General features: G+C 42.7%; 1 protein-coding gene across 1 annotated transcript; it reads right to left on the reverse strand.

Moving 5' to 3' along the window:
- Positions 1 to 4713: 4713 nt before the first annotated feature.
- Positions 4714 to 37419, reverse strand: LOC126457153 (glutathione S-transferase 1-1-like). Its single transcript, XM_050093225.1, has 6 exons — positions 37367 to 37419; positions 23951 to 24103; positions 19296 to 19354; positions 8806 to 8944; positions 5296 to 5457; positions 4714 to 4941 (listed from the first exon to the last, which is right to left on the reverse strand). Exons 2-6 carry the CDS (start codon positions 24092 to 24094, stop codon positions 4771 to 4773), a joined length of 675 nt encoding a protein of 224 aa, XP_049949182.1. The 5' UTR covers positions 24095 to 24103; positions 37367 to 37419; the 3' UTR covers positions 4714 to 4770.
- Positions 37420 to 72089: the final 34670 nt, after the last annotated feature.

A 72089-nucleotide genomic window follows, 5' to 3' on the forward strand; every position in this document is an offset into this window, starting at 1 on the left:
GCGGAAGGATGGACACACCCTACTTTAATATCCACTGATAGGAATATCGGACCTTTTACCAGGTAATTAATGTATCTTAAGTTTTCCGCATGTGTAATGGCTTAAAGTACTATATCTTATGCTGTTTTTAACGCTTTAAGGGGAAAATTCTTGAGGGAGCAGCAGTAAAGAGGCAGTTTTAATTACAAAGTATGACTTCGGAGAAACCAGCTCGTCCCCATTCCCTCATAATACTGACAAGGAAGGATGTAAAATGGAACTTTACTATCACCTCATGTAGATCATAGTGAAATCGTGGTACCGTATTTCAATTCTCTGATCTATATCAGCAATGAAAGGTTTCGTATAATGCGATCTGTAGAACCCACAATAAGAAGAATCCACTGACAGTACTATTTTAGTATTTTGTATTGGCTCTTTCCAAATCTCAGTCAGTGCCAACATAATATACTGTTTCAAACAATAAGACATCAAAGAACGCATTCCAGTGAACTACGTTTTATGTAGTAGACTTAAGAAATACCAGGAAAGCAGCCTCATTTGTTGCCTCTGTCGGGTATTATATTAGGTCTGACACGATCCTTTGCTTAACTGCTTTCAGCCGATCCTTTGAGAAATAATTTCCATCCATCGTTGTCGGAATAAAAATCATTCTACACTATGTGATCAAAAGTATCCGGACACCCCGAAAACACACGTTTTCCTATTAGGTATATTGTGCTGCCACCTACAGCCAGGTACTCCATATCAGCGACATCAGCAGTCATACATAGTGAGAGAGCAGAAACGGGCGGTCCGCGGAACTCACGGACTTCAAACGTGGTTAGGTGATTGGGTGTCAGTTGTCATACGTCTGTAGGCAAGATTTCCAGACTGCTAAACATCCCTAGGTCCACTGTTTCCGGTGTGATAGTGAAGTGGAAACCTGAAGGGACATGCAAAGCAAAATAGCGTACAGGCCGACCTCGTCTGTTAACTGACAGAGACCGGTGACAGTTGAAGAGGGTCGTAATCACACAGGAATTCCAAACTGCATCAGGATTCACTGCAACAGCACTGATGGACGACTTTGAGTAAGGCGAATAGTTAATTCCGCTGCTCAGATGAATAGAAAACAGTACGAAAGTCCTCAATCTTATTTTAAAAACCACATGGTGTCGTGTCAATGCTTTTCGAAGAATGATGCATTTCCATTTGAGGAACTGGAAGCATACAGCGGACTGTCGGCAAACGGCTGGCTTATTTAATTTGCTTTTTTTGCATATTGTGAGCTTCTTTATCACGTAATCTACAGCCTTGGAGAACTTCAAACCTATCTCTTCTTTCCTGAGTGCCAGCCGAGGTGGCCAAGCGGTTAAAGGCGCTACAGTCTGGAACCGCGCGGCCGTTACGGTCGCAGGCTCGAATCCTGCCTCGGGCATGCATGTGTGTGATGTCCTTGGGTTAGTTAGGTTTAAGTAGTTCTAAGTTCTAGGGGACTGATGACCTTAGAAGTTAAGTCCCATAGTGCTCAGAGCCATTTGAACCTTTCCTGAGTGCCTCAGTATCCGAATTATTTCCATATCCATTCTTCTAACTGGTTTGATGCGGCCCGGCTTGAATTTGTTTCCTATGGAAAGCTTTTCATCTCAGAGTAGCTCTTTGACGCTATCTCAATGATGATGATGAAAAGGTTTAGTAGGCGCACGACAGCAAGATCTTTAACACCCACTCGAAAATGTAATGAGACGAGTAGGGAAGAAGACCTCAAAATTACTAAATTGCGAGCTGCTCGACCCACTGTTCTGAATTATTTGTGAATATATGCAGTGTTTACACTCTACAGTTTCCACTAGTAGCACGGAAGCTGTTCTCTGACAATGCATGTCCTACCATTCTGTCCCGTCTTCTTTTTGGCGTTTCCATATGTTCCTTTAAACGCTGATTCAGCGGAGAAAACCCTCATCTCTTATCAGTCCACTTAATTTTCGGAGTTTTTCTGCAGCACCGGATCCCAACCTCTTCGATTCTCTCTTTTTTTATTTTCTCACAATCCATTATCGACTGTCATACAACATTGCGCTCCAAACGTATATTTTTGGAAATAGCTTCCTCAGATTAAGGCCTATGTTAGATGCTAGTAGAATTTTTTGACGAAGAATGCCTTCTTCATCAGTGTTAGTCTGCTTTTACGCTCCTCTTGCTTTGGCACACGTTACTTTGCTTCTGAGATTGCAGAACCTCTTCACTTCGTCCCTAATTTTTGATGTTCAGTTTATCGCTGATATCATTTTTCTATTCCTAATTACTTTCGTTTCCTTACGGCTTGATCACAATCCATATTCTTTACTAATTAGGATGTTCTGACCATTCAGTACGACAACTAACTCTGAGTTAAAATATATGAGGATTACTCCAAAAGAAATGCACACTACTATTGTCAAAATGCAGTTTTCATTGTGCATGTGTGAAAGTTTTACAGTGTGTAGATAAATCCTTCCCGCTTGTTTTCGAACTTAGTTCAACCTGTTCCCGTGACTGGCGCCGTCACAGAATGTCTTCAAGATGGCTGCTACACTTGACGTTCGTCAGAAGCAATTTGCTGTCATAGAATTCCTGTGCTGTGAAAACGCGACAGTGGGAAACATCCACAAGAGGTTGAAAAAGGTGTATGGAGATGCTACTGTCGATCGCAGTACAGTTAGTCGGTGGGCAAGCAGGTTACGTGACGAAAGCGGAAACGGCAATATTGAGGATTGTCCTCGCAGCGGCAGGCCTCGTACTGCACACACTCCAGACAATGTGCAGAGAGTTAACGAATTGGTGACCGCTGACAGACGCATCACAGCGAACGAATTGTCACGCTACGTCGGGATAGGGGAAGAAAGTGTTTGCAGAATACTGAAAGTTTTGGCGTTAAAAAAGGTTTGTGCCAGGTGGGTTCCCAGGATGTTGACAGTGGCTCACAAAGAAATAAGAAAAACGGTATGCAGCGAACTTTTGGAACAGTATGAGAATGGTGGAGATGAATTTCTTGGAAGAATTGTGACAGATTATGAAACGTGGCTCCATCATTTTTCACCAGAGACGAAGAGGCAATCAATGGAGTGGCATCATGCAAATTCACCGAAGAAAAAAATTCAAAACCCCACATTCTGCTGTAAAAGTTATGGTCTGCTGTAAAAGTTATGGCTACGGTGTTTTTCGATTCCGAAGGACTCTTGCTTGTGGACATCATGCCAAGTGGAACCACCATGAATTCTGATGCATATGTGACGGCAATGAAGAAACTTCAAGCTCGACTGAGTCGTGTTCGACCATATCGGCAAAAGGAGGATGTTTTGCTGTAGCACGACAATGCACGGCCACATGTCAGTCAAAAAATCATGAAAGCGATCAGAACTCGGATGGACAACACTGAAACACCCGCCTTACAGTCCTGACCTGGCTCTATGTGACTATCATCTCTTTGGAAAACTGAAAGACTCTCTTCGTGGAACAATGTTTGAAGATGATTACTCCCTTGTGCACGCTGCCAAACAGTTGCTCCCAACAGATTAGTCCAGAATTTTACCGTGCGGGTATACAGGTGCTGGTTCCAAGATGGCGTAAGGCAGTTGAGAGGGATGGAAATTATGTGGAGAAATGAAAATATTGTTCCTAAAGGATGTGTCTACACACTGTAAAACTTTCAAACATGTAGAATAAAAGATGTATTTAAAAAAATATTGTGCATTTCTTTTGGTGTGACCCTCATACTATTGTTGTGAGTTACTTAAAGCTGAATTTTTCTAGTGAGTTGTATCACTTGTTGGAAATTGTTTGTTGTGATTCTACTGTGAATAAATTGTGTATTCTGATAAGAAAGGTGTACAAACCTTCTACTACTTTTCGATAGAAATCGTGTAAATGACCTAACGGTGTAACTTTCTTTGCGTCCAGTTTTATCTACTATTTGCTGTTACTACACTGATCATTAGTTTTGTATTCCAATTAATAGATAATTTCACTAGCAACCAACACTACTGGATAAATTTCGTTCACATAGTGAATATCGAGTTTTTAGTACTTTCAGGTTATCTTTTTCCCTTCATAATGTCGTATTGTGATAAGTATACAGTTATCAATTTGCCGACTTTATATTTGAATCTTGCATGTAATCATTATACATGTTATCGGATAGCCTGTCATATTTAATTTTTTGTTTAGGGATGCGTCTAGTAACCATGTTCTTTTTGAGCAAGTATAGTGGATCAGCGTCCATTCTTATGTTGTAATGCAGAAATCTTACGTGTTGTTAGACAAACTTCCAATGAGTGGACAAAGCATACTGATTACGGAGAAACGAAGATATTCGGTAGTTGCGAAAAATTGTGACAAATGACCATAAAAATTGTAGTTAAACTTTCTTCCGCTAAATTAATTGTACACTTATACTGTAGCACCTCAGTGCAAAACAAATATAGCACTTTCTATTGTAATCCTACGATTAAGAAACGTCTTTCTGCCGAAACATTACTCTAAAATGAATACAAAAAAGAATTTAATCTAGGATGACCTTTCTGCAATACTTATACTGCATTACCAACACAGACTGTTTCAATGAGAAGGAACTACACTGAATAGCAAAATGTCTTCATTCACGTTACCCCAAGTATTTGCAAAATACCGGCGCATATCGCGCCGCATATATTGGTTCGGAGAACATGTTCTTAAGAAATGAAAACATATGGATCTATTTGAATATTTATTACAAATATTAATCTAAAAGTAATTCATACACAGTTTGTTTCATTTTCTTTGTGCTTGTTTTTGTTTCTTCTGTTCTTCCATTAAGGCAACCACAGAATCACTATATATTTTCTTGAATTCTGCATACCTTGGGAATGAATTTTCAACACGGCGAAGCCATCGTGAAATGTTTCCATACTTAGACAGATCAAGTTTAAGATGTGGAATATACTGAAAAAAATGCGAATATTTGTTATTATTATAAAATTATGCTAAAGTATAAAAATTTATTATCACTTAGTTCTTTTTCGATTTCAAAATTGACAAATATTGCTATACCAACACACGTAACGAATACACTAGTCATTAAAAATTCGAGCGAGTAATTTAATTTGGACTAGCATGGTTTAGAGTAGCTACTATGGACTTTAATGTTATTAGTGATCAAAACTGAATGACAGCTGTCAGATCATAGATTCAAAGAATTGGCGATAGAAAATCAAAAAAATATTCAGTTAGTTGGACGTCCGATCTACGTTTTTCCCAACCTACTGGAGTGAACAGTATAGGATAACATTTCACTACCTCCAATGCTGCCATGGTCGCAGCTGTGGCGTAGTCTGCAAGCGAGATGTGGTCCAGTGCGAGCCATTCTTTGCCCTCTAGCATCCTGTTTAGTATTTCTAGTCCAAGGATCAACCTGTCCATATCGTGCTTAGGTACAAATCCGGCAAAAAAGTCCCCAGCCTGTAGGCAACATACGAAACATTATAATCAGTACGTTAGGTGCAATGAGTATGTGGCGGGTTGCAATTATTATTAAACATAGCAAAAGCTAGAATGTTCATAAACTGAACTTGGTGAAGCAAAATATATAAATTATAGCTGATATCTTAACTGGGTGCACGATACACCCTATATTGCAGCGTTTCGAAAACTGTTCCACCGAACCCTAGTTTCCGTGGAGATAAATCAAGCGTTCCGTGGAATTAGGTGCCTTTTTACATAACATTCCAGAAGGTAAAAATGATAAAAATTAACGTCTCTGGGAAATTGTTCAAATTGCTCTGAGCACTACGGGACTTAACATCTGAGGTCATCAGTCCGCTAGACCTAAACCTAACTAACCTAAGGACATCACACACATCCATGTCCGAGGCAGGATTCGAACTTGCAGCCGTAGCGGTCGCGTGGTTCCAGACTGTAGTGCCTAGAACCGCTCGGCCACTCCGGCCGGCTTGTCAGGTTGCAGCAATATACTGATAATGAGCTTTTTTAAACCATTGGTTTGTCTTGTTCACAGTTCTGTTTTTAAGGCTAGACTATGATCAGTATTCCATCGCAATGGCAACAGCATTGGCATATAAATCTAATTAAATTACGTCAACTGTATATTGTTTTGGTAAAAGAAGCCAAATTTTAATTGACAACAAGAGAAATGAAAGTGTTATGCACAATTCCCCACTGATGACGTTACTCGGAAAGAAAGAAAAAGTTCAAAAATTCGGACGAAAATAAATCACCACGTCATTTGCAATTTTGGTGGCGTCCAGTAACCTAGTGTGTTTTAATAAAGTGAAGCCAGAACGGAAACTCAGCAGAGAATCTTCTCTCTAACCGTCAAAGATCTAAGAAAAAAATCATATGAAACAGTTCACAGCAAGTAACATACCGTCTCACTTCTGCTATCCTCATTCACAGTGTAAGACTTCATTTATCAGAGAGCAGACAGCATAACTTTGTACACTTCAAAAAAAGATAGGAAGGTCATTGTCTACATAACATTTCGAAAACCCTCTATCCCCACCACTGCTTTTGTCCTTTAAGAAAATTGTATAAAAATGATTGATTGAGTTTTATTCTCCGCTGTTAATAATATTATCAAAATAAGCTACCTACCATTGTATTTCTTGTCTTTAAATAGTTTTCGATATTTTTTTCACAAGATGGGAAGGTGGATTAAAAAAGACACTCTAAAGCTTTCTTCTGCCGAACTTGTCTCCTCATGTTTCGGACTCAATTACTAGTTCTTTTGCTAAAGATAATTGTGGTAGTAATAAGATTGATACCAATAAAATCACCTCAAAAGAATAGGTATGTTAGTGATCCTACAAGTAACCGATCCGGAGCAGTTACTAAAAAATTTAGAAACTACGATGGAAGCTTTTTTTGCCTTTGCTTCATGAACAATATTGATATATGCAGCACAGTTATCGTAAGTAGCTCTACAGCTCGAGATTATATGGATTGCCATCTAGAGTCTGCTAATGGAGAACTTAGAGAAAAAAAATGAATGCTGTAGTCGAAGGCGTGACGAACTTCAGAAATTAGAAACGTACATGATTCAAACCACAAAAACAGCTAATAAAAAATCAGCTAAGGCTACTGAGTCAGCTATCAAATAATTGAACTTTGTGAAGCCTGCTCCACTGCGGAAAATCTTATTGAACCTTAAGCTACAGAGATGTTAAAATGTATGTTAGGTGAAAACAGCGAAAGTAATAGTTAAGATCCCACTATCAAACAGCTCGGTGCTCAGTGCATCAGAGATTTATGAACGAATATAAAGAAAGAAATTAAATTCGTCTCGAATCATGCAAATTTTCTTTTTACAGGTGGATGGATTATACGATACAGCTGTAATAACTGTAGCAGTATTAATTGTACAGTTAGGTGTCAGCATGAAAACACATTAGTAGGGCTTCTCTCTTAGTCCAACAGGTACCACTGGAGTTGAAATATTTTGTCATATAAATTCTTTCCCTGAAAGGAATAAAATACCATGTGACACCTTCTTTGGTGTCTATACCGACAGGGAAAAAGCATCATTAATATGAACGTAAAGCTTATTAAAAATATCGATAAATACTGTTCCAGAAACCCTTACATGATCCACAAGTAGGCACCTCCTGAAAAAAATTATTCCCCAGTTGTAAGAATGCTCCGGATGAAGTCATCAGTCTTCTGCAGCTGAGATGCAACAACATTTCTAATGACCAAGAAATAGATCGGTGCGTTGCCTGCCTGCCTTTGTCGCTGAGAGACCCAAAAGTGGCCGACAGCTAAAACACATCGCACTGCCTTGCCAGCATACAGTCCACTCCATGCAGCGACTGTGAATTTGTTTCTGTGGAAGACGAGCAATCCTGTATGACCAACTACATGGGTAACTTTCACCATAAGGATTACATACCAATGTCCACTGCTCGTCTGAGCAAGTTTGACACCACACAGGCAGCAGCTGTCTTCAGCCAGTGCAAAACAGGTTTTGCATCTCCCATCACAATCGAAGTAGTACTCACGCACTGAGGAAATTGTCTTTTTCGAATAAAGACGTCAGGATCACATATTACATTTTAATTCTTTACACTGTTTCGCTTGCTGATCAAAACTTAGAAACCGTAACACAAAGTCTTTCGAGCATGCTAAACGAGCTAGGCGGCATTATACACAAAAATCCACAATGATCGCGGCCTCATTTAGAGAATTTATTTCCTGCGTAAATGACTGAGGAAATTTACCTGAGCGAGTGGTGATATGGGGTGTGTGCACACTAGCAAATCGACATATTTTCAACAAGAGCACTCGCTATTTCATTATCATTTCTTTTACTTTTCTACCTCTTTTTCTTTCCAATGGAAATAGGTTGAATTGACACATTAACAATTATTTAATAAACAAAGAATGATCAAAAAACAATCCATGAATAAATATTTTAACATAAAGGCAAACCAAACGAATTAAAAAAATCATTATCAGAATACATCTTGTAAGACAGAACACATTGCAGATCTAAGTTGAAAACGTGAAAATGAGAACTTTCCGAACTCAGCACAAAAAGACTCACTGAAACGCCATTGTTAAATAAAAACGCCGTTATTAACTAAAATATACGTAATTTTTCTAGAATAACAAATTTTTGTGTTTGTACAGTTGCAGGCTTTTCAATAGGAACAGTACAAAGATTAATGCAAAGTTACTGAAAGGAAACTAAAGAAAACTGCCTGACGTACAGTTCAGAGATCAATGACAATTAAAATTTCAAGTTTGGAACATTCTTTAGTATAACGAGAAAAAGGAATGTTTTATGCTTACCCAAACAACTTCAAATGATTTGTACAGTTCAGTATCAAAATACAGCCTCTGGTCAACAAGCACGCGTTTCGACGCGTCCTTTGGGTACAAAAAGTCGTTTTTCCCGTACTTCGATATGAGGTAGGATGCGATGGCTCGACTGAAAAAAAAAAAGTAAATTATCAGAGATGCCTTATGAAACTGTATAAAATAATAAATATGAACTATTAGGTAATGAAAAACACTACATGCCAAACCATTGTACCAGGTGGGTAACCGTCTCTACCCTGGTAGAGTGTGATGCTTGCTGTGATTTTGCTGTGTCATCTGAATGAAAAAAAAGCGCTTCCGGTCGTATATTCAAATAAGCATTCTTTTTCATTTAGTACCGTATGAATTTTGTACTTCTGGTACAAGTTGACCTTAAGCGGGATGCAGAAGAATATTTCTGCACCATCCTCATGTCTTGTGTAGTATTCACATTTTTTATTTCTTTTTATTTTCTAATCGTAAATCTGTAACAACAACATTTTGACTACACGAAATCTCTACGGTACCGCCACCTACGCTTCCTGAAGTATCGGAATACCCCTGCGCAGTCGACCACCAAATATGACTAAAGAGGAACCTGTCAGTATACATAGATGTGGGGAGTATTGTGGTATCACTTGGGAGGCCATACTACTGTTGCTTTTCCGTGGTTTCCTTAAAATGTTCCAGGCAAATGGTTGCTCATTAGGCCAAGGCCGACTACCTGTCACATTCTTTTTGTTGTAGACCTTTAAGTCTGTAAATGTCTCTATATGTGTATTAATTTCTTATTGTTGTTGTGGTCTTCAGTCTAGAGACTAGTTTCACGCAGCTCTCCATGCTACTCTGTCCTCTTCGTCTGTGAACAACTACCGCAACCTACATCCTCCTGAATCTGCTTAGCGTATTCATCTCTTGTACTCCTACGATTTTTACTCTGTACGCTTCTCTCCAGTACTAAATTGGTGATCCCTTAATGCCTCACAACGGGTTCTAATAATTGATCCCTTCTTCTAGTCAAGTTGTGCCACAAATTATTCTTCTCCCCAATTCCGTTCAGTACCTCCTCGTTAGTTACGTGATCTACCCATATAATCTTCACCATTCGTCTGTAACACCCATTTCAAAAGCTTCAATTTATTTCTTGACTAAACTGTTTATTGACCATGTTTCACTTCCGTACATGGCTACACTTCAAACAAATACTTTCAGGAAAGATTTCCTTACACTGAAATCTATGTTCGATGTTAACAAATTTCTCTTCTCCAGAAACGCTATTCATGCTATTGGCAGTCTACATTTTATATCCTCTCTACTCCGACAATCATCAGTTATGGTATTTTGTATAAAACTGACATGATGAGACCGTGGCTCTGTACAATTAATGTAGGTTGATTCTTACAAAGAAGAGGACAGCAACCAGCCACTATTAATACTGCTATTTACTCAAGTAAATAGCGCCGTAACCGGTTTTCGAACTGACAAGTTCATCATCAGACGGCTGTTCACACGATTTGCAAGATACACTTTATACTCTGGCGCCGTTGTATTTGTAAAACTGCAATCTTTGTGTCAACTTCACATGTGGCAGATACCTTTTGGCGTGTGTGTGCGTGGTGCTTTTCACAATATGGTGATGTGATAATCATGAGTGCTGCATATATTTTGGAATGTTTGAAAAATACAATCCTGCAAATTCGCAACAAAATCGAGCGGAATTTTTGATGGCACCAACACACCAAGAATATTTCGCCTCAGTTGTTGTTGTTATGGTCTTCAGTCCTGAGACTGGTTTGATGCAGCTCTCCGTGCTACTCTATCCTGTGCAAGTTTCTTCATCTCCCAGTACTTACTGCAACCTACATCCTTCTGAATCTGCTTAGTGTATTCATCTCTTGGTCTCCCTCTACGATTTTTACCCTCCACGCTGCCCTCCAATACTAAATTGGTGATCCCTTGATGGCTCAGAACATGCCCTACCAACCGGTCCCTTCTTCTTGTCAAGTTGTGCCACAAACTTCCCTTCTCCCCAATTCTATTCAATACCTCCACATTAGTTATGTGAACTACCTATCTAATCTTCAGCATTCTTCTGTAGCACCACATTTCGAAAGCCTCTATTCTCTTCTTGTCTAAACTATTTATCGTCCATGTTTCACTTCCATACATGGCTACAATCCGTACAAATACTTTCAGAAACGACTTCCTGACACTTAAATCTATACTCGGTGTTAACAAATTTCTCTTCTTCAGAAACGCTTTCCTTGCCATTGCCAGTCTACATTTTATATCCTCTCTACTTCGACCATCATCAGTTATTTTGCTCCCCAAATAGCAGAACTCCTTTACTACTTTAAGTGTCTCATTTCCTAATCTAATTTCCGCAGCATCACCCGAATTCATTCGACTACATTCCATAATCCTCGTTTTGCTTTTGTTGATGTTCGTCTTATATCCTCCTTTCAAGACACTGTCCATTACGTTCAACTGCTCTTCCAGGTCCTTTGCTGTCTCTGACAGAATTACAATGTCACCGCCGAACATCAAAGTTTTTATTTCTTCTCCATGGATTTTAATACCTACTCCGAATTTTTCTTTCGTTTCCCTTACTGCTTGCTCAATATACAGATTGAATAACATCGGGGAGAGGCTACAACCCTGTCTCACTCCCTTCCCAACCACTGCTTCCCTCTGATGTCCCTCGACTCTTATAACTGCCATCTGGTTTCTGTACAAATTGTAAATAGCCTTTCGCTCCCGGTATTTTACCCCAGCCACCTTCAGAATTTGAAAGAGAGTATTCCAGTCATTGTTGTCAAAACCTTTCTCTAAGTCTACAAATGCTAGAAACTTAGGTTTGCCTTTCCTTAACTTTCTTCTAAGGTAAGGTGTAAAGGCAATATTGCCTCACGTGTTCCAATATTTCTACGGAATCCTAACTGAACTTCCCCGAGGTCGGGTTCTATCAGTTTTTCCATTCGTGTGTAAAGAATTCGCGTTAGTATTTTGCAGCTGTGACTTATTAAACTGATAGTTCGGTCATTTTCACATCTGTCAACACCTGCTTTCTTTGGGATTGGAACTTTTATATTCATCTTGAAGTCTGAGGGTATTTCGACTGTCTCATACCTCTTGCTCACCGGATGGTAGAGTTTTGTCATGTCTTTGCTTAGAACTGGGTTTCAATCCGAGCTCTTGATATTCATACATGTGGTTCTCTCTTCTCCAAAGGTCTCTTTAATTTTCCTGTAGGCAGTATCTATCTTACCCCTAGTGAAATCAGCCTCTACATCCTTACATTTGTCCTCTAGCCATCCCTGCCTAGCCATTTTGCACTTCCTGTCGATCTCATTTTTGAGACGTTTGTATTCCTTTTTGCCTGCTTCATTTACTGTATTTTTATATTTTCTCCTTTCATCAATTAAATTCAATATATCTTCTGTTACCCAAGGATTTCTACCAGCCCTCGTCTTTTTATCTACTTGATCCTCTGCTGCCTTCACTACCTCATCCCTCACAGCTACCCATTCTTCTTCTATTGTATTTCTTTCCTCCATTCCTGTCAATTGTTCCCTTATGCTCTCCCTGAAACTCTCTACCACCTCTGGTTTAGTCAGTTTACTCAGGTCCCATCTCCTTAAATTACCGCCTTTTTGCAGTTTCTTCAGTTTTAATCTACAATTCATAACCAATAGATTTTGGTCAGACTCCACATCAGCCCCTGGAAATGTCTTACAATTTAAAACCTGGTTCCTAAATCTCTGTCTTACCATTATATAATCTATATGGTACCTTTTAGTATCTCCATGGTTCTTCTATGTATACAACCTTCTTCCATGATTCTTGAACCAAGTCTTAGCTATGATTAACTTATGCTCTGTGCAAAATTCTACCAGACGGCTTCCTCTTTGATTTCTTACCCCCAGCCCATATTCACCTACTACGTTTCCTTCTCTCCCGTTTCCTACTCTAGAATTCCAGTCACCCATGACTATTAAATGTTCGTCTCCCTTCACTATCTGAAAAATTTCTTTTATTTCATCATACATTTCATCAATTTCTTCATCATCTGCAGAGCTAGTTGGCATATACACTTGTACTACTATAGTAGGCGTGGGCTTCGTGCTTATCTTGGCCACAATAAGGCGTTCACTATGCCGTTTGTAGTAGTTTACCCGCAATCCTATTTCTTTATTCATTATTAAACCGACTCCTGCATTAACCCTATTTGATTTTGTATTTATAACCCTGTATTCACCTGACCAAAACTCTTGTTCCTCCTGCCACCGAACTTCACTAATTCCCACTATATCTAACTTTAACCTATCCATTTCCCTTTTTAAATTTTCTAATCTACCTGCCCGATTAAGGGATCTGACATTCCACGCTCCGATCCGTAGAACGCCAGTTTTCTTTCTCCTGATAGCGCCTCAGTGGAAGAATAAAAATCGGAAACTGACGATTATGTAAAGCGTATCTTGCAAATCTTGTGAACAGCCGTCTGATGATGGACTTATAATTTCGAAACCGGTTACTGTGCTATTTACTGAAATAAATAGCAGTGTTGATAGTGGCTGGTTGCTGTCTTCTTCTCTGTAAGAATCAGCCTACAATAATCATCAGTTATTTCGCTCCCCAAACAGCAAAACTCATTTTCTACTTAAAGTGTCCTATTTCCTAATCTAAAATTTCTTGTTATTGCTCTTATATTGTAACAGCAAGACATGTCCTGTGTTCTTGCAAAAGAGATCTAGGAATAAATGAAACTACTACTACTACGACGACTACTACTACTACTACTACTACAATATTCGGTCAGGAGACCTCAGTGACTTGTAAGTAATTGCTGGATTTTAACTACGTAAAAAACCATTCAGTGACTCTTCAAACCTTTGAAAGCTGTCCGAGTGCTGTACCTGTGAAGCGGAAACGCGAAAAACCGCAACTAAACCAAGACCAGGCAGACCCCCTGTACTGATGGACAGCAACCGTTAAGCGGTTTTGAAAATTCATACACGATCAGCGAAGGACTCATTCGTGAGTTTCAAAGTCGTACCAGTACTACAATGACTGTGGTTAGACAGTTAAGAACAATAGGGTACATTTCTGTAGCCAGTGCTACGCGACGTTCGAGTTAGTGTAAAAAGTGAGGTCACTGAACGATGAGTGATTAGAAACGAGTGACCTGTAGTGATGCGTTTCGTTATAACCGGCGATAATCCGACGGAAAGGTTTGTCTTTGGCAAATGCCTGGAGAACGCTACCTCTCATCAAGCGTAAGTCAGTGCCAACAGTAAACTACGTAAAAGGTGGTATGCATGCGGGTGTTCTTGCCGAATGATATGAAAGCAGTTTACAGCATTGTGCACTGCGCACAGTAGATGAACAGTTCGGAGACAATGATCGTTTGCGTCAACATGACAACGCTCTCTGTCTTACAGAAATATCTGTGAGGCAATTGTTTGTGGTCCATAACATTCATGAATTGGACTGGCCCTCAAACTTTCGGCCTGAACGCAAATGAACAACTTTGAGTAGAGTGAGAATGTCAACTTCGCTACAGACCCCCAGCGTCCTACGTCACTACTTTCTCTGTGTTCTGGCGTAACCACATGCGCCGGAACGTAGAGGAAGAACGCGAGATCAGAGAAGGCGGTGAGGTAACGTCAGCCAATAGCCAGCTGACAAGGACAGCGCCTCGCCAGGAGCGATCTCTGCAAGAAGTGAATATAAGCGTCACTCCTGCCAGCCTCGCAAGGACGTCAGTGGAGAGTATTCGCTTAGTATTAAAACGGCTTAGCAGAGAGTGCTACGATATGAGATTGCAGTGATCCGTATCCATTTGTTGTTGAACATTATGTATAGCCAGGACTCGGATTTATGTAGCCCATCGTTTCCGACACCTTTGAACATTAACGTTAAGTATTATCAATCTGCTTTATAAATATAAAACTACTAATGTCATTTGCTTGAAGCCCTCACCCGCTTGTCTCTCCCATTCTTTCCCACCCCCATCCGCTGCCGCGCCTGTACACCTGCATCCCACCTGCTCCCCATCTTACCACTCTCCATACCGTTGCCCCAGGTGGCTTCCGCCAACTTCCCCTCCCGGATGATGCCCACGTCCCCTCCATCTACCCCTCCTACCAGATTTAATCCACCCCTTCCTCCTCCTGTGTTTTTCCTCCAGACCACCCTCTTTCCCTTCTCTCCGTCCTCACTTACTCCCTCCTCCCCTCCCTGGGTTTACACACCCCCCATACCCTCTCCCCTCTCCCTTCCATCTTCTCTACACCTGGCATCCCCCTCTCCCCCTCTACCCACCCATATTTACCTGTGGCAGCACCCCCTTTTTTTCGTGCAACAGTGTGTTTATAGTTCGCCGAAGATCGCCATCACTGTGTTAGTGTTTCTCTTCGTCTTAGTACAACGGTGTTTCTTCGTCAGTGCTCCTACGTTCATGTGTTCAACTGTCAGTCTACGTTTGTGCACTGAGCTGAACTTCCCTGTGCAACCAGTGCCTTCCGTGAACGACTTCATTTCTTTTTCATTTGTCTGTCTCCTGTTTTTATCCTACATGTACATCTGTTTTTATGTCTTCATGTTTCTTGTATGTTTTTTTCTGTGGCCGAAGAGCGGCGTGGACAGGTAGATACTGGCCTACCTTTTTGAAAAGGTTTCAAATAACAATAAAAAATTGCTTGAATTGGCCTGCCGCTGCGGCCAAGCGCTTTTAGGCGTTTAGTCCGGAACCGAGCTGCTGTTATGGTCGCAGGTTCGAATCCTGCCTCGGCCATGGATGTGTTCAAAAATGGCTCTGAGCACTATGGGACTTAACATCTATGGTCATCAGTCCCCTAGAACTTAGAACTACTTAAACCTAACTAACCTAAGGACATCACACAACACCCAGTCATCACCAGGCAGAGAAAATCCCTGACCCCGCCGGGAATCGAACCCGGGAACCCGGGCGCGGGAAGCGAGAACGCTACCTCACGACCACGAGCTGCGCACTCATGGAAGTGTGTGATGTCCTTAGGTTAGTTAGGTTTAAGTAGTTCTAAGTTCTAGGGGACTGATGACCTCAGACGTTGAGTCCCATAGTGGTCAGGGCCATTTTTGAACCGGGAACGCAGCTTCCCTTATTCACCCTTTACGAGACGATTGGGCAAGACCCAACATCAGCTTTCGGCTGTGCAGGAAGAATGGGGTACCATTCCTCCATAGACATTAAAACACGTCACTGGAACGTCTCCAGCGGTCATAAAGGCAAAGTGTGGACAGAACCCATATTAATGTCCATAAGTGTCCGGGCATTGGTTGTCACGTGGCGAATGCAGTTGAGTTTAATATAAACCTGCATTCACAGCAAAGATTCAGTTGAGTGCGTGATGTCTTTCAGCCATTGGCTATCATGAAACACACAACTTCAAATATTGCCTCTTAACTTTGAACCATTTAGAGTACCCACGAAAGTATTTCTTTTACGATTCGAAGAGACAGCTGCAAGAATTACATAGTGCCTTTTATCCCAGTGGATTCTTAACTTCCAAGCCGAGCGAGGTGGCGCAGTGGTTAGATACTGGACTCGCATTCGGGAGGACGACGGTTCAATCCCGCGTCCGGCCATCCTGATTTAGGTTTTCCGTGATTTCCCTAAATCGCTCCAAGCAAATGCCGGGATGGTTCCTTTCAAAGGGGACGGCCGATTTCCTTTCCCATCCTTCCCTACTCCGATGAGACCGATGACCTCGCTGTCTGGTCTCCTTCCCCAAAAACAACCAACCACCCGTCTTAACTTCCAAACAGTGCAAATCAAGGATACGATGACACAATTAAACATGTTGAATGTTGGTGGGGTAGAGTCGCTTATCATGATAATCTAACAGTTCGTTGACGTGTACAAGCAATGACATACTTATACAACGTCAAAATCATGTTTTTAGGATGCTTGAAGACAGGTGGAAGTTCCGCTGCAGCACAGGTAACGAGTTAATATTGCAAGCAGAGCGCACAGACAGCTCAAACGGGCTAGTGGGCGGACGGGTTCGCGGTCTGATAGAACGTTCCTGTCTGTTGCACTCAGCCTGCCAGCCCCGGGGGACGGGACGTCTAGTTAGAGACGCTGCTGGCGGGTCAGCACTGTAAGTACGGCCTTGGCTGTTACGCCCGCACCGTGCTTAACCCTAACCAGGATCACTGCCTTGCCTTGGCAATCTAACGATGGCAATAAGCAGACCACTGTGGGTCCACATATCCTTTTGCCTAACTTCGGCTTCGAGAAGTTTATGCTCCGCGTGGAATCATACTACTTTACTACCAGTTCAATCCAAGTACGCCGGGCAAGCGTTACGGACGCAGTGCAGAGTTGTCTGCATCGCATTTCACTGGCCATCACAACCAAATTATAGCACTGTTTCAATCGATAACAAAAGAGCGTTCGCTGGAAGATATCAGCAGGTTTTTCTACGTGCGGTAAAGACTACTTTTTTACGCTTATAAACGGTATATGTACTGCATTTTTATTTTCTTGGTTGTATGATGAGACTCACAACTGATTGTAGTAGCACCTTCTTTTAGTTGTTTAGTTTGGCTATGGGCAGCAGTGACCATACAGCCAACAGTAGTTACAAAAGTGGCAGCTGACCGTGACACCGTCCCTCCTTTCAGTTGTCGTGCGAACGCCGAAATGACAGATATTGAGATAATCGATGGCTAAATTGAAAAGCAGCTACAATCGCTTAGTAGTGGAAAGGCGTCAGGTCCATATGAGATACCTATAAGACTCTATAAAGATTATGCGAAAGAACTTGCACCCCTTCTAGCAGTAATTTATCGTAGATCGCTTGAGCAACGAAAGGTACTTAACGAATGGAAAAAAGGGAGGCCACTCCCGTTTTTAACAAAGGCCGTAAGACAGATCCACACAACTCGCTCTGTTCCTCCATGAAACCCACAGCGCAGTGGACAACGGCGCTCAGGTTGATGCCGTGTTCCTTGATTTTAGTAAGGCATTTGACAACGTCTTGCATTGCTGTTTAATGAAGAAAATACGAGTTTACGGAGTATCCTAGCAGACTTGCGATTGGATTCAAGACTTTCTAGCAGATATAACTCAGTACGTCGCTCTTAACGAGACAAAATCTACAGATGTGAAGGTAATATTCAGAGTACCACAGGGAAGTGTGATAGGATCGCTGCTGTTTACAACATATATAAATGATCTAGTAGAAAGCGCCGGATGCTCTTTAAGGCTATTCGCACATGATGCAGTTGTCTATACGAAAGTAGCAACGCCAGAACATATTAAGAATTCGCAGAACGACCTGCAGAGAATTGATGATTGGTGCAGGCTCTGGCAGTTGACCCGAACGTAAATAAATGTAACATACTGAGTGTACATAGTAAAAGAAATCCACTACTGTACAGCTACACCATTGATGACAAACAGCTGGAGACAGTGTCTGCCGTAAAATATCTAAGCGTAACTATCCAGAGCGCCCTTAAATGGAATGACCACATAAAACAGATAATGGGAAAAGCAAACACCAGACTCAGATTCATCGGGAGAATCTTAAGGAAATGTAACTCATCCACGAAAGAAGTGGCTTGTAAGGCTCTTGTTCCCCCGATTCTTGAGTACTGTTCGTCTATCTGATACCCCTATCAGGTAGGACTGATAGAGGAGATAGAGAAGGTCCAACGAAGAGCGGCGGGATTGTTTGGCTGGCGGGAGAGCGTCACGGAGATGCTAAACAAACTCCACTGGCAAACGTAACAAGAGAGGCGTTGTGCATCACGGAGAGATTTACTATTTAAATTTCGGGAGGACACATTGATCACGAGGAGAGAATTCGAGAAATTAGAGCCAATACAGAAGCATACCGACAATCATTCTTCCCACACACTATTCGCGAGTGGAACGGGGTTGGAGCGATGAGATAGTGTTACAGAAACTACCTTTCGCTACACACCGTTAGGTGGCTTCTGCAGTATGCTGTAGATGTAGATATTTACATAGTTGCAATTTCTACAGCAGAACAATGTAAAGAGTTCGATGTACAAACACAAATTCTTAATGTGACGCATTCGGGAGGACGACGGTTCAATCCCGTCTCCGGCCATCCTGATTTAGGTTTTCCGTGATTTCCCTAAATCGTTTCAGGCGAATGCCGAGATGGTTCCTTTGAAAGGGCACGGCCGATTTCCTTCCCAATCCTTCCCTAACCCAAGCTTGTGCTCCGTCTATAATGACCTCGTTGTCGACGGGACGTTAAACACTAACCACCACCACCATCTTAATGTGAAATAGAAACACTTAATAACAAACACCAGAAAGCCAGTAGTAGTTACAACAGTGCCAAGTTAAACTCATAGGTGTACCTTACAGATACGGCGTACACATCCATTTTGCTACTGATACTGCTATATCAACTTATTACTGAAAGAGTTAATTAGTTTTTAAAGTACTCTGTACTTACCTCTCTGCAAGGTACAACCCGTTGTCATCCACCGTTGGAACCGTACGCTGCGGATTTTTCTGAAATAATAAATAATAATGGCCTTATGCATCTGGACCAACATGCTGTACAGAAGTTTCGTATCTGACTCTACGAAAAGATTTAAATATCGAAGAAGACACCAAAACTGCAACAAACATTACATACAGTGTTAAAATTATACAGACAGAAGAGAATCTTAAACTGGGTGTTCAGAGATAAAGAATCAGCAAGTGGACATTAATATTTCAGGTGGTACTACGTTTTCGAAAAAGAATGGTTCAAATGGCTCTGAGCACTATGGGACTCAACTGCTGTGATCATCAGTCCCCTAGAACTTAGAACTACTTAAACCTAACTAACCTAAGGACACCACACACATCCATGCCCGACGCAGGATTCGAACCTGCGACCGTAGCAGTCTCACGGTGTTTTCGAAAAGTACTGTGAGTCAATTACTTGTCTGCAAACTGTCTGCGTTGCATTACACACAAATTCCAGTTCCATGGACGCTGGTGGCACTAACCTGAGAAACAACGTCCAAGGTGAAGTTTACAACTGTTCATAGTTCATGATTGGTTGTCGAAAATGGCGCATTACTTGTTACAACAACTTGCAAGCATGCATTCAGTGAATGGTGCAGTAGTACGTTGTTGTTGTCTTTAGTCGACAGACTGGTTTTATGCAGCTCTTCATTCTACTCTATCTTGTGCTAGCCTCTCCATTTAAGAATAACTACTATCTCCTTACTGTATTCATCTCTTGGTCACCTTCTACTGCTTTTAACCCCCACACTTCCTTCCAGTACCAAATTGGTAATCCCTTTATCTCTCATAATGTGTCCTGTCTACCGATCCCTTGTATTGGCCAAGCTGTGCCACAAATTTCTTGTCTCCCCAGTTCTATTCAGTATCTCCTCATTTGCTACGTGATTTACCCACCTAATCTTCAGCGTTCTTCTGTAGCACCACATTTAGAAAGCTTCTATTCTCTTCTTGTCTAAACTGTTTATCGTCCATGTTTCACTTCAATACATGGCTATACTCGAGGCAAAAATACGTACAGAAAGGACTTCCTCCCACTTAAATCTATATTCGATGTAAACAATTTCTCTTCTTCAGAAATGATTGTCCGACATTACCAGCCTACATTTTACATCTCCTCTGCTTCTTCCATCATCAGTTATTTTGCTGTCCAAATAGCAAAACTTATTTACTACTTGAAGTGTCTCCTGATATAATTTCCTTACCATCACTTGATTTATTCCACTTCATGTCATTATCCTTGTTCTGCTTTTGTTGGCGAACATTTTATATCCTCCTTTCAAGACACTGTCCATTCCGTTCAGCTGCTCTTCCAAGTCTTTTCCTGTGTCTGATAGAATTACGATATCACTGGGAAACCTTGAAGTTTTTATTTCTTCTCCTGAACTTTACTGCTTGTTCAATATACACATTGAACAGCCTCAGGGATAGGCTACGACACTGTCTCACTCACTTCTCAACCACTGCTTCCCTTTCATGCCCCTCGAGTCTTGTAAATGCAGTCTGGTTTCTGTACAAGCTGTAAATAGCCTTTCACTCCCGGTATTTTTCTCCTGCTACCTTCATAAATGCAAAGAGAGTATTCCAGCTTTCTCTAAGTCTTCAAATGTTATAAACATAGATTTGTCCTCCTTAAACCATCTTCTAAGAAAAGTTGGGGGGGGGGGGGGGGGTCGTCACTACGCCTCGCGTGTTCCTACATTTTTCCGGAATCCAAACTGATCTTTCCCGAGGTCGCCTTCTACCAGTTTTTCTATTCTTCTATAAAGAATTCGTGTTCTTATTTTGCAGCCGTGATTTATTAAATGACAGTTCGATAATTTTTATACCTGTCAGCAGTTGCTTTCTCAGGAATTAGAATTGTTACATTCTTCTTCAAGTCTGAGGGTATTTCGCCAGTCTCATACATCTTGCTCACCAGATGTGCCATGTCTGGCTCTCCCAAGGCTATCAGTAATTCTGACGAAATATCGTCCGCTCCTGGGATCTTGTTTCGACTTAGATCTTTCAGAGCTAACTCAAATTCTTCTTGTATTATAGTATCTCCCATCTCATCTTCATTTATATCAAATTCCCTTTCTATAGCATTGCTTTCAAGAACGTTTCCCTTGTACAGACCGTCTGTAAACTCCTTCCACCTTTCAGCTTTCGCTTCTCTGATTAGGACTGGTTTTCCGTCTGAGATTTTGATATTCATACAGCTGTTTCCCCCCCCCCCCAAGGCCACATTAATATTCCTGTGGGCTGTGTCCATCTTTCCCTATTGAAATATGTTCTTCAGTCCATACATTTGTCCTCCAGACACTCGTGCTTAGCCATTTTGCACTTACTGTCAGTTTCATTTTTTAAATATTTATATTCCACTTCGCCAGCTTAATTTTTAAATTTTCTCTTTTCATCAATTAAATTCAGTATCTCTTGTGTTATCCAAGGATTTCTACAAGGGCTTGTTTTTTCCCCTATTTAGTCCTCTGCTGCCTTCACTATTTGATCTCTTAAAGACAATCATTCATCTTCTAATAGTACTCCTTTCCCCTGTTCTAGTCAAATGTTGCCTAATGCTCCCTCTGAAACTCTCAACAATTCTGGTTGTTTCAACTTAGCCAGATCCAACGTCCTAAATTTTCTACCTTTTTCCAATTTCTTCAGTTTAAATTTTCAGTTCATAGCCAATAAATTGCTGTCAGTGTCTACATCTGCCACTGGAAATGTCCTACAATTTAAAATCTGTTTCCTAAATCTCTGTCGTAACATTATAGAATCGATCTGAAAACTTCTGGTGTCTCCAGGTTTCTTTTACGATTCTTAAACCAAATGTTAGCGATAGTAATTAAATTGTGCTCTGTGCAAAATTCTATCAGGTGGCTTCCTCTTTCTTTCCGCTCCCTCGTTCGATATTCACCTACTATTTTTCCATCTCTTCCTTTTCCTACTATCGAATTCCAGTCCACCAGCACAATTAAATTTTCGTCTCCTTTAACCATCTGAATAATTTCTGTTATCTCATGATACATTTCTTGAATATCTTCATCATCTGCGGAGTTGGTTGGTATGTAAACTTGTTCTTCTGTGGTATGCGTGCGCTTAGTGTCTACCTTGGCTACGATAATGCGTTCACTACGCTGTCCATAGTAACTTTCCCGCATTCCAGTTTTCTGATTCGTCGTTAAACCCACACCATTATCGCGGTCTGATTTTGTATTTATAAACCTGTATTCACCTTACCATATGTTCCTGCCACCGAACTTCACTGTTACCCACTACAACTAACTTCAACCTATCCTTTCGCGTTTTTAAATTTTCTAACCTACTTGCCCGATTAAGGGATCTACCTTTCCTCACTCCTATCCGTAGAATGTCAGTTTTGTTTCTACTGGCGACGACGTTCTCCTGAGTAGTCCCCGCCTGGAGATCCGATTGGGGGATATCTCACCTCCGGAATATTTTAACAAAGAGGATACCATCGTCATTTAACCGTACAGTAGAGTTGCATGCCCTTGGGAAAAATTACGGCAGTAGTTTCCCCTTGCTTTCAGCCGTTCTTAAGTCCCATCACAGCAAGGCCATTTTAGTTGATGTGACATGGCCAGATCAGTCAGTCACCCAGACTCCTGCCCCTTCATCTATTGAAAAGTCTGTTGCCCCCCCCCCCCCCCCTCAGGAACCATAAAGTTGTCTGACCTCTCAACAGATACCCCTCCGATGTGGTTGCAGCTACTGTATGACTATCTGCATCACTGAGGCACGAAAGCCACCCCACCGACGACTAAGTCCATGGTTCGTGGGGGAGGGGGGAAGGAAGCAGTACGTAGTGGCTGGGAAACAAAATGGGTGTATAAAGGAAAGTTTCACAGGAAATATAGTAACTGGAAGAAATTTCTCTCCACACATAGCAACGTGGAACGAACTGGATCGTTGACGTCATAAGTGTTCGCAAAATACAGTTTATGGAGTTACTTTCGGATCGTATGGAAGAGGGGTCATGAATAAGTGTGCGTCGGATATTTCAATATGCTTAATACTAATGACTAATTGCAATTTACTAAGATCACGTTCAACAGTTTCTATCAGCTTCAGTTATCGCTATGAAATGTAAAATTAATATTCATTTCTGAACATTACTTCATTTAATTAAAGTACTCAGTGTAAGATACCTTATCATCAACGTAAGTATGACCCTAAATTACCCTGTGCTACACATTCATACATTGAAATTAGCTAATTCACTTACATATACGAAATTTTCATCAGTTTCACAACCATTAAATGTTTCATTACTTTCACTTACTGCGAATATAAGTCCTATTTTGTGGTATGTTTCATTTCATTACTAGCTCTGAAGAGTTGGTGTGTGCTGCAGTGTGAATTTATAGGACTATAGGATTATTTACGTGCATGGAAAGAGTAGTCACGCAGTATCGTTCGTAAAACACAGCAACACTTCATATAGAATACTGTTACTGATTGCTGTCCCGTATTCTATCGTTTTTCGTCTTTTGTGTCATTACACACAGTTGTATAATGAACAGGTAGTATCTCAGACGCTGTCAATGGAACAATTAAGTGTTGCTGAAGTTGGTACGCACACGTTACCTTTGTCATCTCAGGAGCAGCCATCTCTTTGGTTATGTCTTTTATCGGAATTTTCTTGAGTTCCACTCCAAGTATGTCAGCTATGACTCGCACCAGGAAACATGGTGGACTGGGATCGAAATTATACAGAATTATGGGCGCCATTGTAGTTACCTGCAAGTAAATAAATGAACATATAAATTCGGCTTGTAAAGAATACCCAATGGTTCTACGAAAGAACCTTACAACACAGCTAATTTCCGAAGTCAGACGGATTTGAAAATGGCAGATATAGAAATGACGGGGCGTACGTTCGAAGAAGAATCAAGCAACGTACTACGCTTCCAACAGACATCTCGCATGATGGGAAAATAAACGAAATTCCCATTCATAAGGCATGTCGACAGTTATTCTTTCCATTCTCCATTCACCAATGGAACAGTGAATCAGGGAAGTGACAGCGTTCCCAGAAGGTCTGCCACACGTCATAAAGTGGCTTCCTAACTGTAGATGTGGAAGTGGAACTATGAGGACGGTTCTGTGACTCATAGGTCAGTTTTACAAAACCAAAAGAAAAGCCTATGGTAGTTCAAAGATCTGAGGGCTGTCCTTCTGTTTGGCCAATTGACTGAGCGGAGAGAAATTACACAAGTGATTCAGTCCGAATTTCCACAGTCAAACGCAGAGTGGGAAATGAACAAACAGGCTACGAAATAAATCAGCGTGAGGTCTAGCTTTGAAAAAAATTATAACTTGAAGATAATCAGTGTAATAAAGAAAAACTTTGTGTACTGACGGTAAATTATGAGATGGCTTTTTGTCCGAAATAGCAGAGCCAGTCGAAGAGTGAGAAAAGAACAAAATGGGTATAGACTGATCAGCGTGGGATTTAATTGTTCTAAAAAGATTTAACTGCTTGAAAGCAATCAGGATACTAAAAAAATTTAATTTTTGATTTGAGGGAAAACTGAAATAGCTTAGGAACAGCTGCTGCTAGCTACGTAAATGGCGTGTTAAAAAAGTTGATTTCTTCAAGGCGTAGCTACTTTGCGTTCAGAAAGTTGCAGTGATGTGATACTTTATTTTTAAAATGGTCTACTTTGAAATCCGGCACTAAATTTAGAACATTTCGAGAACAGCAACAGACAAATGAGTTGTCAAGAAGATCATTTTCACAGCTTATCTATTTTGCGTGAAAAGGTTGTATTGGTGTGGTATATAATGCTTTCTGAACAAAATCGGAAAATAAAATAATTAAAAAATGGTTAAATGTTTTGAGCAATGACTCGTTTAAAAGTAGGGCATTAAATAGTTTACAGACTGATCTGACGCACTTCGAATGACGCTCGAAGTCATATACAGCAAATGAGGTACCGACTCAAAATTTGAAGTTCAATGCTTAACTTACGATGTTACAATGTTTAAGGATAATCGTCTAATGAATTATGTAGAGCGTGCAGGCTGCTATTACGCGCCCTTGACACATTTCTATCACTCATGTACGGAAGTTAGAAAAGATCTTACCAGAAAAGAGAATACGTATGACATAAGAAATAATGTCTCCCTTTGCAATTGCAATAAAGATTATTGTTCTTGCCCACTCACTTTTCCCGATAAAAAGGTGGGTATAAGAAATATAATAACATTGTAACCTTAAATCAGAGAGCAGTTCCAACTGAACTGTGGATTCTACATAGTGATCTTTTTCCATGACTGATGTATAATAATTCAAGCTGCTACGGCTCTATTTTTAGGAATCTAAATATTTAAATAGTTTATTTTCTGTAGCAATCCCAACCACATTCTTGCTTCAATTCTTGAAATGAAAATAACAAGTTATAGGATATTTTTGGTAGAGGATATTGTTCAGAATATTCAACGCCGCTTTGTGGCGACGACATATTTCTTTGATTTGTAGCAATAGATATGAAGTTAACCACTGAACTTTAAATCCTCTTTCGGCATCTCACTTGCTGTGAAAGTAAACCTTTAATTTCAGTAATCTCAAGGGGAGGGCTGTGTTGTTTTCAGTCTTGAAAGAGACAACGGTTCTTGTGTACATAGTTCGGTACAGGAACGTCACTGCGAAGGCCTGGCGTGCTCTGCCACTTACGGAAAGAAGTTTTGTATGACTACTAGCCAAGCAATGTGAGTCTCAAGTACCCCGGTTCACTTCTGCAATGTAGCCGTTGAAAAGTGAATGCGGGAATTAGATTTAAGTGAGATGTCGATATATCTCCACTTCATTCTTTATTCCAGAAGTAAAATTTCTGTGGGATGTACACTATGTGATCAAAAGTATCCGGGCAGCTGGCTGAAAGCGACTTACAAGTTCGTGGCACCCTCTATCAGTAATGCTGGAATTCAGTATGGTGTTGGCCCACGCTTAATCATGACGACAAATTCCACTCTCGCAGGCATACGTTAAATCAGGTGCTGGAAGGTTTCTTGGAGAATGGCAGCCCATTCTTCACGGAGAGCTGCATTGAGGAGAGGTATCGGTGTCGGTCGGTGAGGCCTGGCACGAAGTCGGCGTTCCAAAACATCCCAAAGGTGTTCTATAGGATTCAGGTCATGACTCTGTGCAGGCCAGTCCATTACAGGGATGTTATGGTCGTGTAATCACTCCGCCATAGGCCGTTCATTATTAACAGGTGCTCGATCGTGTTGAAAGATGCAATCACTATCCCAGAAATGCTCTTCACCAGTGGGAAGCAAGAAGGGGCTTAAAACGTCAATTAAGGCCTGTGCTTTGATAGTCCCACGCAAAACAACAAGGAGTGAAAGCCCCCTCCATGAAATACACGACTACACCATAACACCATCGCCTCCGAATTTTACTGTTGGCACTGCAAACACTGTCAGATAACGTTCACCGGACATTCGCCATACCCACACTCTGCCATCGGATCGCCACATTTTGTATCGTGATCCGTCACTCCACACAACGTTTCTCCACTGCTCAATGCTCCAACGTTTCCGCTCCTTACACCAAGCGAGCCGTCGTTTGGCACTTACCGACGTGATGTGTCGCTTATGAGCAGCCGCTCGACCATGAAATCCCAAGATTTCTCACCTCCTGTCTGTCATAGTACTTGCAGTGGATCTTGCTGCAGTTCGGAATTCCCGTGTGATGGTCTGGATAGACGTCCGCCTATTACACATTAAGACCCCCTTCAACCGTCTACATCTACATTTATACTCCGCAAGCCACCCAAATGTGTGTGGCGGAGGGCACTTTACGTGCCACTGTCATTACCTCCCTTTCCTGTTCCAGTCGCGTATGGTTCGCGGGAAAAACGACTGTCTGAAAGCCTCCGTGCGCGCTCTAATCTCTCTAATTTTACATTCGTGATCTCCTCGGGAGGTATAAGTAGGGGGAAGCAATATTATCGATACCTCATCCAGAAACGCACCCTCTCGAAACCTGGCGAGCAAGCTACACCGCGATGCAAAGCGCCCCTCTTGTAGAGTCTGCCACTTGAGTTTGCTAAACGTCTCCGTAACGCTATCACGGTTACCAAATAACCCAGTGACGAAACGCGCCGCTCTTCTTTGGATCTTCTCTATCTCCTCCGTCAACCCGATCTGGTACGGATCCCACACTGATGAGCAATACTCAAGTATAGGTCGAACGAGTGTTTTGTAAGCCACCTCCTTTGTTGATGGACTACATTTTCAAAGGACTCTCCCTATGAATCTCAACCAGGCACCCGCCTTACCAACAATTTTATATGATCATTCCACTTCAAATCGTTCCGCACGCGTACTCCCAGATATTTTACAGAAGTAACTGCTACCAGTGTTTGTTCCGCTATCATATAATCATACAATAAAGGATCCTTCTTTCTATGTATTCGCAATACATTAAATTTGTCTATGTTAAGGGTAAGTTGCCACTCCCTGCACCCAGTGCCTATCCGCTGCAGATCTTCCTGCATTTCGCTACAATTTTCTAATGCTGCAACTTCTCTGTATACTACAGCATCATCCGCGAAAAGCCGCATGGAACTTCCGACACTATCTACTAGGTCATTTATATGTATTGTGAAAAGCAATGGCCCCATAACACTCCCCTGTGGCACGCCAGAGGTTGCTTTAACGTCTGTAGACGTCTCCCCATTAATAACAACATGCTGTGTTCTGTTTGCTAAAAATTCTTCAATCCAGCCACACAGCTGGTCTGATATTCCGTAGGCTCTTACTTTGTTTATCGGGCGACAGTGCGGAGCTGTATCGAACGCCTTCCTGAAGTCAAGAAAAATAGCATCTACCTGGGAGCCTGTATCTAATATTTTCTGGGTCTCATGAACAAATAAAGCGAGTTGGGTCTCACACGATCGCTGTTTCCGGAATCCATGTTGATTCCTACATAGTAGATTCTGGTTTTTCAAAAACGACATGATACTCGAGCAAAAAACATGTTCTAAAATTCTACAACAGATCGACGTCAGAGATATTGGTCTATAGTTTTGCGCATCTGCTCGACGACCCTTCTTGAAGACTGGGACTACCTGTGCTCTTTTCCAATCATTTGGAACCCTCCGTTCCTCTAGAGACTTGCGGTACACGGCTGTTAGAAGGGGGGCAAGTTCTTTCGCGTACTCTGTGTAGAATCGAATTGGTATCCCGTCAGGTCCAGTGGACTTTCCTCTGTTGAGTGATTCCAGTTGCTTTTCTACTCCTTGGACACTTATTTCGCTGTCAGCCATTTTTTCGTTTGTGTAAGGATTTAGAGAAGGAACTGCAGTGCGGTCTTCCTCTGTGAAACAGCTTTGGAAAAAGGTGTTTAGTATTTCAGCTTTATGCGTGTCATCCTCTGTTTCAATTCCATCATCATCCCGGAGTGTCTGGATATGCTGTTTCGAGCCACTTACTGATTTAACGTAAGACCAGAACTTCCTCGGATTTTCTGTCAAGTCGGTACATAGAATTTTACTTTCGAATTCCCTGAACGCTTCACGCATAGCCCTCCTTACGCTAACTTTGACATCGTTTAGCTTCTGTTTGTCTGAGAGGTTTTGGCTGCGTTTAAACTTAGAGTGACGCTCTCTTTGCTTTCGCAGTAGTTTCCTAACTTTGCTGTTGTACCACGGTGGGTTTTTCCCGTCCCTCACAGTTTTACTCGGCACGTACCTGTCTAAAACGCATTTTACGATTGCCTTGAAGTTTTTCCATACACTCTGAACATTGTCAGTGTCGGAACAGAAATATTCGTTTTGATCTGTTAGGTAGTCAGAAATCTGCCGTCTATTACTCTTGCTAAACAGATAAACCTTCCTCCCTTGTTTTATGTTCCTACTAACTTCCATATTCAGGGATGCTGCAACGGCCTTATGATCACTGATTCCCTGTTCTGTACATAGTCGAAAAGTTCGGGTCTGTTTGTTATCAGTAGGTCAAAGATGTTATCTGCACGAGTTGGTTCTCTGTTTAATTGCTCGAGGTAAATTTCGGATAGTGCACTCAGTATAATGTCACTCGATGCTCTGTCCCTACCACCCGTCCTAAACATCTGAGTGTCCCAGTCTGTATCTGGTAAATTGAAATCTCCACCTAAGACTATAACATGCTGAGAAAATTTATGTGAAATGTATTCCAAATTTTCTCTCAGTTGTTCTGCCACTAATGCTGCTGAGTCGGGAGGTCGGTAAAAGGAGCCAATTATTAACCTAGTTCGGTTGTTTAGTGTAACCTCACCTATAATAATTCACAGGAACTATCCACTTCTATTTCACTACAGGATAAACTACTACTAACAGCGACGAACACTCCACCACCGGTTGCATGCAATCTATCCTTTCTAAACACCGTCTGTACCTTTGTAAAAATTTCGGCAGAATTTATCTCTGGCTTCAACCAGCTTTCTGTACCTATAACGATTCCGGCTTCGGTGCTTTCTATCAGCGCTTGAAGTTCCGGTACTTTACCAACGCAGCTTCGACAGTTTACAATTCCAATACCGATTGCTGCTAGGTCCCCGCATGTCCTGACTTTGCCCTGCATCCGTTGAGGCTGTTGCCCTTTCTGTACTTGCCCAAGGCCATCTAACCTAAAAAAACCGCCCAGCCCACGCCACACAACCCCTGCTACCCGTGTAGCCGCTTGTTGCGTGTAGTGGACTCCTGACCTATCCAGCGGAACCCGAAACCCCACCACCCCATGGCGCAAGTCGAGGAATCCCATCCCGCTAGCGAGACTGGCAGTCTTCACCAAATCAGATAGCCGCCGGAAGCCAGAGAGGATTTCCTCGGATCCATAGCGACCCACATCATTGGTGCCGAAATGAGCGACCACCTGCAGGTGGGTGCACCCTGTACCCTCCATGGCATCCGGAAGGACCCTTTCCACATCTGGAATGACTCCCCCCGGTATGCACATGGAGTGCACATTGGTTTTCTTCCCCTCTCTTGCTGCCATATCCCTAAGGGGCCCCATTACGCGCCTGACGTTGGAGCTCCCAAGTACCAGTAAGCCCATCCTCTGCGACCGCCCGGATCTTGCAGACTGAGGGGCAACCTCTGGAACAGGACAAGCGGCCATGTCAGGCCGAAGATCAGTGTCAGCCTGAGACAGAGCCGGAAACCGGTTTGTCAGACAAACTGGAGAGGCCTTCCGTTCAGCCCTCCAGAATGTCTTTCGCCCCCTGCCACACCTTGAGACGACCTCCCATTCTACCACAGGTGAGGGATCAGCCTCAATGCGGGCAGTATCCCGGGCAACTACAGTCGTAGTCCGATCGGGGGATGCGTGGGACGAGCTGGCCGTCCCCGACAAACCCCCATCCGGAACCCCACAGTGATGCCCATTGGCAACAGCCTCAAGCTGTGTGACCGAAGCCAACACTGCCTGAAGCTGGGAGCGAAGGGATGCCAACTCAGCCTGCATCCGAACACAGCAGTTGCAGTCCCTATCCATGCTAAAAACTGTTGTACAAAGTACGTCTGAACTAATCTACAGAGAGCGCAAACAAATCGACACAAAATTTAAACGGTTATTAAAATACAAGATTGCCTAGTAAATGCAGTAATGCTGCTACTTGCGCACTGCTGACACACTGCTCGGCGGCGGAAAGAGACTACGCGATTTTACACTATTCAGGTACTAAAAACGCGATGCTGCAACTCTCAAATACTATAATACGCCAGAAATTTATCAATTAAACAATGCAAGTACCAAAAACACGCAAAGAAATTAAGAATTAAACTATGTAACAAATGAGTGAGCTAGGAGTATACGACTTGCTGCTGCAGCAGCTTATCCAACGACGGCAGGGAGCACACAAATGATCACCGTTTGAGCGGCTGAAACTAGTAAACAACCGTCGGCGGTCTCTGTCAGTCAAGAGACAAGGTCGGCCCGTACGCTTTTGTGCTGTACGTGTCCCTTCACGTTTCCGCTTCACTGTCTAAGCGGAAACAGTGGACCTATGGATATTTAGGAGTGTGCAAATCTCGCGTACAGACGTATGACAAGTGAGACCCAATCACATGACCACGTGAGTTCCGCGGAGTGCCCCATTCTGCCCTCTCACAATGTGTAATGACTACTGAGGTCGCTGATATGGAGTACCTGGAAGTAGGTGGCAGCACAATGCACCTAATATGAAATACGTATGTTTTTGGGAGTGTCCGGATACTTTTGATCACATAATGTAGTAGTAGAGAAGATATCTGCGTTTTCTGTTTAGCTGTCCATGTATCCCGCAGATCGATTAAAAAAACAGTGACTCGTTTTCCATTCTTTAACTTCCATGAAGAATTATAAAAGTTTTTGTCATGTCTCCATGAACTCACATAAGTGCCAGAAGTTCCATTTTCTGGCTATAGTGAATCACGTTAGCAGCGGCCTCTACTATATTGAACAAGTGCTCTGTGAGTATCGGAACGACTCCGTGTCGGATGACATTAACACCTACGGCTCATTTCACTTCATTCTTGCCCTCGAGATCGTTGTAATATAATACACTAATCCAATGTTAAGAACAACTCAATTCGACGTGAGTTAATCTCTTTTTATGCTGTCTGAACGGTAGGTGAACCTACTGATGATGGAAGGTCACTTGTCTTCGGTATTCAGTGGAGTCGTCGCTATGAAGTAGCAATTGAAATGCATGATACGATCAATTCTGTATTACTAGCTGACATACTCGACATGGAGAGAATGTTCGGTAAACTTGAATGCTGTAGATCGTAACGTAGAAACAGTGCTCACTAGTTTCAGCTGCTTGGAGGGTCATGTTCAGATCAGGATACAAGCATGGGCTGTCTACAGCAAGAAAATAAGTAAGACACTTGGTCATTTCAGTGCTAACATTTTTCTGAGGAAGTGAATACTAAAATGACAGGTGTCTTACATGTTATCTTGATGTAGATACTCCATTTTTGTATTCTAACTTGATGACCATTTGAGCGGTTGAAACTAGTAAACACTGTTTTCTACATTGCGACCTTGGTAATTAAAGGTTGTGATAAATCAGCAGCATCAATGTCTGTACTTGATCTCAAAGAGATAGTGTCACAACTAGAAAAAGCCATTCCCCTTTCCTGCTTATTTTGGTGTTATCGCAACTTGGAAATAGCCTGATGACATTACATCACTGAACTAACGTTCCATGCAAAATAGGGTAGAACAAAAGGCACTTTTTGAAGCAACGCAGCTCCATTAATGAATGTAAGGCAACGAATAGAACAACAGTGAAATGAAATATGAAGCTTCGTTCTCTCTCTCGAATTTACGCATACATTTCATAACAGTTCTGGCTAAATATCCTGTTGCATTAGTGTGCGAATTTCAAAATCATCGGCAGCAGCCATTTTACATTTATCGCTGGGTAAAAGCCTTCGTCACGCTTCTCCACGAAGAGACCTGGAGACATTCGGCCCTTCCCGTCTATTGTACTCTTATACGTTTTTTATGTCATCTAATCACATTTCTTATGTCATCGTCTTAATCATTTCTTATTTCTGTAATTCTGGAAAGGAATTTCCATTTACAGTCCTTTCACTGAACTATATGCGGCTCCAGACACCATTTCATTTCCTTTAGAACCACGTTCACTTTTTCCTCTCTGATCTGGTAGCTGTTTCGTATGTTTGTTCTCCCGTCTCACTAAGTAGTTTCCAAAACACATCTCAAAATTACTACCTAATATATGCAAACTCCAACACTCCGGGCTATTTCTACTCGTCCTTTCATTCGGTTTCCTATCAACCCGGTCGATTTCAGCTGCAATAGGGACAAGAACTCATGAACAGGTTCATTGACTTTAATGTTCGTTTGTACTATTTTCTTTTCTGTGTGTTGATGGAAGATTACAGCTGTATTTTCATAATTTAACTTCAGCCCAGCTTTCATCAGTTTGCTTTTGACGTTGATTTGAACTAGAGGATATGACATAAGGAAAACGAAGATTTGTGGAATGTGTCATAGACGTGCGTTCCTCGTCTTGATTTCTAGTTTAAGTATCTGAAAATTTTCTCCAGAGTTCGACAAAATAGTTTTCATGATGTGGAATTTGACATTCACCTTCAGTTTCCAACTCCCTGATGCAATATTATAGTGCTGCTTTGTTTTCCAGCGATAAAGTTCAAGCCACTGTCGTGTTCACGACTGAAGAACGGAAACAAATGTTTAAGAACATTCCTCTGTTAAGAGTCACTGGGCAGCTGCTACAGTGTCACAGGTTTATCGTCAATTATGTAAGAGAACGAAGCTTATAGATTTCTTTCCGCTGCCGCGGTGGGTGAACTGTAACATCAGCGATATGTGATGAGTTTAGTCTATGCTCCACCTAGCTAACTGGAAGATTTTGTATATATATAGTTAGGATTTTGGGTATAAGCACTCCAAGATCTTCAGTTCTAGTCCACAAAATAACAGAACGTTATTCTTCAGAGATGAGATACCTGTAATGTATACCACCACAGAACAACTTTATTTCTAAAATGAAGACGTTTTCTTCAGGTGATACCGAAACTTCGTTTCCCCTCAAATGGAAGCACAAGTTGTTAGGCTGCTTCGTTGATGCACGCGTCATTTTGTAGCCCATGATTGTCTTTCACCGTAATCAAATTTTGTTAGCGAGATAGACCAATTTCAGAGGCTTGGTACACCTCTCTGATTATAGAAGAGGTGAAGATGGTGATACTATTTGCGTTATATATTTGTCGCACGAGTGATATTTTGCTGACGAAATACACGAGTGAAATTTGACTCGAGAACTATTTAAGGTTTCTGTTACTCTCATCGGGTTCTTGGATATGTTATGCCTGTCCTTTAGTACATTTCATGGGAGTTTGTGGAACATATTGCAGTAAAATGGTAGAATCTCTCAAAAGCTTAAGACGGTGTGACTATGTCAAGAGCTTGTGCATTACAGAGTTCTGTACTGTGGAAAAGAATCAAAGGAACATTTTTTTGAAGCCTTATTCGTTTTACCCTATTGTAACGCAGACGTTTTAAATTTGACTCCAAAGTACCTACAGCCTTCCTCTGTAATGGTGGAAACGCGTGGCATCCTGCCAGGTCACCAGAGACATGGCGATTCTTCAAACAGCAAGGTGTCGATAGAAGGAAAAAAGACCATAGTTCAGAAGTTTCGAGAACATACCTTCACCGAAGAGTCAAGCAGTATATTGCTCCCTCCTACGTATATCTCGCGAAGAGACCATGAGGATAAAATCAGAGAGATTAGAGCCCACACAGAAGCATACCGACAATCCTTCTTTCCACGAACAATACGAGACTGTAATAGAAGGGAGAACCGATAGAGGTACTCAGTGTACCCTCCGCCACACACCGTCAGGTGGCTTGCGGAGTATGGATGTAGATGTAGAATGCGGTTTACAACAGAACGACATACTTGGCAACCTTTTAGCTGCTGACACTCCCCAGACGATTCGACCCCCTCTAAGGAAGTCGTTGACTGCAATCACATTGATGAGATCTCACCCATTTGGGGTGCAGAGCGACTGCAGTTTTTTCTCTATTATGGGGGATGGAACGACTAGGGTCTGTTTAAAACCGTTCGACGAATTGGTGGTCGGGGGAGAGGCGAAGTGGACACCGACACACACATGAATAAAATTGGAAACGTTCGCTCTAAGACCCCAGGTTGGTACCACCTTCGTTGCCACCTGCGTGCATTTGTTGAGCCCTATAAAAATAAACATCTCGATATACTACTCTTGACCGTTTCCCAGGCGCCTGTGGGCAGACAAACCCTCCGACATTCCTCAGATTCTGCATGCCTGCAAGTAGTGCTAGAGCAGTAGAATAGCGCCACTCGGAAGGAGGATTTCAAAAGAGTTACCTGCTCTTAGGAGTCTAAGAATCGGTCGAGAGTTGTCTTTGCACACAGATATTTTTATATTGCTCAACATACGGTAGGGTGGAAACCAAATCACTGCCAGAAATGTTCCCCGTTCCGAAAGCCAAACACAAGAAAGAAAAATGTGAAAAGTATGTCTTAATGCTTGAAAGGTAGATATGTAAACAAAACCATATTACAACTAAATCTCTTTATTACATATTCCATAGGAAATAACTGGAAGTGGACATAAATACTCCGCGAGCGCCAAAAAGTTAGAAACAAGTTTTAAAAATGTGAGCAATCTAAATACTCCTCTGAAAAATCTGTGTGCAACAACAACACAAGAGGCTTGCAATTGAGTTCACGACTTTCAGCATGAGACATCAATAAATAACCTACTCTCCAAGACTAGTCTAGAATTCGAATGAAGAACAGCTGCCAGTATGAGCAGTGTAGAAGTAGATATCGTCAATTCATCGAAGCAAATTAAATCACTTCTAGTCCAGATTATACATCGATTACGTTACTTTCAAACCATGCTGATTTACTAACTCCATACTTAGCAGTCATATACAACTGCTCACTTGAAGAAAGATGTGTACCAGAAGAACGAAAGTTGTACCGGTTACACCAGTATCCGAGAAAGCAAATAGGAGTAATTCGCTCAGTTATAGACCCACACCACTGTCGACAATTTTCAGTAGGGTTTTGAAACATACACTGCATTCGAACATTATGAATTACTTCGAAGAAAACGATGTGTTGACACTTAGTGAACAAGGATTCTGAAAATACTGTTGCTGAGAAACAGAACAAACGAAGTAATGCGTGCTATCGATAGGGGATACCAAGCTGATTCCATAGTTTTAGTTGCCAGAAGGCTTATGACAACGTTACAAGAGGCTTCAAATTTTGAGCCTGTGGAGTATCGTCTCCGTGATACGACTGGATTCGTGATGTACCTGTCAGACGGATCACAGTTTGTAGTAACTGTCGGACAGTCGTCGAGTAAACTAGAAGTGATATCTGGCGTCCCCCCAGCAAATGTAGAACCGCAGCCGTTCCTGATCTACACAAACGACTTTGGAGGTAATCTGAACAGCCCGTTTAGATTGTTTCAGTTGATCTGCAGAAAACCAAAACCAACAGAAAAATTATTTAGACAAGATATCTGTGTGATGTGAAAAATGGCAAATTGACTCTAAATAATGGAAAGTGTGAGGTCATCCACGTGAATATGAAAAGGAATACGTTAAATTTCGGTTACACGATAAACCACACAAATCTAAAGGCTATTAATTCAACTGAATACTCAGGGATTAGGGATTAGGAATATGGAAAGCTTAAATTGGAATTATCACATAGAATACTCTGAGGAGAAGGTGAAAAGTTGACTGCCCTTTATTTGTAGACACTGCGAACATTGCTGCATTACACTTGTCCGCCTTCATCTCTAGTATTACTGCTTTTGCCGTGACCATCGTAATAAAGTAAGGGAAATCATAGCTGACATGGGAAGACCTTAAGTGATCGTTTTCACGCGCTATTCGACAGTGGAACAGTAGAGAAATAGTTTGAAGGTGGATCGATGGAACCTTGTATTTAAATATGAATTGCAGAGCAGCTCTAGACGTAGAGAAATTACCTTTCTGAATCTTAGATCCCTCTGGATAAGGAAACTTCTTTCAACAACTGTTCAATGCAATACATACGCCTGAAATAAACCTGTTCCGAAGTATTTATGACGACGTGTAGTCCCTAGTGTCCACGGTTAGTTGAGTAGATCCAAAAGAGGGCGTTGTTTCCCGCAGAAATTTACGCTAGTCGATAATTCTCTTAACCTTTCGGTAACATACACTGTTGACCCATTGGTTAGTTACTTCGCAATATTCCGGCAACAGGGAGGCGGAGCATTAGCACTGAAGCGATTCCGACTGAGGTATCATGTACAGCAAATGAATCAATAAATAAATAAAATTTAAAAGGAATGATGTTTCGACGGAACGGTTGCTCTAGTCAGCATAAAAAGAATTTCCATTAGCAAATTATTAATTTTGTGTTCGTGAAAAGTAGAAGGTAAGATTAATAAGCGCTGAACGAAACTGATAGCTGGACAGACTTACCTCCTCGGCGTACAGCGTAACACAGCGACCGCAACTGTTTTGACTTGCGGACACGAAAGCGTGTATTTATAAGACAGCCGAGTCTCCTTATCTGGTGCTAGGGTCAAACTTGTGGTGTGGCTGCAGCATCATTCAGCATGCTGCCTCATGCCACTGTGCGTTATTAAGCTCTCACTTGATGATAAGCAGGCTCTTCCAGTACAGGAAATGGCCAATGCCTATGAACACTTCAGTTTATCGTTGTTTGCGATTTGCAGTTTATTCGTTATAAAAAATAAGGCTCTCTTCGAATAGTAATTTTGCTGGTAGGTACCGCTGGATTGCTTTGAAGTTACAAAATATGTTCTTAGTAAAATAAACAAAATTAATTATTTTTGTAATCTTCTTTGTTAACGTAAAAGGCTCTTATACGCAAATTATTTCCTTAATATCGATTTCCAAACAATGAAAATTGTAGGAAAATAAGCGACTATTCTTTCAGCCCCAAGGACCCTGCGCTACTCAGATCGTAACAACTGCAAAACATCATGGGTTCAATCTCACATGCGTTTTGTTATTGCCCTACAGTCGCTCAGGGCACATATATGCTACTCTTAATAGCTCTTGTACTGTGCATTTTATTGAATGACATCGAGAAAAGATGTAAAATGGGAATAAAAAATTCACACACTATGACGTAAGCCAGTATTAATTTTAGCAGAAATAAACAAACACTAACTTAACGTCTCTAAATAGTTAGATAATTTATATTTTCTTAGTTAATGTCTTATTCACTATGTCCATTCTCGGAAGATGACAGTCTAAATGCAACTGATGTTGCAATAGACACTTCTGTTGTAAGACGATAAACAAATTTTTGTTGTGGTTCATAAGAGCATCGTGAAAAATTTAGTTTTTTCATGCCGCCTTCTTAACTGTACAGATCACGTATTCGATATTTATTCTATAGGGGAAAGGTGCGTTGGAAATTTTTAGAGGTTTAATCACATATCGGTACCGTTGTGGATGTGCCACTTGCTTGTGTTCCAATTAGTGAATCTGTTACGTACATTGTAGAGAGAAGATACCAAAGTACTTCGTATTAAGTTTCCTCCCGTTTCATTTTCGGTTGAAGCGCGGGAAGATTGCCTCTGTGCACGACATAATCTTGTAGAGAGCCATACGTCGTGGGCTGTAATATAATCTTAGATTCCTCAGTCAATAGTGGTTTTTGATACTCTGAAAGTGTCCTTTCTCGTTGTAAGTAACGCTTATATTCCTCTGCCAGTTCAGGTTTTTCATCATTTCAGTGACGCTCTCTCTCGGCTAAAACAAAATTGAGGCCATTTGCGTTGCCCTCGTTTGTATATTTTCAATATACCCTGTTACCCCTGTACGAAATGGGTCCCATATACTACAGCATTATTATTAGATGGGTTGCACGAAAGTGTTGTAAGCAGTTCACGTTGCATATTCGTTGCATTTTCCCAGTACCCTATCAATGAACTGAAGTCTGCCCCCTTCCTTAGCTACGACTGGGTTGATGTGGTCATTGCTTTTCGTATCTCTACTAACTGCTACACTCAAGAAGTTTTCATGGGTTGACCGACACCAGCGATGAGTCATTGAGGAGGAGGAGGAGATTAGTGTTTAACGTCCCGTCGACAACGAGGTCATTAGAGACGGAGCGCAAGCTCGGGTGAGGGAAGGATAGGGAAGGAAATCGGCCGTGCCCTTTCAAAGGAACCATCCCGGCATTTGCCTGAAGGGATTTAGGGAAATCACGGAAAACCTAAATCAGGATGGCCGGACGCGGGATTGAACCGTCGTCCTCCCGAATGCGAGTCCAGTGTGCTAACCACTGCGCCACCTCGCTCGGTAAATGAGTCATTGATATCGCCGTCATAGTATAGTAAATTTTTCCGTTTTGGCAAGGGCTCAATGTTAAAATTTCTGTATCCTTAGAGCAAATCGGATCACTTTCAAACTTCGTCAAGAACTGACTGAGTACCTGTGCAGCTTTTTTCAGACAGTACTCCATTACAGATAACTGTATCACACGCAAAAACTGTCTGCGGCTATTATTACTTTTGTTTGCCAGGTCATTACGATACAACGTAAAAAGCAGCTATCACGACTGAAGTTACATCTACATTTGCCGAAGACCATCCATCCATCCAACCATCTAACCATCCAAGCCATCATTCCGTGTGCACCCTGCCAAGATATCGACAATCCAGGCAACAATTTTGTTTGATACCCATGATATAACCGTATTTTCGTTATAAGCGTTGGTTTGGTATTGATTCAAATAAATTTCGAAAGTGAAGAAATACAGTGCTTATCGAAATACCATGATTAGTGGCTTTCGAGGTGTCACGTTCGAAAAGGGAAAGGTGGGTTTCACGTGACACACATTTTCGTAATCATGCTGATTGACATGGAGTTCATTTATGACGAGATAAATTAGGTTTGAGATCAGAATATGTTACAAGATTCTACAACAGATGGATATCAATAATAAGGGCCGAAGATCACGTTATATTTGCATGTTTCCGAGAATAATACTTCCCCTTCATGTTGTTGAGTAAATATGTCAGTTGTTGTTTCCTTTATTATTGCTTGGACTCAGAATTTCGTGCTAAGGGTTATTTCACTTCTGATTTTGTCTGTGTTTAAGCTTCATTAATCTGTCTCTTATGCCACTGTGACGTTTCACTATGCGCCGATAATGACGAAGGAAGCCCAAGATAGCTGCTAATTGAATTACGCTAGCATTGAACACGTTGTCAGTTCAAAGTATCTGCCACAAAAATTAGAATATTATCAAATACACGGACAATTCAGGGATATGCCTCACATATTGTGTAATGAATTGTTTCTTTTCTTTCTGAATACTGGCTGACTCTTTGCTCTTCCAGGCTGCTCATTTAAGGAGTGACCAAGATAGTAGCGAAAGGAGCTATTTTCAACTGACATAAGACAGAACCAATAAATATTTGTCTCCCAAATGGCGGGTCGTGGGTCGAGTTTGGATAGGTCAGTCGGAAGAGCACACTCTCGAAAAAGGCAAAGGCTGCGTCTGTGGGTCCCTGCGTAAGACTCAGTTTTAATCTGATCGAATGTTTCAGTGCTTTTGTGTGTTTATTATCTTCTGTTATATTTCAGATTTTTCCAGGTTATTCTCCTCAACATTTCCCTTCTATACATTGCCGCGTTTTGCATTCAACTTTCAGGAAGTTTAGCCTTATTTCTGTAACAATACACTCCTGGAAATGGAAAAAAGAACACATTGACACAGGTGTGTCAGACCCACCATACTTGCTCCGGACACTGCGAGAGGGATGTACAAGCAATGATCACACGCACGGAACAGCGGACACACCAGGAACCGCGGTGTTGGCCGTCGAATGGCGCTAGCTGCGCAGCATTTGTGCACCGCCGCCGTCAGTGTCAGCCAGTTTGCCGTGGCATACGGTGCTCCATCGCAGTCTTTAACACTGGTAGCATGCCGCGACAGCCTGGACGTGAACCGTATGTGCAGTTGACGGACTTTGAGCGAGGGCGTATAGTGGGCATGCGGGAGGCCGGGTGGACGTACCGCCGAATTGCTCAACACGTGGGGCGTGAGGTCTCCACAGTACATCGATGTTGTCGCCAGTGGTCGGCGGAAGGTGCACGTGCCCGACGACCTGGGACCGGACCGCAGCGACGCACGGATGCACGCCAAGACCGTAGGATCCTACGCAGTGCCGTAGGGGACCGCACCGCCACTTCCCAGCAAATTAGGGACACTGTTGCTCCTGGGGTATCGGCGAGGACCATTCGCAACCGTCTCCATGAAGCTGGGCTACGGTCCTGCACACCGTTAGGCCGTCTTCCGCTCACGCCCCAACATCGTGCAGCCCGCCTCCAGTGGTGTCGCGACAGGCGTGAATGGAGGGACGAATGGAGACGTGTCGTCTTCAGCGATGAGAGTCGCTTCTGCCTTGGTGCCAATGATGGTCGTATGCGTGTTTGGCGCCGTGCAGGTGAGCGCCACAATCAGGACTGCATACGACCGAGGCACACAGGGCCAACACCCGGCATCATGCTGTGGGGAGCGATCTCCTACACTGGCCGTACACCACTGGTGATCGTCGAGGGGACACTGAATAGTGCACGGTACATCCAAACCGTCATCGAACCCATCGTTCTACCATTCCTAGACCGGCAAGGGAACTTGCTGTTCCAACAGGACAATGCACGTCCGCATGTATCCCGTGCCACCCAACGTGCTCTAGAAGGTGTAAGTCAACTACCCTGGCCAGCAAGATCTCCGGATCTGTCCCCCATTGAGAATGTTTGGGACTGGATGGAGCGTCGTCTCACGCGGTCTGCACGTCCGGCACGAACGCTGGTCCAACTGAGGCGCCAGGTGGAAATGGCATGGCAAGCCGTTCCACAGGACTACATCCAGCATCTCTACGATCGTCTCCATGGGAGAATAGCAGCCTGCATTGCTGCGAAAGGTGGATATACACTGTACTAGTGCCGACATTGTGCATGCTCTGTTGCCTGTGTCTATGGGCCTGTGGTTCTGTCAGTGTGATCATGTGATGTATCTGACCCCAGGAATGTGTCAATAAAGTTTCCCCTTCCTGGGACAATGAATTCACGGTGTTCTTATTTCAATTTCCAGGAGTGTATGATACCAGTTGTTCAGCATTTGCAAGATCACATAACGAATAAGGGTTAACCTGCAATAGGTGCGTCAGTTCTAAATGGCAGGTTACCGTACGAGAAGAATAGAACTCAACTATCAGCGAGGAAAGGAATATGTGGATAAAGAACAAGTTGTAACAATATGTTACCGACGAAAGCGCAACTAAAGCAGATCTCTAAACTCGGTTTTCCGAGCTTTCTCCCCCACAGTAGTTGCAGTTAATATTCGAGAAATCTATTCAAGAGCAGCCGCCAACGTGACTAATTCAGAAGTACGTTCTATCAGCGTCGCGAAGCAGCGTTAAGCGTATAGCAGCAAGGCTTCTGGTCCAGGTTCCTTTCAAAGTATGGTGAAACTCTTCCACTTTTAGGAGTTACATACGAGTGCTCCCTCGTCGAAAGATCCATACGTAAAGGTAACGACAATACATAAAGAAATAGAGTAACCTGCTGGGTTATATAACCACATTGGAGAAACTAATTTGTACTGGGATCCCAGAACACACACTGTGCTCCAAAATTACAAAACACCTCGGCAAATACGATCCATTGACATATAACCAGCACGTATTCAGAAAATATCGATCTTGTGAAAATGGTTCTTTATTGACAAATTGATGAGTGCTATCGACAGCGGATCGTAAGTTGATTCCATATTTTAGATATCCAGAAGGCTTTCGACACCGTTCCTCACAAGCTGCTTATAACCAAATTGCGTGCCAATAGAGTAGGGTCTGAATTGTGGGACTAGATTCATGAATTTGTCTCTGAAAGTAGTAATTGAAATAAAGTAACCTAGTGAATCTGAAGAATATGAGTAGTTCCCCAAGGTAGTGCTCTAGGCTTTCTAACTTTCTAAAGCTGTATAAACGATTTACGAGACTACCTGACATTCTTGCAGATGATACCGTTGCTTACAGTCCAGTAAATTCATCAAAAGATCAAAACGAGTTGCAAAATTATACAACGATGTCTGCATAAATCGCAAAGTGGCAGCTGACCTTAAACGATAAAAAGTCTGAGATTCTCCACATAGCCAATAAAAAAAAAAAAAACATCAGTTGGATGACAAACTTCACACAATTTTGAAGGTTATAGATTCAACTAGACACATTTTTATTACAATTACGAACAACTTGAACTGGAACCACCACATATAAACTGTGTGGGGAAGATAAACTAAAGACTGAGTTTTGTTGACAGAACCCTTAGACACAACAAATTGTCTAATGAGACTGTCTACAACACCATTTTCCATCCTCTTCTGGAATACTGCTGCGCAGCATTGGATACTTCCCATAAACACGAAAGCGCCAAAGAAACTGGTATAGGCATGCGTATTCAAATACAGGGGTATACAAACAGGCAGGATACGGCGCTGCGGACGGCAACGCCTTTATAAGACAACAAGTGTCTGGTGCAGTTATTAGATCGATTATTGCTGCTACAATGGCAGGTTATTAATATTTATGTGAGTTTGAACGTGATGTTATAGTCAGCGGACGAGCAGCGATCAAGTGGGGATTTTCCCGTACGACCATTTCACAAGTGTACAGTAACTATCAGTAATCCGGTAAAACATCAAATCTCCATCACCGCTGCGGCCGAAAAAAGATCCTGCAAGAATGTGGCCAACGACGACTGAAGATAATCGTCCAACGTGGCAGAAGTGCAACCCTTCCACAAACTGTTGCAGATTTCAATGCTGGGCCTTCAGCAAATGTCAGCGTGCGAACTATTCAACGAAACATCATCGATATAGACTTTCGGAGCCGAAGCCCACTAGTGTACCCTTGATGACTGAACGACATAGAATTTTACACCTCGCCTGGGGTCGTCAAGACCGATATTGGAGTCTTGATGACTGGAAGTATGTTGCCTCGTTGGACGAGTCTAGTCTCAAAATGCATCGAATGGATGGGCGAGTACGTGTATGGAGACAACCTCATGAATGTTTTAGGCGTGTGCGCTGGGAGTGATATGGGACATCTAATAAGCCTAGATGCGACTGACAGGTGATATGTACGTAAGCATCACCTGCGTCCATCCATGTTCATTGTACATTCCGACTTACTTCGACATTTCCAGCAGGACAATGCAACACCCCAAACGTCCAGAACATTATTGATCATATCTGGGATGCCTTGCAATGTCCTGTTCAGATGATGATGATTGGTTTGTGTGGCGCTCAACTGCGCGGTTACCAGCACCCGTACAAATTCCCAACCTTTGCTCAGTCCAATCTCGCCACTTTCATGAATGATGAGGAAATAACGAGGACAACACAAACACCCAGATCTGTTTAGGAGATATCTCCACCCCGTCATATTCTTACGGGTTTATGGACAGTCCTGCAGGATTCACAGAGTCAGTTCCTTCCAGCACTACTTCAGACATTTGTCGAGTCCATGCCACGTCGTGTTGCGGCACTTCTGCGTGGTCACGGAGGCCCTACACGATATCATGCACGTGTACCAGTTTCTTTGGCTCTTCAACGTAGAACCGACGGAGGACATCGAAAAAGTTCAAAGACGCCCCCGTTTTGTATTATCGCGAAATGGGAAAGAGAGGATACGATAAGTCATCCGGGGTGGGAATCATTAAAACAAACGAAATTTCTATCACAAACGTTTTCGTCCGAATGTCAAAATAGTTTTTAACCAAACTTTTTATCTACGTAGGGATAAGTACCATTGCAACAAAATAAGAGTAATTAGAACTTGTATCGATAGACTGAAGTGCTATTTTTCCCGCATGCTATTCGAGAGTGGAACATTTGAGAAATAGTCTGGCAGAAAGTTCTTACAAACAATTTCAAAAACTTAAGCGTGAATTACAAGATGAAAACTAAACTACGTAGTAATTTGCTGAAGATTCATGCTACGAATGGACCCATTAACCTGAATGAATGGGGTCAAGTCATGGCGTAAGCTGCCCATATTGTCGCACACCAGAAGGCAACTCAAATTTTTAGTAAGAAACATTGTATCAACGTTATTATGTAATTGGTATTGAATTTGCCTCTTGACCCAGCATTCATCTGCTTAATCATTGGATTACAAAACTAGTGTGATTAAAAAGAACTATTCAGAAAAGTATTGTGCTTGTTAGTCATATGAGGAACACATATTTACTCCTGCGAACCCTTGAGTGTAATTTTGCTTTCCAGAATCATGTTTTACGATGACCATTCTACTGAACATGGCATTAAATCATAATTTTAAAAAAGGAACACTTATATAATTGGTCTCTTGTGGCGAAAGGAGTGGGAAACAAAAGACATCAATTACATCAACGTTTATTTCTTTAAATTGTGACATAATGTCATGCCCAGTAGAGCAGTCATCACAAAATATAGCTGACTCTGGAAAGCAAAAATACACCGGTAGCGCCAGAAGAGGGGCCCTTTAACCAAGGCCCAAACGCTAGTTTCAACAATGATAGTTTTTTACAGCAAGATGTGTTACTATACCCAGAAATTTATATGTTGATTGTCTCTGGCCATAGAAACCTATACACCTGAAATTAAGATTATTAATAGCTGAAGGGCATAAAGCTGATGTGATTCGGGATGTTTATTACTTAAAGGCCGAAAAACGAAAAATAGATTTGAGTATTGGAAGTGTGGAATTATGGATCGGTAGCCTAAACGTTGTTTTATGGATTGAAGAAAATCGAGAGAGGGAAAAAGCGTCGTTATGTTTGCAGTTTATGGAGGAAAAATTTTAAGTTTTATCTGATAATGTTGGTTTACTGGTTTAGAGCGAAATAGTTTTACAAAGACGATAAGAAAACAAAGTCAGTAATATGGTGGAAGGAGAACGTTAGCACTAAGTGATTGGAAGAATGTGGATGTACGTCATGACACATCATGGACCTATAGGAAACAGTAAATCGGACCCTGGATGGTCTAACGAATCCTCGCCCCTTCATTTAACCAAGTGTCTGGAAGTAGAGAATGTAAAACAATTAGAAACTGAGAACTGTGTTTACAGTGATCCAGATGGAGTTTAGAAATTTCAGGATATATGTTGTGTTTTGACCTGCAAATTACTAGTTGCGATGAAGAAATACGAAGGCTGAACAGTAATCCCGTGGTCTAGGGGTAGCGTCTTTCATTGATAATCAAAACGTCTTCGGTCCCGGGTTCGATACCCGCCACTACCTAAATTTTGATAAATAATCAGCATTGGCGGCCGAAGACTTCCGGCATAAGAAGTCAGCCTCATTCTGCTAACGGCCTTGTCAAAGATGGCGGAGGAGCGGATAGAGGTTCAGGGCACTCTCTTGTCCTAGGGGTGGGAAATTGCCCCTAAAGGCGGAAGAATCAGCAATGATCAACGACATGAGGATGCAGAAGGCAATGGAAACCACTGCATTAAAGACACGTAACGTGTATCCACAGGACATGTGGCCTGTAATTGAAGAAGTGTCATGATGATCTCTCCATTGGCAAAAGATTCCGGAATAGTTCCTCATTCGGATCTGCGGGAAGGGACTCCCAAGGGGGAGGTTACCATGAGAAAAAGATTGAATAATCTACGAAAGGATAACGTTCTACGAGTCGGGGCGTGGAATCTCAGAAGCTTGAACGTGGTAGGGAAACTAGACAATCTGAAAGGGGAAATGCAAAGGCTTAATCTAGATATAGTAGGGGACAGTGAAGTGGAAGGAAGACAAGGATTTCTGGTCAGATGAGTATCGGGTAATATCAACAGCAGCAGAAAATGGTGTAGGATTCGTTATGAATAGGAAGGTAGGGCAGAGGGTGTGTTACTGTGAACAGTTCAGTGACCGGGTTGTTCTAATCAGAATCGACAGCAGACCAACACCGACAACGATACTTCAGGTATACATGCCGACGTCGCAAGCTGAAGATGAACAGATAGAGAAAGTGTATGAGGATATTGAAAGGGTAATACAGTATGTAAAGGGGGACGAAAATCTAATAGTAATGGGCGACTGGAATGCAGTTGTAGGGGAATGAGTAGAAGAAAAGGTTACAGAGGAATATGGGCTTGGGACTAGGAATGAAAGAGGAGAAAGACTAATTGAGTTCTGTAACAAGTTTCAGCTAGTAATAGCGAATACCCAGTTCAAGAATCACAAGAGGAGGAGGTATACTTGGAAAAGGCCGGGAGATACGGGAAGATTTCAATTAGATTACATCATGGTCAGACAGAGATTCCGAAATCAGATACTGGATTGTAAGGCGTACCCAGGAGCAGATATAGACTCAGATCACAATATAGTAGTGCTGAAGAGTAGGCTGAAGTTCAAGACCGTCAGGAAGAATGGATACGCAAAGAAGTGGGATACGGAAGTACTAAGGAATGACGAGATACGTTTCAAGTTCCCTAACGCTATAGATACAGCAATAAGGAATAGCGCAGTAGGCAGTACAGTTGAAGAGGAATGGAATCTCTAAAAAGGGACATCACAGAAGTTGGGAAGGAAAACAGGTACAAAGAAGGTAGCTGCGAAGAAACCATGGGTAACAGAAGAAATACTTCAGTTGATTGATGAAAGGAGGAAGTACAAACATGTTTCGGGAAAATCGGGAATACAGAAATACAAGTCGCTGAGGAATGAAATAAATAGGAAGTGTAGGGAAGCTAAGAGGAAATGGCTGCAGGAAAAATGTGAAGACATCGAAAAAGATATGATTGTCGGAAGGACAGACTCAGCATACAGGAAAGTCAAAACAACCTTTGGTGACATTAAAAGCAACGGTGGTAACATTAAGAGTGCAACAGGAATTCCACTGTTAAATGCAGAGGAGAGAGCAGATAGGTGGAAAGAATACATTGAAAGCCTTTATGAGGGTGAAGATTTGTCTGATGTGATAGAAGAAGAAACAGGAGTCGATTTAGAAGAGATAGGGAATCCAGTATTAGAATCGGAATTTAAAAGAGCTTTGGAGGACTTACGGTCAAATAAGGCAGAAGGGATAGATAACATTCCATCAGAATTTCTAAAATCATTGGGGGAAGTGGCAACAAAACGACTATTCAAGTTGGTGTGTAGAATATATGAGTCTGGCGACATACCATCTGACATTCGGAAAAGCATCATCCACACAATTCCGAAGACGGCAAGAGCTGACAAGTGCGAGAATTATCGCACAATCAGCTTAACAGCTCATGCATCGAAGCTGCTTACAAGAATAATATACAGAAGAATGGAAAAGAAAGTTGAGAATGCCCTAGGTGACGATTAGTTTCGCTTTAGGAAAAGTAAAGGGACGAGAGAGGCAATTCTGACGTTACGGCTAATAATGGAAGCAAGGCTAAAGAAAAATCAAGCCCATTTCTTAGGATTTGTCGACCTGGAAAAAGCGTTCGACAATATAAAATGGTGCAAGCTGTTCGAGATTCTGAAAAAGGTAGGGGTAAGGGAGAGACGGGTCATATACAATATGTACAACAACCAAGAGGGAATAATAAGAGTGGACAATCAAGAACGAAGTGCTCGTATTAAGAAGGATGTAAGACAAGGCTGTAGCCTTTCGCCCCTACTCTTCAATCTGTACATCGAGGAAACAATGATGGAAATAAAAGAAAGGTTCAGGAGTGGAATTAAAATACAATGTGAAAGGATATCAATGATACGATTCGCTGATGACATTGCTATCCTGAGTGAAAATGAAGAAGAATTAAATGATCTGCTGAATGGAATGAACAGTCCAACGAGTACACACTATGGTTTGAGAGTAAATCGGAGAAAGACGAAGGTAATGAGAAGTAGTATAAATGAGAACAACGAGAAACTTAACATCAGGATTGATGGTCCCGAAGTCAATGAAGTTAAGGAATTCAGCTACCTAGGCAGTAAAATAACCAATGACGGACGGAGCAAGGAGGACATCAAAAGCAGACTCGCTATGGCAAAATGCATTTCTGGCCAAGAGAAGTCTACTAATATCAAATACCGGCCTTAATTTGAGGAAAAAATTTCTGAGGATGTACGTCTGGAGTACAGCATTGTATGGTAGTGAAACATGGACTGTGGGAAAACCGGAACAGAAGAGAATCGAAGCATCTGAGATGTGGTGCTATAGACGAATGTTGAAAATTAGGTGGACTGATCAGGTAAGAAATGAGGAGGTTCTACGCAGAATCGGAGAGGAAAGGAATATGTGGAAAACACTGATAAGGATGATAGGACATCTGCTAAGACATGAGGGAATGACTTCCATGGTACTAGAGGGAGCTGTAGAGGGCAAAAACTGTAGAGGAAGACAGAGATTGGAATACATCAAGCAAATAATTGAGGACGTAGGTTGCAAGTGCTACTCTGAGATGAAGAGGTTAGCACAGGAAAGGAATTCGTGGCGGGCCGCATCAAACCAGTCAGTAGACTGATGACAAAAAAAAAAAAATAGGTGAAATCTGAGGAATTATATGAAATGAAGTGTCCCAGTCCATGGACAGGGAAACGCAGATCGCTAAAAGGACTATGGAGTTGTGGAAAAAGGGAATATTCATAATCGGTAATTTGGTTAAACAGTATTACAAGGTGACTCCACGGAATGACAGTCCTACTGTCGACGGTATGAGTGTACGGCCAGTAAAAGGACTATCACGTGAGAAACAATATTTTGATTTTTATATACCTAGGGAGAACCCAGCAGGAAATAGTGTTTCATTGTGTGATATATATGGATGTAAATAAAGCGCTTGTCCTGTCGTTATAATGACCGTGAAGAATTTTTACGTCAAAGTTTCGTTAGACATGCAAAGTATGGAAAAAATGTACTAGTCGTTATATGAAACCACTTTCTAACTTTCTGAACGATTGGTAAGATAATTGGGGATAATATGCGTCGTCTGTATTGCCACCAATGCAGCGACGTGGGACTGATGCTTGTTGCTATCCAGAAAGTGTTAAATAACAGTTCACATCGGCCGACATGTTTGTGTCTGGTTAGAGTTCATTCGTAAGGAAACGAATGGCATTATTAGAGGGACAGTAAGATTTCAGCCTTCACAGTCACTGAGGAAGCGTGACACTGTTGACATGGTAATTAGAAATACAGAGAAGAAGCCGTAAGAGCTGTGGAGTTTCTCTGTGGATCGAAAAGCCTTGGTGCGAACCTACTACCTACCCAATAAACTGAGGAATAAATGGAAGAAGTTGTTTGTTCAGAGCTCATTTAAAGTGCGACACATTCCCCATTCAAATGTTATGGAAACTGAAACACTACGAACCAGGAAAAATGCGACGTCTCGGATATCATACGATTTCGGGCGTAATTGAAATGACTGTCTTGTCGCTAATAACTGGACATATTAAAGAAACCTGTGACCACGAGATATAGACGCAGTTTTCCGAGAACTGTGGGCTGTGATCTTAACACATTCTTTTAAGAACATTAATTTTATTTTGTCCTGTGTGGGGAATGTTGCTACATTTGCCTTGATTCTGAGATCTATTCATTTTATTCTGTAGGGCTGATTGTTACTTTAAGAATTTCCATTCTAGATGTTGCTTATATTCGGTATTTGAATTTTTATCGTTATTGAGTGTCATGATACAAACACACAGCGTGTTCGGGCATTCCCGTTGCAAACTTTCTCAAATATAATATAATCAATGGAAATTTAACTTTGTAAAGTGTACACATAGGTTGTTTGGAAATTCCCTTTACAAATTTCTAGTACTTGTAGCGGGGAGTGACTGTAAAATATTCTGAGCAGGCACCCATATCCGGAAACGTACCGTTTCCGTTCTACGACGGGTTCAGTTCAGATTTGTGACGCGTCTACGTGTGGTGAGGAAAAGAAAGGTCTCAGAGTTGATTGTGCTGGTATGCAATAGGGTAGTAGACTGGTTCTTGTGGGATCGTATCTAAAGTTTAATTTACGAGACTCCTGTACAGACAGGGGGAGGTCTGGCGTCACGAGTTCTCGCCGCTGCCCTTGTAACTGAACATGCTTCGTAGGTACAGGAATAACGTCTGTACCAACGTTGGTGGTCGCCAAATAGTGTCGCTGTTGTAATGCATGAGTCCTAGTGAAGGTGGTTTGCCATTGCCTTCCTCCGACCGTAATGGGGATGAATGATGATGATGATTAAGACGACACAACACCCAATCATCTCGAGGCAGTAAAAAATCCTTGACCCCGCCGGGAATCGAACTCGGCAACCCGTGCGGGGGAAGTGAGAACGCTACCCAAAGACCACGAGCTGCGGATTTTGGAATAATGTAAAACGATAACGTTTAAGTGTTAATATAAACAAATGTGCTTAAGTGATTAATGGACGATTCGATATCTTTTGTTCAGAATTCTTACCTAATAACTGTACTGCTTCAAGCCTAATTCAATTTCTCAAGCAGTAATCGGCGAGCTAAACATCTGAACTGAAATCATCGTTGAATGAAAACAGTGCGTTACCGAACATATGTTCCCAATTAAAATATGTACTCACTCCCCCTTAAAACTACTAGAAATTTGTAAAGGTAATTTCCGAACACCCTGTATAAATACTCTACAAAGCTAAATTTTCATTTGTTAATTTCTTTTTGCTTATTATATTACATACACAAAAGGCACAGAACTAAACTAAAATGTAGAGCCAAACAAATGATAGTTGATTTCTCGTCCCAAAAAATATTCAAATGTGTGAATTCCTAAGGGACCAAACTGCTGATGTCATCGGTCCCTAGATACTTACACACCGCTTAAATTAACTTATGCTAATAACAACACACACACACACACACACACACACACACACACACACACACACACACACACACACACGTGCGCCCGAGGGAGGACTCGAACCTCCGGCGGGAGGGGCCGCACAATCCGTCACATGACGCCTCAAACCCCGCAGCCACTAAGCGCGGCAATTCTTCGTCATGAGCTAGCTACATCAAAGTATGATTCACTTCGAAGTGGAAAAGAAGATATATAATTACAGAACTGAGTGAAATTAGTTTACCAATGCAGACCAAAACTGAAAGCAGGAGAAGGGAGACCCGATAGAAGTACTCAAGGTACCCTCCGCCACACACCGTTAGGTGGCTTGCGGAGTATGGATATACATGTAGATGTCTCAAACGGTATGTGAAAGGCGATTTCATTGTCAATTTTTGTTCGCTACATCGTATACTATGTCTTATACAGAAGTGCGGAGAGTCATATTCAATGCAGCGTTCTTGAGCGTACAAACCTCATTACTGGTATAACGAGAAACCATTTATAAAACTTCCGACATATTAAAGAAAACCGAGAAGGCAGTGCGCAAGTGGAAAAATGGCTCTGAGCACTATGGGACTCAACTTCTAACGTCATTAGTCCCCTAGAACTTAGAACTAGTTAAACCTAACTAACCTATGGACATTACACACATCTATGCCCGAGGCAGGATTAGAACCTGCGACCTGCGACCGTAGCGGCCTCGCCGTTCCAGACAGCAGCGCCTAGAACCGCACGGCCACTTCGGCCGGCGCGCAAGTGGATTTGACGACTATACGATGAGAAAGCGTATATGGAGGCAGGTCACAAGGAGCGTCGAGATAACTCTGTGGCATATCGCGGAAGGAACGCGTGTTTACAGACGTAAATGTTTACTCTAACTGGTGTGTGTGTGTGTGTGTGTGTGTGTGTGTGTGTGTGTGTGTGTGTGTGTGTGTGAGCTTGAAGCTAAGAGTTGTGCTACACCGTCTGAATCATGCAACGAAATCATATTTTAAAATGATGCACGTAAGCTCTCCACACAGCACAACGCATGAAAACACACACACACACACACACACACACACACACACACACACACACACACACACACACGCCATGTACACTTTCACAATCATCCTTTAGTTAACACACGAAAATCCTGACAGCTCTCTCTCCCGACTAATTTTTGAGGAATGTTTTAAGCTAGAGTAAAAGTAATACGAAAGGAACTTGAAAATATCTTTACAGAATCAATTTGGAGGAAGCCGAGTTCGACAACTAGAACAAGACTCATTACCCTATTTAGGAGGAAATGAAGCTGAAAATACTGAATTACAGCTACATCTACATCTACATTTATACTCCGCAAGCCACCCAAATGTGTGTGGCGGACGGCACTTTACGTGCCACGGTCATTACCTCCCTTTTCTGTTCCAGTCGCATATGGTTCGCGGGAAGAACGACGTCTGAAAGCCTCCGTGCGCAAGTGGAAAAATGGCTCTGAGCACTATGGGACTCAACTTCTAACGTCATCTCTAATTTTACATTCGTGATCTCCTCAGGAGGTATAAGTAGGGGGAGCAATATATTCGATACCTCATCCAGAAACGCACCCTCTCGAAACCTGGCGAGCAAGCTACACCGCGATGCAAAGCGCCCCTCTTGTAGAGTCTGCCACTTGAGTTTATTAAACATCTCCGTAACGCTATCACGGTTACCAAATAACCCTGTGACGAAACGCGCCGCTCTTCTTTGGATCTTCTCTATCTCCTCCGTCAACCCGATCTGGTACGGATCCCACACTGATGAGCAATACTCAAGTATAGGTCGAACGAGTGTTTTGTAAGCCACCTCCTTTGTTGATGGACTACATTTTCTAAGGACTCTCCCTATGAATCTCAACCAGGCACCCGCCTTGCCAACAATTTTATATGATCATTCCACTTCAAATCGTTCCGCACGCATACTCCCAGATATTTTACAGAAGTAACTGCTACCAGTGTGTGTTCCGCTATCATATAATCATACAATAAAGGATCCTTCTTTCTATGTATTCGCAATACATTACATTTGTCTATGTTAAGGGTCAGTTGCCACTCCCTGCACCCAGTGCCTATCCGCTGCACATCTTCCTGCATTTCGCTACAATTTTCTAATGCTGCAACTTCTCTGTATACTACAGCATCATCCGCGAAAAGCCGCATGGAACTTCCGACACTATCTACTAGGTCATTTATATATATTGTGAAAAGCAATGGTCCCATAACACTCCCCTGTGGCACGCCAGAGGTTGCTTTAACGTCTGTAGACGTCTCCCCATTAATAACAACATGCTGTGTTCTGTTTGCTAAAAATTCTTCAATCCAGCCACGCAGCTGGTCTGATATTCCGTAGGCTCTTACTTTGTTTATCAGGCTACAGTGCGGAACTGTATCGAACGCCTTCCGGTAGTCAAGGAAAATAGCATCTACCTGGGAGCCTGTATCTAATATTTTCTGGGTCTCATGAACAAATAAAGCGAGTTGGGTCTCACACGATCGCTGTTTCCGGAATCCATGTTGATTCCTACAGAGTAGATTCTGGGTTTCCAAAAACGACATGATACGCGCGCAAAAAACATGTTCTAAAATTCTACAACAGATCGACGTCAGAGATGTAGGTCTATAGTTTTGCGCATCTGCTTGACGACCCTTCTTGAAGTCTGGGACTACCTGTGCTCTTTTCCAATCATTTGGAACCTTCCGTTCCTCTAGAGACTTGCAGTACACGGCTGTTAGAAGGGGGGCACGTTCTTTCGCGTACTCTGTGTAGAATCGAATTGGTATCCCGTCAGGTCCAGTGGACTTTCCTCTGTTGAGTGATTCCAGTTGCTTTTCTACTCCTTGGACACTTATTTCGATGTCAGCCATTTTTTCGTTTGTGCGAGGATTTAGAGAAGAAACTGCAGTGCTGTCTTCCTCTGTGAAACAGCTTTGGAAAAAGGTGTTTAGTATTTCAGCTTTACGCGTGTCATCCTCTGTTTCAATGCCATCATCATCAACCCGGAGTTTCTGGATATGCTGTTTCGAGCCACTTACTGATTTAACGTAAGACCAGAACTTCCTAGGATTTTCTGTCAAGTCGGTACATAGAATTTTACTTTCGAATTCACTGAACGCTTCACGCATAGCCCTCCTTACGCTAACTTTGACATCGTTTAGCTTCTGTTTGTCTGAGAGGTTTTGGCTGCGTTTAAACTTAGAGTGAAGCTCTCTTTGCTTTCGCAGTTGTTTCCTAACTTTGTTGTTGAACCACGGTGGGTTTCTCCCGTCCCTCACAGTTTTACTCGGCACATACCTGTCTAAAACGCATTTTACGATTGCCTTGAACTTTTTCCATAAGCACTCAACATTGTCAGTGTCAGAACAGAAATTTTCGTTTTGATCTGTTAGGTAGTCTGAAATTTGCCTTCTATTACTCTTGCTAAACAGATAAACCTTCCTCCCTTTTTCTATATTCCTATTAACTTCTATATTCAGGGATGCTGCAACGGCCTTGTGATCACTGATTCCCTGTTCTGCACTTACAGAGTCGAAAAGTTCTGCTCTGTTTGTTATGAGTAGGTCCAAGATATTATCTCCACGAGTCGGTTCTCTGTGTAATTGCTCGAGGTAATTTTCGGATAGTGCACTCAGTATAATGTCACTCGATGCTCTGTCCCTACCACACGTCCTAAACATTTGAGTGTCCCAGTCTATATCTGGTAAATTGAGATCTCCACCTAAGACTATAACATGCTGAAAAAACTTTATGTGAAATGTATTCCAAATTTTCTCTCAGTTGTCCTTCCACTAATGCTGCTGAGTCGGGAGCTATATCCGCCCCTCTCCACAACGTGTAAAATTTTTTTGTATTTATTACAACTGCAAACATTAAGTATAGGATTTTAATCAAACGTGACAGACTGGTCTTAGGAACGAATGCAGCACAGTGTCCAGACACAAGTCGTAAAGTAATCTATAGTACAGGCAATGGCTATGAATGAACGCTCTTCCTGGGAACGTGGATTTCAAAAACTTGCCGTCTCAGTTTCAACACAATGAAAAATAAGGGTTTTATTCAAAATACTTCTCTACACATCGTCGATTCGGCTCCTGCTACGTTTTATACTGATAGCGAAAAATTCGTAATTAAAGGGGAGGCCGTACAAGGGAATTCCATAGCAACAAAGTTACTCTGAGAAGCACTGGATATATATTCGGCTCGCCTCCAATTGGGAAGAAGAATAAGGAATATCTGTGACTCGAACATACCAAAACCACCTTCCTTTTGTTCACGGAACTGTAAAGTTAGCATACCGTGCAGAAAGGACTAATCACCCAAAACAACTGAACAACTGTTCTATTATCCATAACTTCCTCTTAGTCATAACGACGTTTTGGACGTCTTGCCTATCCGCATATTTCCAGCCGTTGCACTAGATAAACTGGTAAGTATATTCACCGGTTATTCTCTCACTGCTATGTTCATTTTATCCGACAATTTATGTAAGAAAATACATAGGTAACTTATTCTAAATTAAAGCTAATCTCCTCTGAGAAAATTTCTTAGGAACCCCACCAGGTACTTCTTATATTCCATAAACTGTATAAAACTTTACATATACAAGCGATTAATACACTTACAACAGACAGTCTAACAACTCAGATATATATATATATATATATATATATATATATATATATATATATATATATATATATATTCTCCATAATGCATAAAATAAAACCGGGTAATTCTCCGTTGCTAAGATAGATATGTCTTCAAATTATTCTTGAGGTATATTTAAGTATGTGTCATCGGATTCATTATTGCCCTCATTCTCAGCTAAGAGGAGTTACGTGTTGAAGTGCATTTGCGAATATCTGTAGAATTTACTGCTACCAATATACTTGTGCTCCTTATGCCGCAATCTGATAACAAAGCTCATATATCTGTCTCCATTTTCATTTAATTTTATCAAGATTACAGAATACCAGTGAGTTAATTAGCTTTGCTAGCTTTAAAGATAAAAAAAATAATCCAGCGGTGTTCTATCCCTATAAACATTGTCAAGTACACCACTTACTACAGAAACCCACTCACTATACATACTTACAATTCTCTGCCGAGGTAGTACCCCCTCATTCGTTGCTGCTGTTGTTGAAGATGGTAGCATCTTCTGGGGCCACGGCTAATTACAGGAACGGACAATCGTAATTAATACAGCCTCTTCCGCCCGTCCACTGTCCTTCCTCCTGCTACTAGTCATCTGGCCGACGTGCATACATGGTGCCGCCGAAATGGTACTCTCTCCACTGCGAGAGCTTTAACACCACACATACGCACACCACAAGCGCTGGAACCCGTCTCTCTCTCTCTCTCTCTCTCTCTCTCTCTCTGTCTCTCTCTCTCTCCGCGTAACAACCCCCTACCCAAAGATTTTACAACGCTCAAGCACTGCTATTATCGTTGCTAGTCGATGCAAATAACAATTCCGTTGGCTTTTTCCCAGAGCTTAGAAGTTTCACAGTAAAACACAGATAAATACAATAAATCGTCAACAGACTTCTACCTAAATGTACACATACAGTGAAGCAATTTCCTTACTTATTAAAAGAAATCATTTAAAATACAAACATTTGCATACAATTAATATATATATATATATATATATAGGTAGCATGTGCCATGCATCCTGCATTTTCGGTGTTACACGTTCTCGAAGACGACGAGTCCATGATAGATGGAAAACACCAGTCACTACAAAATTCGCGTGCTGCTTCTATACCGCGCGTGTATTTTTGCTGTATTATTCCATTTCGTGTTACATTTTACTGCAGAAAACCTTTAAAAAAGCTCATAATACATGCATGCCTATGACATTTAGCTCCGTCAGTCTTCTATGAGTCTGCCCGTGACAAGTGTCATGACCATTGGTTTGCCCTGTGAGGTTCTGTGGTCCGCAGCAAATTTCCGAGATGGGACGGCGTTCTAACGGAATAACTTTCCCGATGAGCAGTTGTCTCAATGTGCAGAACATCCATATGCCCATCCCCCGCCCTTTCAGATTCGCTGAGTCCACTTTCGCTCTCATGACATGCACAAAAGAAACAAAATTTCCCCCGTAATCTGCGGCTCAAAACAAACACTTTCTTAGTAAAATAACAGGAGTGCCTGTTCAAGGTCACGACTATCCTTCGTCGTTTAGAGAGACAAAGGGAATAATACATCAGTTTCCCCCAAAGTGATTTGTCACCCCTCGACCATCATGCATGAAAATGATGGATAGCTCTAGATAGCTCTCCAATCTGCTTTAGCAGGAACTGTTCTCTGGAAAGAAAAATCGGCCCGTCATCCTTTCGTGCATTAGGACACACCAAATGTTAAGTTTCAGGTTATTACGGATGTGATCAAGTATGTTGTGTGGATTTTCGGTCTTAAATCCTAGTGTTATGGCGATTCACATGTCCTGAAATATGAAACGTTGTGCCATCTGAAACCAGACAATATCAGGTAGTCATAGTCGGCATCTATGGAAGAATGGAACACGCGAGTGAATAGCAGAGAAGGCGTTTGTTTGGCTGCAATACTTGGACCATTTACACTTTGTACTCAAAAATGGTGTAACCGCGTATGAAGGACTTTATGATCACATAATTTGCTGGCTGCTGGTAAATCTTTCGTGATGTGAGCTTGTGGTCCAAGAAACTCTTCTGTTCCTGAGGTTTCGTCCAGAAGAGTTTCTTGGTCCACAACTTCACATCCCGAAAGATTTACCAGCAGCTATGTCATCCGATGGTGAAAGCATTCTACATAATGTTCTGTCTTGCAGTTACCGGGATGCTCTGCTAATTGACTTCTGGTGACTGTGCTGAAATGCAGTTTGCACTCTGTCAACACGTTCTTGAGACACAGAGGGAGGACGTCCACTTTGGAGAAGTCCTTTGACAATATCTGTATCTTCAAGGTTTTTGGACCACCTCATTATGCTTGTTTTTACCGATGGTGCCCTCCCGTACTGCCATCAATAATTCCACCGTACAGGTGCACAGATTTGGACGCTGCATACCAGATGAAACTTTACCCCTTCTCCTGGTTTCTGACCATTTTGAAGCACTCCAAATCATATCTGCAACAAAGAACGAAGGAAAAAAAGTCTTCAGAGCTGCTAAACGATTCTCTGTCTAATAGTTTCTAAATAAGAGTTTTTGAAACGATAATGAGATTTCATGGACACCCTCTGTAAAAGGATGTTGTGCATGTAATAACTCCTCTCAAATTCATGTCATACTACTCCCTCGTTTATCACGGTGAGTACACCAGGTGCAGCCTTTGGCAACTTCTCTGGTGCATTGAAGCATTTTCTAATTGTGCTGATCAGCGTTACATGTTTCGAATTTTCGCGTATTTGGACACTCTAATTTTGAATCAATTAAAATTAAAAACTGAAAAATATTACCCGTGCGCTGAAATCTAAACCACAAAACTTAAGTCTGAAATAACATTACTCTTCAATATGCCGAAGCAAGTACCACCACATAGACCGAAGTGATAAAGTATTAGAAAGTATTTTCTGAAAGTATTTAAGACCATACTCTAAAATATGGAGGCGAATCGTGGATGACAAACAGTGTAGACTAGACGAGAGTAGAATCTTTTAAATCTAGTGTGACGTAAGTTATCAAAATATTGTGTGGGTAAATGGGATAATTAATAGTTACTGCATGGAACTTCCGCTTTCGTTACTGAGATGTCAACGCGAATCACTGTCATGTGGGGGCCCGGGTTCAATTCCTGGCCGGGTTGGAGAGTTTATTCGTACGGGGACTGGTTGTTGCTTTGTCTGCATCATGATTTTATCAAGATCGACGCTGCAGGCTGCCGAAGAGGCATCAAAAAATGACTTGGATCTGGCAGCTGAACCAATCCACATGAAGTCTCCCGGCCAATGATGCCATAAGATCATTTTATTTAATTTCACTGAATAGAATCAGGGAGAACGAAAAGAAATTGATTAAAACAAAAGATCTGGGGGTACGATATATCCTCTGATGTCAGGGAATTGTTAATTTAATAATGATGAAAGTGTGGGATATAAAGACTGTTCTACTTACGCAGAGATGCTGCAAACTATTATTCGGACTGAGGAATACGGCAGCAGTTTACAGACATAAAATGCCAGCGGCGTGTCAATGCCACTGCGGAAGACGTTTAAATACTATTCTGTGTATCTGTACGAATAAAATATGGGGAGCACTAAAATCTATGACTTGTAACTATTTTAATAATAACTATCGTGAAACTCATTCGTAGTCGTAATATTATAATTCGGGCGGGGGGCAAAAGGAAACAAGAGAATCCTTGATTGTTCCAGCGGAAACTTTATATTGGATGATCAGAAGGAGAGCTTCAGGCGTTTTATTACTTAGAGAACAAAAGCCTAGCAAGTTGGAGAGTCTCTTATAACTGAAAGAAAGTGCCCAACTACTTTAATTAAATCTCGTTTGATGTCTGTCTTCTGAGCCTCAGATCTCAGTGTACCACCTCTACAAACTGCAATATGGACCTAATAAGGCATTAGGATGGAGATGGGGAAAGTGAAACGTAAATTTATAACTGTTCACAATGCCGTTCCCCTTAATTCACCAAGCTAAATAGTGCTATACTTGAGTCGAAAGGCTTCTGTTTTGAGAAGACATCTGCTACTGAATAATGGACTAAAGTTTTCCGTGTATTATGGCCTTCAGCTGCGTGCATCTCTGTTCCTTCTCCATGTTTTCCGGTATCATCTACACAATTGACATTATTTAGTCTTCTTCCTCTTCATTTTTCTCATAAAATCCAGCAAAGAAATTCACACGGCTCTCGCCCATTTGTCAGGCTACATTCATTTCAGGCCTAGTTTCAAATTATTTCTATTTATTGTTCGGGGGGCAGTTCTATACTGGCAGCATCCTGAAGTTTATTCTAATATTTTACATCACTTCGTATCCCTTTTTCGTTTTCGCAGTTAAAGGTTCTCCAAACTTCCTCTTGGATTGCTAAAATAGCTTTTTGTAATGTGTAATACCTTTGTCTGACGTTTTTCAGTATTGAGCTTTACGCTATTCTGATGAAGTCTACTGTAACTTGTAGTATTATTGTGTATAATATCCTGTATATTATCGTAGCTTGAGTAAACACTTTATTTTGTCAGACTGTTACTACAGACTTGAAACTAGGACAAAATCTTTCTCAAGATTGTGGTAATTCATAGCAGTTTCTCCGTTGTATTATTTTGTTCCTGTTGCATAAACTATCTACTGTCCTATATTAAGTTCTGAAGCCGACCAGGTCCTCTCATTCAAACGTATATTTTTCTTTGTTGTTTATATTTTCAGGTGTTTTATACATTAAGGTCTATAGAATTTTTTGTTTCACCTGACTCACGCCGAAAAATTGCATCGTTGTTCCAGTTTTCGGAAACTCCCTTCATCCCCAGACCATCCTTGCAAGTTGCTATTATTTTATCTTTTCCAGTTTTCTTGAGACACTGTAATAATTTCTCGGTGCCTCCGCTTTCTTCGAACCACGGATGGCTTTATACGGCAGTATAAAGCAGGGTCGCTGGACGAGGATGTGATCAGACTAAATTTATATTGTGGCACGCTGGTAGATCGAGAGTCTATCACACCAACGGCAAAGCTCAATATCTGTGTACATGACTGTTATTAAAATTTATGGAAAACTATAGATTAATGCTAGAGATTCTGCTAGGCGGCATCTTGATACACATTAATTCCTAATACAAGTTTGTAGACGTAATTACTTTCTTGTTATTGTGTTCAAATCCAAACTTCCCTGTTATGGACTGTTCTCCTGTTTGCTATTTCACAAATAAACTATATCAAGAATCACTTTAGATATCTTCCTCTCTATGTAGCTCCAGCTGATTGGCGTTGAGGAGTGTCATTTGTCAAGTATAGCGCCCGCCAACCTGCGACGGAAATGACACTGAATTACAATCCTGGGAAAGGTACATCATTCATCACACTTCGTGCCAGCATAAATTCTTAAACTATGTCTTTCACAAGCAAACATTATTGGTTGCTATCGCAGTGCCTACAGGAACATAGTGGCTAAACAATGCGTGAGGCTCGAAATTAAAGTTCATGGAAACACTTAAAAAGAAGCCAATTTATTATTGGTTTCTGAACTAGACATTTTTTTAATTTATCATTCGATAAAATCACAATGATTTTCAGCAGAATTCACATGTCATGAAATAGTATTCTTCAAACATAGTGCATTAAACTCAGCTGCTTAGAATGTCAGCAAGCGCAGCGTCGAAATTTCTCACTTTTAGCAGGACGTTTAGGCGCAACTCAGATTTAGAAATACCAGAAGATGAATGCGAGACCAAGATTCCAAGAGTAATGCTAAAAAGCCACTTATAAGGTTCTTTAAATTGTACCCGTAATGCAAAAAGGGGAAAGATTGAACTTGCCTGAGTAAGGCAGGATTGAATAACTAGTATGTTCTAGTGGGACTAGCGGTTTTTCTTCTTAGTCTTCGCTCTTGGCACCACATCTATGGTGCGTTGCCAGTGGTGGGGCGTGAAGATGGGATGAGAACTGATCAGGGCTAGGTCTTTCATGAAAACTATGTTGTGCAGGTTTGCGGCTGCCCAACGGAAGTCGTATGGTTTGGGAGCATCGGGAGGGGTAAAGGGGTACGGAAAGTTGAGGTAAAGATACGTACCACCTCGCAGTGACTCCGCTAACATGTCCATCACCATCATCGCAGCTTGCGGGTTGTCTGGCAGCCGCAGGTGGTCGCGTTTGGCAGCCTCTTCTTCACACGACAGCAGCGACTTGTGCTGCTTCTTCGTCCTCTTCTTCCGCTTGCTGTGCCGCCTCCTCCGTCTCCTCGACCACCTCTCCAGCAAGCTGTATTTACGCGTCGACCAGGGAGGCGGGTCGGCCGGGGTGGCCGAGAGGGTCTAGGGGCTATAGTCTGGAACCGCGCGACCGCTACGGTCGCAGGTTCGAATCCTACCTCGGGCATGGATGTGTGTCATGTCCTTAGGTTAGTTAGGTTTACGTAATTATAAGTTCTAGGTGACTGATGACCTCAGAAGTTAAGTCCCATAGTGCTCAGAGCCATTTGAACCATTTTAGCCAGGGAGGCGGTTGTCTGGGTTTCCGAATCTACCCCTTTCCTGATTGTTTTTTTATTTATTTATTGTTCCGTGGGACCAAATTAAGGAGATATCTCCATGGTCATGGAACGAGTCAATACATGAAATTATAACGCGATAGTAGAAACAGATACAATGAAATATAAGAAACATATTCAGGCGACAGGTCGTAAGTTTAACTAAAGAAAATCAACAATGTAACACTGGAATTTTTCAGCTCTTCCAGGAGCTCCTCGACAGAATAGGAGTAGTGAGCCATGAGGAAACTCTTCAGTTTAGACTTAAAAGTGTTTAGGCTACTGCTACGATTGAGTTTTTGTGGTAGCCTATTGAAAGTGGATGCAGCAGAATACTGCACTCCTTTCTGCACAAGAGTCAAGGAAGTGCATTCCACATGCAGATTTGATTTCTGCCTAGTATTAACTGAGTGAAAGCCGCTAACTCTCGGGAATAAGCTAATATTGCTAACAACAAACGACATTAAAGAAAATATATACTGTGAGGGCAATGTCAGATTTCCCAGACTATTGAACAGGAGTCGACAAGAGGTTCCCGAACTTACACCACATATAGCTCGAACAGAGCGTTTTTGAGCCAAAAATACCATTTTTGAATCAGAAGAATTACCCCAAAAAATAATACCATACGAAATAAGCGTATGAAAATATGGGAAGTAGACTACTTTTCGTGTTGAACTGTCGCTTATTTCAGATACTGTTCTAATGGTAAATAAAGCAGCATTTAGTTTCTGAACAAGATCCTGAACATGGGCTTTCCACAACAGCTTACTATCTATCCGAACGCCTAGGAACTTGAACTGTTCCGTCTCGCTTATAATATGCCCATTCTGTCTGATCAAAATATCGGTTCTTATTGAATTGTGAGTCAGAAACTGTAAAAACTGTGTCTTACTGTGATTTAGCATCAAATCATTTTCCACAAGCCACGAACTTATTTCATGAACTACATTATTTGATACGGTTTCAATATTACACACAAGATCCTTCAATACCAAGCTGGTGTCATCAGCAAACAGAAATATTTTTTAATCACCTGTAATACTAGAAGGCATATCATTTATATAAATAAGAAACAACAGTGGCCCCAGCACCGACCCTTGAGGAGCGACCCAATTAACAGTGCCCCATTGGAACTGGACATTACTACCACTCTCAATATTGCGGAGACTTACCTTCTGCTTTCTGTTCTTCAAGTAAGAGGCGAACGAATTTTAAGCTACTCCCCTTACTCCATAATGGTCCAACTTCTGCAGTAATATTTTATGTTCAACACAGTCAAAAGCCTTCGTTAAATCAAAGAAAACACCTAACGTTCGCAACCTTTTATTTAATCCGTCCCAAATCTCACAGAGAAAAGACAATATCGCATTTTCAGTTGTTAAACCATTTCTAAAACCAAACAGTACATTTGACAGGAAATTATGTGAATTTAAATGCTCCAGTAACCTTGCATATACAAACTTCTCGATAACTTTAGCAAACACAGATGGCATAGAAATAGGTCTAAAATTGTCAGCATCATCCCTGTCTCCATTTTCACAAAGTGGCTTCACTACCAAGTACATTAATCGGTCAGGAAACCGACCAATCCTAAAGGAAAAGTTACAGATATGGCTAAGTACTGGGCTAACATACATAGAACAATACTTCAGTATTCTGCTAGATACCCCGTCATATCCATGAGAGTTCTTGGTATTTAGTGATGTAATTATTAACTCAATCTCCCTCTTGTCAGTATCATGGAGGAGCATTTCAGGTAACAGAGCGCTATATGATTCCGTGTTGGGACTAGGTTTCTATTTAGTTCACCTGCTATATTCGGAAAGTGATTATTAAAAACTGTACATATATGCGATTTATCAGTAACACTGACATTTCCACTACGCACTGATTCTATATCCTCGACCTGTCTCTGCAGACCAGCCACTTCCTTTACGACTGACCATATGGTTTTAATTTTATCCTGAGACTTAGCTATTCTATCTGCATACCACATGCTTTTTGCCTTCCTAATAACATTTTTAAGCACCTTACAATACTGTTTGTAATGGGCTGCTGCATTTAAAGTTTGACTGTTTCTAACGTTTTGATGTAATTGCCACTTTGTCCTACAAGATATTCTTGGTGGTTGGCACCCCTCCTTTGCGGGTCGCAAGGGTCAAGGCTTTCGTCAGTTGCCACACCTGACGGCGAGTCTCTTCCAGTTCCACTCTCAGGACCACCCACTCCTCCGCCATGGCGTATTTAAGCGGTGTGACGGCATCGTCAGTGGCTTTCCGTAAGATTTCACGGGAACTATCGCAGTCGTCGTCTTCGCGGCGGCGCGGTTCGCTTCCGCTTCTGGGATACGGGGTCGAGGCGGCCCCCTTGTCTTGTTGGGCCACCTCTTCAAGTTTTGGGCCCTCGGTCTTCTTGTTCTGCTTCTGATTGTTCCAATCCTTGATATAGCTGCAGCGACGATGAGTTGCAGCATGTGCGCCACCACAGTTGACACACTTCGGAGTAGCATCTCGCGGCTTACTGCAGTCGCGTGTATTGTGTGCCTTTGCACACTTCATGCACTCGACCTTGATGCCAAAGGACTTTGCTACATGGCCAAGTTGTTGGCACTTGTAGCACTGCTCCGTCTTCTTCTTCTTCTTCTTCTTCTTCTCCTCGTTCTTCTTTCCACTTCCTACTTCATCGGCCAGTGCTGCAATAGGACGGTGAGATGGCGGGATCTTGACTTCCCCTTGGATTCGCCTCCCTAGCCTCGTCCAGCCATGTCTGCGACGTACACCAGTGACAACAGAGACAGCGACAACGACGAAGTGAGCGGCAGCGAGTCGAGCAGCGGAGTCTGCTCTCTCTCTCTCTCTCTCTCTCTCTCTCTCTCTCACCTTCCTCCTTGGGAAAGTGTATGGAGGAGTTTGTAGCCTGTTGGCTTTTACTCCGCACTATACGTGTATATGTGTGTGTGTGTGTGTGTGTGTGTGTGTGTGTGTGTGTGTATGTGTATGTGTATGTGTATGTGTATGTATGTGTGTGTGTGTGTTTTTATCTTAGGTAGGCGAGATGTTGGGTATCTTATGGATTAAGGATTGGTATGAGGACATAGAGATTTTGGGATTTTTCTTTTCGACTTAGTCGTCGAAGATCGTCAACGGGTGTTTATACTTATCGCGGGACGTGTCATACCGACCTAGGGAGTGGTTGAGGTTATTTCCAGATCTGGAAGAGGTCTCACAGAAAGCCTTGCTAGATCCTGGAATCTCTCTTTGAGGAGCGTGATTTCAGCAGTGGCGTGCAAATCGCCTGTTGGAAACCCATAGGGTAGATGCGTTACTGGACGTACGAGACTGGTAGTCATTCACCCCTATCGAAGAGGAGACAGGGTTGGTTAAGTTGAGGATTGGGTATAGGATGGACATCCTGGCGCAGACTTTCTTATGGACCTCGTCTATGTGGGGCTTCCACGTTAGTCTTGAGTCCAAGATTACGCTGAGATACTTGGCGGATCTGTGCCAGGGGAGTCGGGATCCATGTGGGTGTAGGTGAAGGGGGAGGGTGTTGAGGGGGTCCGCTTCTCCCGAGCTTCCAGGTGATCAGCATAGCCTGTCTTTTCAGCTTGATGGCGGTGTGCCACGGACGGGCGCAGGTTTCTGTGTCATCTAAAACCCTTTGTAGCCTACGAATGACCAGGTCCTTATTCGCATTGCGAGTATAAAAGGCTGTGTCGTCAGTATACTGTGCGGTGTGCCCCAAGGAGGACCGATCCCTGTTGCACCTCAGCGCGAATACGCCTTTTGGTGGAGGTGGCTGTTTCTACCTTGACAGAGAAAGTTCTGTTCGTGAGATAGCTTTGGATTAACCTGAATATACTCCACCTGTGTGCGTAACTTGTATAAAAGTCCTTTGTGCCACACTGAGTCGAAGGCTTTGGCTACACCACGTAGCACTAAGTAGCCTCTGTGGCTGAAGCCCTTTGTGGCTGGTTCCACCAGTCTCATGATCTGTTGTGGGGGGCAGTGCTTCTATCGGAATCCGAATTGGATATCCGGCAGAATTCGCTCGTTGGTGATCTCGTATTCTCGTGTGGGTATTAGCAGGAGGCTCTCAGAGATCTTGAGAGCTGACAAGAGGCTTACGGGCCTGTAATGCTGCGGGAATAAAGGGTCTGTCCCTGGTTTGTGTATCGCGACCACTTGCGCGTGTTTACAGTATTCTGGGAACTCGCAGGTACGAGTACTCTCGTTGAAGACGTTCTCAAGGTATTCGATAGCCGAGGGCGGTAGGTTTTTAAGTAGCTGGTTGGTGACACTTATTTCCTGGCGTCTTTTTTGTAGGGAGGGACCAAATTACTTCTGCCACGTCTTCGGGGGCCAAAAGTGGAAGACAACCAGTTGACGACGGACTACCTCTTCATGTTCATCATCCTGGGATTCTGCCACTTCAAATTGCTTATCGAAGGAGTCGGCGAGGGCGTTGGCCTTTTCAGCATAGGTGAAAAGTGTTCTGCCAGTCCTTGCCTTTCTACCGTATGCAGGCAACATGACGTCAATAATTGGGAGACTGCTAAAACAACACAAAATTGACACGGTCTTCCGACCGCCGTCCAAGACACAGGGGACGGTGAAAGACGGATTTGGCCCCAAGAAAGCGGGCATTTACAATATTCCATGTGGTTGCGGCAAATCGTACATCGGTCAAACACTCAGAACAGTCGAAGACCGCTGCAAAAAACACCAGCGCTACACGCGTCTAGGCCAGCCCAACAAATCGGCACTGGCAGAACACTGCATGGAAACTGGATGGAAACTGGACAACGCGAAATACGAAGAGACCAAGATTCTGGCCCCTGCCAGCTTCTACTGGGACAGCATCTTCAAAGAGGCAATTCAAATTCGCGTAACGGACAGTCTTATAAACCGACACCAGGTTTTCAACTCAGCAAGGCATGGAAACGATTACTTAGGTCCATCAAGACGTCACGCCTCAAGCGGACACAAGATTTTTCCCACGACGGTCTCCGGGGCATCCTACCACCTGGCGTGACGGCAGGGACGGCGCGGACCTCTGTCGACGACCGCAAACGAATTGTCGGCGGCCGCAATCGAAGCGTCGGGACTAGCAACGGGACCGTTGGCGCAGGGAAACGAAGCCAGACTGACGGACATAAGTAACACCGACAATGAGCAGAATCCGCGCGCTTTACTCGCTGCAGGTCACATCGCCGCTGCTTGCAGCTTCTCTCGCTCGCTGCGCCAACCTGTGTGGACGCGGGAAGGGAAGACGAGGAGAACATGGCGCCGCGATCGTTAGCCTCCTGGATCTAGCACTCGGTCTGAACGGCAAGCAGAAGAGGAAGAAGCCTGGGCAGTGCTTCCGCTGGGGCACTTTGCCACGGGCTGCACTGGCGCACTCGCGTGTTTATACTGTGTGAAGTCACACCTCACACGTGAGTGTACGAAGCTGAGGGACGTCGCCGCCGCATGTGCCAACTGCGGCGGCGCACACGCCGCCAACTGCCGCGGCTGCAGTTATCTCGAGAGCTGTGGCCGCAGGAAGGGGCGGCACGCACGCCGACGCCGAGTCACCGCTCGAGACAAGGTAACAATGGATCAAAATGCGGCAGATACTCCGCCCACGCGTCACACCACCAGCACCTCTGCCGGTGTTGGCAGAGATGCTGCTGCACCCCCAACAGAATTTGCAAGATCGAAGACGCTGTCGCCAACGCAGTCGCCGCTCTCAAACCCGCCACGGCGGAAGACAGGTCTGCACTCCGGGCTGAGCCAGATCAGATGCGTCTCCAGCTCGTTCAACTCAGAGGTGCGAGACCGACACTCACTGGGTCCCTCTACCCCACAAACCTTACGACTTCGTTTGGGCCATTGCAAACCTGACCGCCGTCATTCCCAAGAGGGATCTGGATCTCTTAAACAGCTTCGCTATCTTTACCCAATGTGACTGGCAACGTATAATCGATGCTACGCCAAGAGTCAAGTAGTAGTAGAAGAAGAAGAAACATTCCTCTTCCTCGCACCGCTAGTTCCCTAACACCTACAGTTTTTATTCTGTCTAGCTCAGACAAGTTTCAGTCAATCCTTTTAATCTCAGAAAAATACCTTCTTTTTAGCCTTGTAGAGTAAATGTCAACTGACAAAAACTATTATTGTAGACTACCTCAGTGAGGTTGTCAATACCAAAGAGCAGAGAGACAGAGCGCAGACACCGCACTGACTCGCTGAGTGGCAGTCAAGCGTGGAGCGTCGGTTCCGCTTACTCGCGCACATACATCCATAGGCCCCCGCTTGTACGGGAGTAAAACCAGGAGTATCGACCGGCTTTGTTTTTTTAATAAAACATTGACGGGCACTAGCAATGAAGTCTCACAGCGTACAATAACGGCGCTTGGGAATTTTTGCGTGGCGTCGCCTGACAGCAGAATTATCATGTCGTCTTGTCGAAGTGGAATGTCAAGCTTGGGCCTTGGGTGAGCCTTGAGGTCACAGCGGTCTCACTCCGACGAAGATACGAGGCGCGTTCTCTTGTAGCCGCAGGCAGCACCGCCCGCCTTTTCGAGCAATTCAGCTGCCGCAGAGCCAGATTCTGCTCCCCAAAAACGTGGGGAAAATGTGGGCCAGGACCTGAAAGCCGGCAGCGGAACCAAAGAGAAGGTTCCCGACGCCGCCGTCCAGATTTCCACGTTTACCATCGTTATACTAGAGCCTACAAAGAAACCAGGAAACCCTACGGTGCCCACGATGGTTGCGTGTGGCACCCCACGTGGCAGCAGCCCCCCCCCCCTTTCAGCTCCGTACGTGGTAACGTTCACACACAATGCAACTACACAGAAAACACAAACAAATAACTTCATTTTCAGTATTTGTGATCACGTCCCTCCCTCCCCTCTCCAGAGCCCACTCCTGCTTGCCAACGCCCAAAATCGACTCGCCCAACACATCCTCGATCTAAATGATGACAAGCAGAAGTCCCATCAACCGACCAAAATCCTCCCCCAAACCCACAACTGCAATCCAACCCCCCCCCCCCCTCCCCCCCATACGATTCCAATTCCTTAAATCCCTCCGACTCAAGCTCACGTCCACGAAGCAGCGGCGTGCAAAGACGGATCGTACGGATAGACACAAGAAGAGCAGGAATCCCACCCCTCCCCAACCCAAATCGGACCTCATACCCCTGAGGAGCCCGCAGTTCCTGAGCCACCAGCAGCACCTCTTGTTGCCCTGGAAGAGAACCACGAAACCAGGGAGGTTTTGGAAGGCTTTGTGCTGGTGAGAAAAACCTTCCGCCAGCGGAGACTTCAACCTACAAGAAGGGTGGACCCCATCCCGAACAGATTTCAGGCAGTGGCCGATGCGCCAGAGGAACCACATGAAACAACATCACAAAGTCTGGCGTAAGGTCGGTCGCTTGACGGTGTGCTTGGTGCGGCCCTGTCCATTGCCGGTGCGCCAAAAGGCCTGGAAGCTCGCACTAGGGCGTATCGCTTCTAGTCGGGCGTGCCACGACAGTTCAAAAATGGCTCTTAGCACTATGGGACTTAGCATCTATGGTCATCAGTCCTCTAGAACTTAGAACTACTTAAACCTAACTAACCCAAGGACATCACACAACACCCAGTCATCACGGCCACGACAGTCCTCACAAGGGGAAGTGATGCGTTTCATATAGCCTCTCCTTCCCAAGTAGTTCTTCCCGCCTTCCAGTGATGTCAGACGTCAAGCTCAGCATTTCTCGGGTTCGCCCGAATACTGCCTTACAACAGAAGGGAGAGCTGCGACCCAACCAGATGTGAAAGTAAAGGATGTGTGGCACAGGGGGAGCTGTGTCTTAGGGATCGAAGATCTGTCCCCCTCTCTTTTCGCACGGCACACACAAGCAAGTGCTCTGCATTCTGGCGACCCCATTTGTCGGAATGGGGTCATGGCGCGAGTCGGCAAGGACGCTTCGACGCGCCCCTGGGTAACTGGGGCGTTTTCTGCCAAATCCAGGAGGTGGTGACGTCGCCTAGGCCAGGTTAGCTGGGTCCAGACCGCTGAACGACTGGGTGACCAGCCCACCACCTGAGTAGGAGTGGGTCCTCGGCCGAGAGGTGGAAGCTCAGGCTATTAAGTGGCGAAGGGCGAGAGGTCCATCCACGTCTAGGGAGTGCAGGTTGCACTTGCCAAGGAGCGTCGGATGAAATCGTCGATGACAGAGCCACTGATGGGGATCAGTGTGCTGGCGACGGTGCGTTGAACCCAGCAACTCGAGACTGACATTGGCCTTGGTGCGAGGTTGGTGGGCAAGCTGCGTTCTTAGTCCCCCCATGCCAGAAGGGCCGGTCCGGGACAAGAGATGGGCTCCCATCTTTTTATCACTCGTTACTAATAATGGCTGAAATTGAAACGAGTGATTCGAGTGCGCCTAAACGAGCATGTGTGGTGTCTGCTCCCTCTCCACAGGACGAGATGGGACAGGCAGAGGACGAAACAGTAACACAGGGACAAGCGATAATTACACTGCTCTTGGAGAAAAATATTAAAAATGGCAAAATAAATCAAGTGGCTTTGTCTGTAATCAAAAACGAGTTATCTGCATGGGCTATAGCCAATTCAAAACTTGATGGCCGCATCATACAGTTGGAAAAAGAAAACGACAGATTAAGGAGGCAACCCACTAAGACATGGGTGAGTGTGGCTACACAACATCCAACCAAGCCACAAATGACAAAAGACACTTTGAAAGAGTCACCAAACGGCCAGATATGGCAGTCTTCCTTAGGACCCTGTCTGGCCAAGACACCAGTGTTAAGAAAATTCAAGAACTATTAACAATCACAACTGATCCCGTCAAAGACAAAATTAAAATTAAAAGGGTTAAACCTAGTAGGAACTTGGTGATTGTAGACTTTGCCACCGAGGAGGATAAAGAAAAATTATTAAACAATCAAAAGTTGAACTCGGTGGTCAAATGCGAACCACCTAGGAAAAGGAACCCCTTAGTCATTTTGCGGGATGTATCGACAGTAAAGACAAATGACGAATTATACGAGATAATAAGGGCACAAAACTTCGAAGAAATTGATGATGAGGAGTTTAAGAATTCTTTCAAGCTGAGATTTAAAACGGAGCCTCGGGACCGTG

The sequence above is a fragment of the Schistocerca serialis genome, chromosome 2 (genome assembly GCF_023864345.2).
Source record: "Schistocerca serialis cubense isolate TAMUIC-IGC-003099 chromosome 2, iqSchSeri2.2, whole genome shotgun sequence".
NCBI classification, from domain to species: domain Eukaryota; kingdom Metazoa; phylum Arthropoda; class Insecta; order Orthoptera; family Acrididae; genus Schistocerca; species Schistocerca serialis.

Coding starts and splice junctions, on each gene's coding strand:
- LOC126457153 (XM_050093225.1), bottom strand. CDS start 24,094: ATGGCGCCCATAATTCTGTATAATTTCGATCCCAGTCCACCATGTTTC. Junction 19,355..23,950: donor CTGCTCCTGAGATGACAAAG/GTAACGTGTGCG, acceptor TTATTATTTCAG/AAAAATCCGCAGCGTACGGT. Junction 5,458..8,805: donor AATCATTTGAAGTTGTTTGG/GTAAGCATAAAA, acceptor TGTTGCCTACAG/GCTGGGGACTTTTTTGCCGG.